The sequence below is a fragment of the Solanum dulcamara genome, chromosome 7 (genome assembly GCF_947179165.1).
Source record: "Solanum dulcamara chromosome 7, daSolDulc1.2, whole genome shotgun sequence".
NCBI classification, from domain to species: domain Eukaryota; kingdom Viridiplantae; phylum Streptophyta; class Magnoliopsida; order Solanales; family Solanaceae; genus Solanum; species Solanum dulcamara.
In genome coordinates this window covers 20402998-20475086 of record NC_077243.1, presented here as the reverse complement: position 1 = coordinate 20475086, position 72089 = coordinate 20402998, and the positions used below count along the sequence as shown (strand labels likewise).

The window sequence follows — 72089 nt, the reverse complement described above, 5'->3', positions numbered from 1 at the left end:
CAGAAATTAATTTTCTAAAAATTCAACATGAATAGATTCTACAACAACATTAAATTCTAGATCAAGTAATCTTATATGCTTTTGAGTGTTGTGCATATCCTACAAAAATACTTTTTATCCCTCAAGGATCTAATTTTGTCCTTTGATGATCAGGAACTCTATAAAAAGATATACACCCTCACACATTAAATTTGGTTTTCTAACATTTCAAAGTTCATAAGGTGAAACATGTATACTTTTTGAAGGTACTTTATTCAATTTATGAGAAGCAGTAAGTAGAGCTTCACCCACAAATTGTGTGGTAAATGAGAATTCAACAACATAGAATTAATCATATCTACTAAAGATCAATTGTTCCTTTCAGCCAACCCATTTTGTTGAGGTGTATAAGGAGCACTAGTTTGATGTATAATACCTTGATCTTCACATAACTTATTAAACTCACTAGAAAAGTATTCTCCTCCTCTATCACTTTGAAAATCTTTTATTTTCTTATTCTTTTAATTTTCCACAACTGACTTATATTCCTTAAACTTTTGAAAGGCTTCATCTTTTGTTCTAAGGAGATAAACATGTGTAAACCTAGAGAAATAATCTATAAAAGTAATGAAGTATCTCTTGCCTCCTCTAGTTAATTCTCCATTAATTCACATAAGTCAGAATGTAGTAAATGTAACATTTGTGTAAATCTTTCAACTTTACGAAAAGGTTTCTTCGTCATTTTTTCTTGTATACATATTTCACACTTTTCTCTATGTTCGGATTTATAGTTAATATTACCATTTTTGAACATATAATTTAAAAAACCAAAATTTAAATGTCCTAATCTAGTATGCCATAAATAAGAATCAGACACAACGATATAAGCAGATGTATCATTTATTGCATTAATACTTAACTTAAATATGTCATCACAATGATATTCTATTCATGCAAACAGACCACTCTTTGACACAATTACATGAACAGACCCAATTATAATCTTAAAACTTCTCTTAGAAAGTAAACTAGAAGAAACTAAGTTCTTCATTATTTCTAGAACATGGAACACATTTAGAAGAGTCAGTTTCTGTCCAGATGTGGAATTGATTTAATTATTCCTTTTCCTGAAACTTTTGTTGCTACATGGTTGCCCATTAACACCTTTTCAGAATCTTTCACTTTTGAATAAGTCTTGAGCATATTCTTGTGATGACAGACGTGAATTATTGTACCTGAATCCAACCACCAGTCTTAATTCTTTGTGGTTGTAGCAGCCATATTCAACTATTTAATATAAATCATAGCAACCAACCCTAGTGAAGAACTTTCCACAATGTTTGCCTTTTCTGATCTTTTAGATTTTTCAGCGTCCTTTGAATGAAAATTTATTCTTGCTTTCTGAAACCTGCAATCTCAAATCTTATGGCCTTTCTTTCCACAATGATAATAATTCATATTCTTTCTTTTTTTATTAAGAGACTTCTTGAAAACTTTCAGATTTTTATTTTCATTTTTCAACATTATTCTAACTAACATTATTAACTGTGGAACTAGAGGCTTGAACTAAAGCATCTCTAACACGAATCTCACTTTCAATTTGAAGGTGAGTTGGAAACTGTTCCACAATCAATTTGTCAGTAGAATATATAATTTTCTTTCTATAATTGTTCCATCAAAAAAGCAGTTTCGACAGAATTGCACCTATTTAAAGTGTGTTATGCCCGATTTTTATTGAGGTTAGATAAAACACAACTTATAGACACTAAAATGATTAATTATTATATAGAGTCACCACCTAATTTATTAAGGAAAATAAGGAAACTTATTTGATGAATGGCATGTATGACTCACGTTTCAATTTGCGAAAAATCAGTTTAGATGTTAGGTAAGGATTTACATTATTCCGAAGGAAAGGTATTAGGCATCCTTCAAAATCCACAAAATGTGTTACCCGGCTAAACTTAATTTATTAAAAAATGAGGGGATATATATATATATATATATATATATATATATATATATATATATATTAATTCATTAAGGAAAATAAGGAAACTTATTTGATGAATGACATGTATGACTCACGTTTCAATCTGCGAAAAATCAGTTTAGATGCTAGGTAAGGATTTACATTATTCCGAAGGAAAGGTGTTAGGTAAGGATTTACATTATTCCGAAGTAAGTAATGTATATTATCGTCAACTATGTGTATGAAAATATGAGAAAGACGATATAAATGTATATATAAAAAGTAATTTTTTTATGCAATATTAAAAGAGTTGCTCTTTATTAATATAAAAAAAGAACTCTTTTACCATATAAAAAAACTATAGAAGAGAAAAAAAGTATTCTCAAATAACATTTTTAACTTATAATATCAATACGAGGATAAATTATGAAAAATATTTTAAAGGAAAAAGATTATTTAATATTGTCTAAAAATGTGAATTAACTGATTAAATAGTTAAATCAATTAAATTTCTTTATGTAAGTATTTACGGCTTAAGTTTTGCCTAACGTCAATAATATACACAATAATAAATTAAAAATAATATTCGTACTTCATTAAATTCGAATAGCTTAGCAACTCTGAGTTGGGTACCTATAAAGACACTTAGTAAAAGTATTAATACGGTGGCATCAAAAATCGACGGAGAAATTTTTTCATTGACGAGTAGTAATTTAAAGTTAACCACTTAAGGCACCAAAATAATGATAAAGTTCACTTATGACCAGAGCAATAACAAAAATTAATGGAAAGCTATAATAATTATTTAAAAATTAACCCAAAAACAAACTTATTCACAACCAATCAAATGTTAATCAGCCATAAAATCACCTCCAATTTAAAATCTATAAAGGTAAACAACCGGCAGAAAATGACACAAGCAAAAGAAAAGACAATCAAATAATTAAACCTCACGTAACATCACTCTCCATTTCATGAAATCAAAGATATAACACCAATATCTATTAGTTAATAATCTAAAATTATGTGTATATCACTTCGAAGTAACTAACTAAAAGAATTATGAGCTAAATCATCCAACCCATAGGACCTACAAACAAATAAACTAATAAAAAATAGCCAAAACAGTAGCCAAATATGAACAACAATGGAACAACAAATATAAAGCAAACATGATTGAAATATAATGGAGACAAATGAACTCTTAATAGAAAATACCACAATCATCCTACACCAAAGTTGAATCCAACCCAACAAGCAAATAATAGATTTAGAAGTTAGCATACAAAATGACAATAATGGTTTAAAAATTAGAACGACCATAAGTAATACTCCCACTTCAAAATGAAATTAATGGGTCAAATCTAGATTTTACCATCGTTGAAGATGGAGTTTGTTGTTTTGCTGGAGGACGAAGCCTCTGCTCGTCAATGTTTGCTAGTGTTGTTGATCTTGGTTCGCGCTGGCGAGCTATTGGTTGTTGGAGCTCGTCGTAGCTGTTGAGTTGCTTCGTCAATAGTGACGAAGGAAGAGGAAGAAGAGTAGTTGGGCAGTGAGGTATTGATTGGGTGGCGGCGATCTGAAAACGGAGCAAGGAGATGAGGGGGAAGGGGTGGTTCTCTCAAAGGTGAGAGTATGCAGCAGTCTCCTTTTCTTTGGAGAAGATGGAGAAAATATAGGGGTGGTGATTTCTTCTCCAAAAGGAGAAGAAGAAAACCATTTTAGTAGCTGGTTTAGATTGATTTATTTTTAAGTAGCGTTGAAAACAAGTTTAAAAAAAAGAAGGTGCAGACCAACTTTTTTTTTGACTTATAAACTGCTTAAAATAAGTTCATCCAAATAAATTCAACTATTTATTGAGCTTTATTTTAAGCACAAAATGACTTTAAGTTGGTCAGCTAAACACAATAAAAAAAAGCAAAAACAGCTTATAAGTCAATCCAAACGGCTTCTAGATCTTCTCTTGGGTTTGCCCTAATTGACTCTCTATGTACTACTCATTCCAAAAGATTTATAAAGAACAAAAAAATAAAAAAATTACTCACTTTACAAAATTATGGGCCTAAAATATGAGCTAGTTAAATATCCGGATAATCTAATATTTATTTGTGCTTCAACATTATTTTTAGACTATATTAAAAATATTAAAATAAATAGGAAACAAATGTAATCAATGACACATATAAAAACATAATTTAATGAAAAATAACAATTTAACAAAATAAGACAATATTCAAAAATTCAACAAACTATGATAAAAATATTAATAATTAAAATTAACTAAGGTTCAAAATAAATCAATGAGAAAATCCTAATATTTTGAAATTAAGAATAATTATCAATAAATTATTCTAAAATTAAAAAAAATGTTTTTTTGGAGCTATTTAAAGAATTAAAAACTTAAAAGTATTAATTTTTAAAAAATCAGGCCAAGATTGGGTGTCAACAAAGTGTATCAAAAATTTTCCATTCAAGATTACTTAGTTTTGAAACTAAGATTTGTAATTAATGAATCTGATCCATGATATGTTTTGTATCAATCATCTTAAATTCGAAATATTGCATGGATAAGAATTTATCGATACCTCATTTCTCGTTTTCATATGCGATCTGCAATGATGCCTATATTTCCCTTGACTTTAGATTTGAGTATAGATCATATAGACAATCAATCATTTTGTTCAGAATATGACCTCGATAGAGCAATTCATCTTCTTCATGTTTCTTCCTCTCTGTTTTGGCTTCAACAGTCTCATCTAGATTATATTCAGAGACATCAGGTAGCAATTGATCAATAACATAAAATATTTTCAATCAGTGAGCAAGAAAATCATCTTGCCCTTCCGGCGAGTGAAGTTCGATCCATCAAAACGATCTAGTTTGATCAATTCTTTCGGATTCTCAACAACACACAATAACTTCTCCATAACACAATAACTTTTAACAAAATAATTTTTTGCAAATTGTTAGAAAAAATACAGAGAAATCCTAAATCTCTGAGGTGTAAAAGATCATTATCTTTCAAGAGTTGTTACCTTATATTACGCTACAATAGAGAATTCATCGTGTTTATAGAGTCTGTTAAGGAGACCTTTCAAAAAAAAATCCATTTTCTGACTTTTAGTTGCGACTATTATTGCCGCTAATACAACCTCTTTGGATAAGTTTAGCGGCGACTTTTGTGTCTTTTAGTTGCAAAAAGTTGCCACTATTGCTATATTTTTAGCTTAACTATTAGTGGCGATGGAAATATCCTTTAGTAGCGACTTGTATTGCCGCTAATACAACTCTTAGGATCACATTTAGCGGCGACTTTTGTGTCTTTTAGTTGCGACTAACATTGCCACTATTGCTATATTTTTATCATAACTATTAGTGGCGACGAAAATATCATTTAGTTGGCGACTTTTATCTGAGGTGTAAAAGATCATTATCTTTCAAGAGTTGTTACCTTATATTACGCTACAATAGAGAATTCATCGTGTTTATAGAGTCTGTTAAGGAGACCTTTCAAAAAAAAATCCATTTTCAAAACAGATGCAACCTTTCTCTTTAATTTGACTCAGTCCAAGTCATATATATATATATATATATATATATATATATATATATATATATATATATATATATATATTTATAGTTTGGGTGGGTTTGGCCTTAAATAGGCACAAACTTGGCCCTTATCCACCGATGTGGGATTTCCACATTTTACAAACTATATAACAAGATCAACGACCTCAAACACAAGAGTATGTAGACGAAAAACTTAACTAGCTCTTTATATTATGTAGATGTTACTTCCAAGTTTTGAACCTCATCGTTATAGAGTACGCCTGTTGCAATTTATAAGCAACCTTATTTCCATGAAATATTTGATACCCTTTTTTTATTTGCTTGTCATATTTTAACTTGACTTGATTATTAAGAAAAAAATAGTTGAAAATGTGAGTTGTTTAATATTTGTCGGAGAACATTTGATTTATATTTGACATTTTCTATTATAAGATGTTAGAATAAAAAGTAAAGTTGTATTACATGTTGTAAGACACATGAACTCTTGTTTACTAAATTTTACAGTAAACAGAATTGACAAAATGTTGGTATAACTTAAATTTTTTTGACACATTTTAGTATGGCAATAGAAGAAAAGCAAGACAAACATTCTGAAAGGAACTATATAACTTTCCTAGAATATTGGGGAAAAAAGAGAGTAGGTGGATGAGCTAAAAACAAAATATTCGAAGTTAAAGTTAGTATTTAAACTTATCAAATTATGGTTGGACGAAAAATTCACTAAAAATAAATAAATTACACGATCTTGTGCAAGAAAATCATCATTTCACTTGAAATATTTCTCAAAAAAGAATTCTTTAGTATTTCATTAGCACATAAAAAACCCAATGAAATTCAATTTTTGAGCATTTATAGATATATGAGTTAAAAAGTTGTAGATTTGGTGAAATGGGGCAGAAAATGATCTTACGAAAGTACTCCTAAACGAAAAATGTCTTCTTGATTTTCATTATCAGTCGATTTGACAAGTCAAGTTACGATTTTTGTTTTATTTTTTTTAAAGTCTTAAGCCACTGATGGATTCTTAAAGTTATTCGCATATTTCTCTTAAACACCCCAATTAAAATTAATACCTATTGAACACCTTAATTTATTCAAAATATGTACCTATTAAACACAAAATGTTGATTTGGCAAAAAACATATTTTTCACTTTCTCTGGCGTGTGAAAAAAATCTGAAACTGTGGTTTTTTCTTTAAAAAATATACATTTTTTTCTTCCAGGGACACTTGGCACTGCAAATAACTTAAATATTTTTAAAAATAATAATTTCTTAATCCAAAAAAGAAAAGTAATCCCCCCAAACCCCCAACAATCGTCTTCTTCACCTTTTGTCTCCATTTTAGTTTTTAAAGCTTCCGCTCTGCAGCACCTTTTTATAAAAAAATTATTTCTTTTCAATATTTATTAAAAAAATCTGAATTAACTAATTGAAAAAAAAGATTTATACGCATTGGAGTGAAAAAAGTTAGCCGAGGTCCGTCCATTTCCATTTCCGGTCATCTCTGAACAAACATTACTATTCAAATTAAAATGTAAACCCATTAAGTTTATCAAAAATGATATCTGAAAATTCGATAATCAATTTCTCTTTACCATTGATTTAAAAATGATTAATCGCTGGCAAACTCTCTTTCTTTTTCACTCTTGTACTAACCTCTCTATATATATCTCTTTGACATACATGTATGGAACATATATTTTTTTTAAAAGTTTGAATCTGCAAGTAATTTGAGAAGAAGTTAGATCTTGTGGTTGGTGAAGGAAATGTCTGGAAAAAAGATGAAGAAGAAAGGGGGTTGGGCAGGTGTCACGCCCCAAATTCACAAATCGCGATGGTACCTATGTTCCCAATTGATAGGTAAGCCAATCCAACATAATTATCAATTCAATAAAATAAATAAAGTAACAAGACAAACCACAAGTGAAATATCCAACACACTAAGTCTGTCATAAGTATGGAATGCGAAAAGTTAAAAATACCACCCAAAGATTTGGTGTCGTAAGTACAAGAGCTTCTAAAATATGACTCAAATATGAAAATAAAATGACCAGTTTCGACATAATAAATATCCTATCTAAATACTAAAATTATAAAATAAATGAAAGATAGAGTGAGGTGTGGGCCACGGAACAGTCAAGTAGTTCACCACAACTTCAAGATAACCCAAGTTCGAAATCAAAAAGCTCCGCAAGATGCGCTCATATTCTGAATCGAATTTACACCACAAAAGAGTGCAACAAGTTTAGTATGAGTACGAAACCACGTGTACCTAGTATGTCTCATTGACCAACAACGAAGAAGTAGTGACAGGAGTATATATAAAATTCATTCTCAAATTTTATAATTCTGCATTATACTTATCAATCAAGTTTCACCAAAATATGGGTAATCAACGTCACAAAATATTTAACACATAATCAAGTAAAAATAAAAAATATAATGAGATGCAATGCACCACCATGAGATGATATGCCTCAAATACCAAATAACCTCACAACCGTATATACACAATACTTCTCGAAATATACTTCGAGAGTTTGTGATCCATAGGGACTCGCGAGGTCCATATAAAGACACGGACTATCTCCACGGGTCTGTGCGGACGATCTTAACGCACTATCATAAAATCAAACCATCCTCAGCACGGACGATCTCTCCATGCCCAACTTATAACCATAAAATGCCCTCTCACGAACGATTTTTCTCCTGTCAAACCTTTACTCATACTCAATCTCATGTCAATGCATCTGCACAATATAATTTCAACAATATAGAAAAAATGATGTTTCTCAATAAATTAAATATCAGTATGACATATAATCACCTCAACTATCGCAATTATACGGGTTCAAATGAGAAGCACAATCATACAAAAGAAATCAATCAATAATACATCAACTAATACCCATATGCTTTGGCATTTTTAAATTACAATCTTTCATTCTATAGTAATAAACTTTCCCTTTATAACACTGGTACTCATATCAATGCCCGTCACACCATTGATACGAGACCTCCATCTTTCGCCCTTATCCGTTATCTATTTCAATTTTTAATCTTTAATTAGAAAAAAACATCCTTCAATGAAGTCTAAAAATCTTAATATACCTCGAATGCTGAACACGTGTCATAAATCCTTAAGATTTTGCCTTTCCTTTTCGCAAGGTCTCAGAACGTTCCAAATCTATTAAAAATGCACTATTCATAAGTAAACAAATCTGTAGATACCATATTACTATATGTCTAGCCTAGACCCAAAGACATAACCTAAATCTATAATTAATTAGCTAAATTTCAAGCCTAGGATTAACTCTAAATTCCTTCAATACCATAAAACTAATCACCCATACAAAAGACAAAAAAAAACAAAATGCACAGAGGAAAGAACCAACGTGAACAACAGATTCCAATTTGAACTTTCCTTTTTTCCACTAATACACAGATACCAGTGGTTCCAACCCTTGAGTCATTAGTACTTATCCCTCTTACTATCATTGTAGGCCCACTAGCTGCTAACCATTTATTTCTTAAGCATATGGTTGGCATCATTAATTGATAAGAAGAACAATGAAAAAGCCATGAAATAGTTCGTATTACCTATAGCCTCCGTTTTTGGACCTGCGGCTCCCCTCTTCTTCTTTTGTTTTCCCCTAAAAAAACAGATTATGAAATACTACTATTTTGTCCAATCTAATTTTTATAGACTTTAAGTGAGTAGTGGATTTGACTCACTTCTAATTTAAAATTAACTATGATGTCCATAATTTTCACCATGAAAAAAATGGAAAGGAAGAAATAGACCGTCTTTCTCACTTGCCTTGCCCAATTATTTAATCATCACTATCTCAATTATAACCCTCAAATCAATTTTCAATTCCACCACTATGTTTTGTCTCCTAATCTAAGTGGATGACATATGAAACATCCAATAAAAATACTCAATTCAAGTACCTCACACTTAGAAAAAATTACTTAATTGAGTGTTTTTTAAAAATTAATTACTGATTTTAATAATATTTATTTATTTATTACAATTAGCAATACATAACAATATTATGATAAATATACACTTGTATTAAAAGTGAATTATGCATACAATATAAATGTATTATAAGTTTTTTAAAATATATATTATGTTCGTGTAGTAAAAAACTGACCTAATGTATTATAAGTCTATTAAAGTATGTGATAAATATATTATCCATCAATAAAACTTGTATGATATATGTTTTATAAATAGTTCTCTGCAATATGTATTAAAACTGTATTATAAATGTATTATAAGTGTTCAGTGAATTTTTTTTTATTGCTATAAATGATAAATATTTTCTTAATATTGTATATTTATGTAAGTTTCCCTCACACTTATATTATAACTAAATGCTAATAATTTCTAAAAATAAAGAAAAAAAATATTCACTAAAATTTCCATTTAAAATTTTTACTGAAAGAGTCTATATAGTTATTTTCATTTTCTCTTTTTTGTTAAAAAAATAGATAGAAAATATATTTGAAATTATTTTAAACATAAATTCATTTTTCTATAATTTTTGGGGTCCACTGCCATATGTCATCTTTTAACTAGGCATTTTGTCAGGTCACCGTGAGTATATCACATACACTATATATTTTTTGCTGATTATCAAAAATGTCTAATATGAATAATTTTTGAATAATTAAAAGTGTTTAATACATACTAGTCCTAGTTGAGGTGTCTAAATGAAATATGCAGACACCTTTAAGAGACCGTCGATGATTTAAGCATAAAAAGAAATCTACAAATTTCCATGTGAAATGAATACATATTTACTTTTTTCTCTTGTATATTGATAATCATTAAAAAAAAATATGCAGAATGTCGACCCATAAACTTTACATACAAATCTATTTAACTCAGCTTATATAAATTAGAAAAAATAATTGTTTAATCATATTATATACCAAAAAATAGACACAACTTTTCTCCTCTTCTTCTTATTCTTCTTGGTCATCCCTCCCCCTTCTTCTTCCTCTTTGTTGCTTCCCTTTTTAAAAAAATTTGACGTACCGCAAACGTGAATTTTTTTGAAAGAATTATATACCAGAAAAATCAAAAGGATTTCATATTTAAAATTTGAGACTGTTTAGAAGAGATTTTGAGTTGGACAATATTGAAAAGTCAGTGTACACTTCATGTATAGTTAAGCTATATTCAGTTTTTTGAGTGTATCATAATGTATAGTCATTGTGTAACTCATATATAAATAAGCTATATTTAGTTTTTTGAATATATCATAATGTATAGTTATTGTATACTTTTTATGATTTTTGACTATTTTTTATATAGATAAAAACATGATTATATTTGTTGTAAACTGATTATTTTATTGTTTATATTTGAAACTATCCCAAAAAAATCTATTGAATTGATTAAAAAAATAGCAATTATACCATACTCTTAGGGGTCATTTGATATGCTCGACAAACATAGATAATTTTGTGAGAAAAATTTAATGCAACATTATCCCAAATTTGGTTATTAATCTTGTGAGAAGTTACGCAAGGATTAATAATTAGTATCGGAGTAAGTTGTTCCTATTAGGTAGTGAAATAATAATATCGAAATTGGTTATCTCGAGATAAAATAATAAAAAAGATAAAATTCCTCTCAACTCAGATCCCTCAAAACTTTTTTTCCTACCAAATAAGGTGGGGGTATTCAAAGAGCTTCGTCTTAATTATATTTTTACAGTGGATGTTATTTTTAATATAACATACCAAACAGTCGAAATAATACTAGAATAACTAATTCAATACAACTAATCATAGTATAACTTCCAACATAACTAATCTCAATATAACTTATCTTCAAAGCAAATAATATATTAACCATTTTACCCACTTTCTTTTAAATTTTATCAAGTGATCATATTAGAGATAAATCGCCATGAATAATTAAGTTATCAGATCCTTATTAGACGCTTTATATCTTACTCGTAGATTTGTTGAAGTAGTTCAACATTTGTTGTACAGTGAATGGACTGTGGCATTGTTTGGAATATTTATTTGAGTACTCAATTTTTCTTATAGATTTAATCTTAATCATGAAGAATTCATAGCTATTCTAAAAATGAAAAATTTGACACAAATGTTTTTTTTAAATAATAATAATAATTAGAAGCATTAAATTTTGATCTGTCAATCCAAATAAACAAACATCCTCTATCCCCTCTTTCAATTCATCAATTTTTTCTTTGAGCAAAATGATTGTAGACTACTGTTTTATTGATAAATTTATATTAAATTTTGAATTATGTTTTAAATTCATGATATATTGTTCAAGTTAAAATATTAATTAATAATATTTGATTAATGTTTAAGTTAAAATTATATGACTTAAATAAAGTTCAAATTATATTTGCGCCAGTTTGTTAAGTTGATAAGACGAGCCTAACTCATGTTCTTCAATCCCAAAGGTTCTCTAAAATTATTTGGAGACCAAAATACCCCCAAATTCTATCTCATGCCTTTAAAGGGACCTTCATAAGACCAAAAAAAAGAAGAAGAGAAATACATAATGGGATCTCCATAAGACTAGAAAAAGAAGAGGAGAAATACATAATGTGATCTTCATAAGATTAGAAAAAGGAGAAGAGAAATACATGAAGGATCTTCTTAAGACCAGAAAAAGGAGAAGAGAAATACATAGAGAAGCAATGGTCTAGAAGTCTTCGTATTCAAATTGTGAGCCGCAAGTTCTCATATTTTTACGATTGTGATCAAAGTTTGGCTCTGCATTCATGATGAAATTCCAACAAGTTATCCATTGATCCAAGAACGAAGCAAAGCTCTTGAGTTGACTATCGTGAGGAGAAAAAATCAGAGGATTACTTTTATTTATAAGATTTTACAAAGAATGTAACAACAACAACAACAACAACTACCCAGTGAAATCCCACATCGTGGGGTCTGGGGAGGGTAAAGTGTATGCAGACCTGACTCCTACCAATGTAGGACGGCTGTTTCCGAAAGACCCTCGGCTCAATAGAAGCATAGAAAAAGGTCAGACAAGAATATTAGAGTAAATAAGTAGATAACGAAAACGGTCCAAACAATAGTATAATCAAAGCACAAAAAAACAGTAGATATTATTAGATAATAACATAAATACCATAAATAGCATAAATCAGAGTACAAGTAATCATAGTGCGTTAATACGCCTACGAATAAGAGGGAATAAAGCCACTATGTACTAGCCTCCTACCCTAATGTGTGTCCTCCACACCCTCCTATCTAAGGTCATGTCCTCGGTAAGTCGTAAATGCGTCATGTTCTGTCTGATTACCTCTCCCCAATATTTCTTCGGCCTACCCCTACCTCTTCTAAAACCATCCATGGCCAACCTCTCACATCTCCGCACTAGTGCATCTGGGACTCTCCTCTTCACATGTCCAAACCATCTCAGTCACGTTTTCCGCATCTTGTCTTCCACCGAGGCCACTCCTACCTTTTCTCGAATAGCCTCATTTATAATCCTGTCGCTCCTGGTATGCCCACACATCCATCTCAACATTCTCATCTCGACAACCTTTATCTTTTGCACGTGGGAGACCTTAACTGGCCAACACTCCGCCCCATATAACATAGTTGGTCTAACGACCAATTTGTAGAACTTGCCCTTAAGTTGTGGTGGCACCTTCTTGTCACATAACACACCGGAGGCGAGCCTCCATTTCATCCATCCTGCCCCAATACGATGTGTGACATCCTCATCGATCTCTCCGCTGCCTTGCATGATAGAACCAAGGTACTTAAAACTACTTTTCTTTTGGATGGCTTGGTCCCCGAGCCTAACTTTCGCGCCAACCTCTTGAGGTGTCTCACTGAACTTGCACTCTAGGTACTCTGTCTTGGTCCTACTCAGCTTAAACCTTTTAGATTCGAAGGTGCGTCTCTAATCTTCCAGCTTAGCGTTAACTCCGCTACGAGTCTCATCGATGAGGACTATGTCATCCGCAAAAAGCATACACCATGGCACCTCACCTTGAATTTGTCGCTTCAATCCATCCATCACCAAGGCAAATAGGAACGAGCTAAGAGCTGATCCTTGATGCAACCCCATCACAACTGGGAAGTGTTCTGAGTTCCCTCCTACTGTCCTTACCCTGATTTTGGCACCCTCGTACATGTCCTTGATCACCCTTATGTACGCTACAGGTACACCTTTAGCCTCCAAACATCTCCATAGTATCTCTCGTGGGACTTTATCGTAAGCCTTTTCCAAGTCGATAAATACCATATGCAAGTCTCTTTTCCTCTCCCTATATTGCTCCATTAGTCTCCTCATAAGGTGGATGGCTTCTGTAGTTGAGCGTCCCGGCATAAATCCAAACTGATTCTCTGAAATAGACACGCCTCTCCTCACCCTCATCTCTACCACTCTTTCCCACACTTTCATAGTATGGCTTAGAAGCTTAATACCTCTATAGTTGTTGCAGCTCTGGCTATCCCCCTTATTTTTGTATAGCGGGATCATGATGCTCGATCTCCATTCTACTGGCATCATTGCCGTCGTAAAGATGACATTAAATAACCTAGTTAGCCATTCCAAACCTACCGAGCCCGCACTCTTCCAAAATTCTCCAGGAATCTCGTCAGGTCCGGTCGCTCTTCCCCAGCGCATCCTACGAACGACATCTTTAACCTCATCGACCGTAATACTCCTACAACCCCTAAAATCGTGACTCCTTCCTGTATGTTCCAAATCTCCCAACACAATTTCTCTGTCCCCTTTGTCATTCAAAAGTTTATAGGAGTATGACTGCCATCTTTGTTTGATAAGGGTCTCCTCTACCAATACTTTTCCGTGTTCGTCTTTAATGCACTTCACTTGATCCACATCGCGTGCCCTTCTCTCCCGGGCCCTGCCTAGCCTGAATAATTTTCTGTCCCTACCTTTCTCTTCCAGTTCAGTATAAAGGCGTTCAAAAGCTGCCATTTTTGCCGTTGCAACCGCCGACTTCACCTCCTTCCTAGCATAAATTATTGAAATCAAATATTATTACTTGTCGCTATCTTTCTTGTCTTGGTTATTATTATTATTTTTCAGTAATGAAATTTAATCGTTTACTCTCAATTTAGGTGACTTACTTTCATATTTAATCTCCTTTAAAAAGAATGAAACACTTCTAAATTTATAAAACAATTAATTCATGCCTTTTATTTTACTTTTAATAAAAAAAATTCTCCAATCACATAAATATTATGCCACGTTTAAAATGATACTAATTTCAATTTTTTTATACCCATATAAATTTATGATATGTCTAAGAATATAAATTCCAAAAATTTCCTTTCTTTCCTAAATTTTGTATCCATTCAAATAATATAATCACGTAAAAGGGTATCTGCATTATTTATGTACGTACATTACACAACTCACAAAGGTAGGGCGAATGAGTATCTTAAAATATCATTTATTAAATCCAACCTTTCTTTAAAATTCAAAAGCAAAGGAACCCAACCAAACAACAAAGTATCAAAAGAAAAGTCTTTTGTGGTGGCATGGATAAAACTATTTTTTCTTTCTTCAAAAATCTCAATTATAAATTTTTCATATGAATTTGCTTTTTAAGTAAACACTTTTTTAAAATGAATCCTATGATATGATAATCTAAATTAATTGAATTTCAATATAGATATAAACACAGATCAAGAAGCCAAAAAAAAAAAAAAGAGAGAAAAGGAAAAAGCAGGAAAGGAAATAAAAATACAGCACAACGCAAAAGACTCCGCGTACACAAATCAAATTTTATTTTGTGTAGGCGGGGGGTTGGGTTTAAGCTAGAACTTTGAAGGCGACCAGACTGCCCCACTCCACAGGTGGTCTCTTTCTCTACCTGTGGGTTGTGGACAAAGAAATTCGATAGCAACTCCGACTCACTTCCCTTCTCTGGTTCGTGATTTTGGCTTACCCATTTTCTTCATATATATGTATCATTTACCTATGATTTGAAATAAAGTTTGTCTTTTTTATGCGTTTCTAGAGAAAAAAATGGATCTGGGTCTTTTTCTGTTTTCGAGGTCAGTTTGAATATGTTTCTAGGAGCCATCTTTCTTTTTGTGTGTTTTCTGTTTCTGGATGTTTGCTAGTTTGTTTTTTGGGAGTTGATAAGGGTGCTGAATTGTTTCTCTTGGTTAAATATGCTGTTGATTTTATTGGGTAGGTCGTTTTAATTGTGAAAATGTGTAGAGTATAATGTCATTTTTTGAAATATTAAATCTTTTTTCTTTTTGTTTGTTGTTTGTTGTTTTCATTTTATTAACAGACTGATAGTTGTAGGATCTGTCCAAAGATAGGCTTAGCTGGATTTTGTTTTTGCACTGTTTGTTTTTCTGAAAGTTATTATCCTATAAAGAGTAAGAACTACCATTTGCAGTATGTGAACTTGAAATTGAGTTTGTGCACTTTTTTGACTTGTCAGATCCAGCTAATTTTCAAGTTTGCAGCTTAGAGTTTGATCTTCTAGTGTGATGAAGTTGGTTATAATTGGGCAGAAAATGACCAGATTAGTTGAACGCCTTATGTAGACACAGACTTCACCATCTGGTTGTGGAAGCTTCTTTTACTATTTGACCAAATTGATATGGTCCAAAATCAATCACTTTGACTTGAAAAATTTGCTTTCCTACTTGTTGGAAAGGATAACTTCGACAAGGTAGTCAGTAGTTTTGAGTTGGGAGAAACAAAAGTTGAGATCTTCATTGGTATCCTCTGGTTATATTGGGTTCAATTCTCGTATGGCTGTTGCCAAGAGCAACAGTAACACTGCATCATCATTTTATACATCATGTTGCTATAAAGTTGCAAACTTGAGTGAGACCATCTTGGAGGCAAATCATACTGCTAATCTGCATGATCGTTACATTCTTGGAGAACAGCTGGGCTGGGGGCAGTTTGGGATAATCAGGACATGCTCTGACAAGTTCACTGGAGAGGTGTTGGCCTGCAAATCAATTGCTAAAAATAGATTGGTGACTCAGGAGGATGTGCGAAGTGTCAAGCTTGAAATTGAAATAATGACCAGGCTTGCTGGTCACCCAAATGTTGTAGATCTCAAGGCGGTTTATGAGGAAGAAGATTATGTACATTTAGTTATGGAGCTTTGTGCTGGGGGAGAACTTTTTCACCAGCTGGAGAGGCATGGTAGATTTTCTGAGGCTGAGGCCAGGGTTCTCTTCCATGAGCTAATGGAAGTGGTGATGTACTGTCATCATAAAGGCATTGTACACAGAGATCTTAAGCCAGAGAACATTCTCTTGGCTACAAAGGGTTCTTCTTCCCCGATAAAATTAGCTGATTTTGGTCTTGCAACATACATCAAGCCAGGTAGTTTCTCCTTTCCTCTGAAAAACCTAATATGCAACATTTTATACCTATATTGATAATTTTATGCATCATCAACTTTCTTGTTCCAGGTCAAAGTTTGCATGGTACTGTTGGCAGCCCATTTTATATAGCTCCTGAGGTCCTGGCAGGAGGTTATAATCAAGCAGCTGATATCTGGAGCGCTGGTGTTATTCTCTACATTCTTCTTAGTGGAATACCACCATTTTGGGGGAAGACAAAGTCAAAGATCTTTGATGCTGTCAGGGCAGCTGATTTGCGGTTTCCTTCTGATCGCTGGGATACAATATCATCTTCAGCAAAAGAGTTGATTAAAGGAATGCTGTGTACGGATCCTTCTCAGAGGTTTACAACTCAGCAAATTCTAGGTATAATATGCAAGATATAATATCAAACTCATTATACTTGTTACCTTGATAGAACTGCTGAATAATCTTGATTAAGAAAATAGAACTGATGAATGACGTTTGATGCATCAAGAATGTATATTTGTTTGTGTTTGACATCAGTATTGAGTTGAAAGGATAGAAAGATCAAGCACATCAGCTTGTGAATATAGAATGAACCTACTAAGAGTAGAAGTGGATAGTAAACTGTGAAAACCAGAATATCTAGAATTCATCAGGGATGTTACTGCATCAGATCCGTAAATTTCTGAAGGACTTATTATCTTATATTCTTCTTAAAATTATTCTTATTCCAGTGGATATGAAATTGGGCGTAAAAATAGATAGTGCAGCTGTACCATATTTGTGACCTCTACAACATGATATATCATATTTGGTACCACGCTTTGTTTGTGCTATCAGCCTGCCTCTCAAGATGATAAATCTGCGTAATTCCTCAGTCAATGGATTTAATTTTTCTTACGTAAGCTGGAATCTAACTTCGGAAGATCCAATTCATAAATTGATTTTCTCTGATTGAGATAGATTTTACAGTTCTTAAGGGTTTTTCCTTTTATCTAAGTAGTGAAGCAGTTGAGGATGTATCAGTTGGGAAGCTTACTTCATGTCTTACCTCAAAACTTTATGATTTTGACACTTAAACAGATCATGCTTGGGTACGGGATATCTCACCGCATTTCAATGAGCCATGCCTAAAAGTGCATTCAGATGAAGGCTCGTGCTGCTCTACTCTGATGGTTCGGAATCAGGATATCAGTTTTGGCACAGGTTCTGCCGTTTTAATTGATGCCCAATCGCCGAAATACACGTGCAAGTCTTCATTTTCTACTTTACTAACCGAACAATCAACAACTTCCCATGGATCCGCTGTATTCTCTTTCAGTAGTACTGGTGGATCAAATGGCCATGACTTTGCTTCTCCTGTTCTAACACTGCCTAGTTTTACATTCTTCGGCTCGAGTTTAGTTGTTGATCAAGGGAGTTATGAAGTTGATTTATCTGTTAGAGCATCTGATGTGGATTTACTTCACAAAGGTAATTTCACAGTTTTCTGTTTTAATTTCATCTTAAAATGTAAACTGCTATATCCAAAATTATATGTGCGTCTGGAGTCCTAGGTTTTAAATCTATTTGACTTATGTCACAGATGTCAGTGTGGGAAAGGTGTTTATGTTGTCAGACTCTCCTAATAGCTTTGAGCAAGTGGTAAGAGATAAGACAACAGAAGTTAGAAAGAGTGGATCAAATGGATCGAGAACCCTAGGCATCCAGAGCAGGAGGAACCATACAATTGGTCTTGGTGAATTTGAGCAGATTGATATTGTGGTGACTGAATCAGTTATCCGATGGGCATCGTGCACGTGTCTTCCTACTGCCACATCACTCAGGTCTTCTCTGGTCTGCTGAAAGTTTATATGACTTTATGGCTTAACTTGCCAGTAGCATGTGCTGAGAAAAAGAGTCATTAACCTTTATGTTCACTTACTGAGGTCATGTAACATGTTAGATTCGTGAGCTTCTGGACTAAACCATCAAGCTTATTCGCAACTCACAAGTTTGATTTTGGTAATGTCGTACCATAATGATGTTTTCTTGAGTTACAAAGCTTTTGCCCATCATTAATGTGAAGGAGAGTGAGTTCATTGCTTATGAGGCTTTTTCACGTGTAGAATGTTTGTAAGTCGTGATATTCAATGAGTTTGCATGGCCATCTAGCATCTGTGTAGCATTTCATTTGCCTTTGTCCAAATGTGGGTGTTTGACATACATTTTGACTAGATGCATGAGCTTGTTTTCTGAAATGCTGAAGCTTATATAAAGAACAATAGCCTGCTATTACTGCAAAGTCGTTAATTAGAGTTTGAGCTTCAAGCATGGCTGCATAGGATAAATGCTATCTTTAGGGTGTCGTTTGGTATGATGTATTAGAGAATCTGATACATGTATTAGACATGGTATTATTTAACCCTTTGGTGGGTATGTTTTTCAGTTATACACCCTATTCAATACTATAGGGTGTATAACTAATACATAGCAAACCATAGTATTAGTAATACAAGGGTTATTATACATGGATAAACATGGTTAAAGACTGTCCTTGATACACCAAACCAAACAGTGGATAAGAAACAATTCCAGCATTACTAATACATTCTATTCAACACTATTCTTATAAACTATCAATCGACCCCTAAGAGCTTTAAGTTATATATACTAATCGGGTAAAAATTACACTGTTAGTGCAATGTAGTCGATTAGTGCGGGTTATTACTCTGTTTTCTAAGTTACTATGATCATTCTTGATACGGAGAGCTACATGTTACTGTAGGTCAACTTAACCTAGTTGTGTGGGAGCTCTTTTACATTGTCAGTTCATATAATGTAAACTCTATTTTTAAAGTTTTGATGTGGCTTGTTTTGTACTCTCATTTACTTCAAGAAATACAATTAATCCTTTCTTGTGATTGCCAAAGAGCTGACTTTAGAGTTGTTTATGGTGTGAATTTTTTACTTTTCAAGTAATATAGTAGTATAAGTTATCCATTATGCAACCATGTGAGGAGGTGGCAGACAAAATGATGGAAGGTTTTCCGCGTTGACATGTCCCAAACTATTAATTAAACTATAGGTTATATGGGGTTTCTCTTTTTAGATTGGGACTTTGGGGGAGTGGTCTTGTTTCCACCCCCACATGGCCATGGAGTATCAAATATTGGTGCAAATACAATCAATTAGGCCTGGACACATTGACTATATTATAATAATGAGAAGTGTTGTGGATATGAATGGTGGAGGGACCATCCAACTAAGGATTTTTTTTTTCTTTCATAATCGACAAAATCCACCATCATAATTTGTCTTGTTTGTCCTTTCCACGACTCTATGATCCTTTTTTGCTTCTGTCCTTGTAGGTACTCTTTCTTTTAAAGTAAAAATCGTACAGTAGCCACTTAGAATGCATCCAAGAGTCTTCTACACTCTGTGATGATCACCTCATATTGATAAAAAGTTCGGAGTAAGAATTGTTGATCATAAAAATAAAAAAAGGCGTGACGATTGTGAAAGCCATTGCTATAAAGAATAGTTCTATCCAGGAAGAGATTGAGCATTAAGAAATAATAAACAGTTTTATAAATGCATAAATGTATAACTCTGGAATTTCAATTGCGTTAGTATTTATTATCATAAGTCAAAACATGAAGAACCTTCATCCCCTTTGTTCCTTAGACATCTTGTGAAGTAATTGAAAAAGTCATAACTTAATAGTGCACCAAAGATTTGTTAGTTGAAAAATAACCACAATTGAAGTTCTACGACTAAAACTTTAGGGCAGTGTCAATTTAACTTTTATTAAAGAATGAGAAGACTAGGGATTATTGTAGTGGTTCCTCATTTCTCCTATTGAACTAACTGTTGTAAATCATTGTCGAAGACCAACTGACTTTATTAATTGAAGGCAAGTTAGGGACAGACAAACACACATGAAAATATTCTCAATGAACTTTCACATCATTGTAGATTCAGGATGTTCCAATAGGATATGTGAACAATATAATTCGTTTGATGAATAAGCTTTCAATTTACTATATAGCACGTGTTACAACCACAATAATTTATTTTTTTATAGTACTAGTACAAGAGCATCTACGAATGTAAACAAGTCTAGAAAAGCTAAAATAACTGTCAAGTAAGAAATAAGACGGATAAAATTAAAGTCTTTAAAGTTCAGTACTGTTGAAGAGAAAACAGTTCATCCTGAAACCTAACAGTAACAACCTCGATTTCAAGCAGCAAGTCAATTATTTTTAGTACTTGGCTCAGTCTCTGCATGCAAAAAGGTGAAACAAGTATAGATTGAGTACATAAAATATGTATATTCAATATGCTTCGATTACTAACCCTTTCTAGAAGCAATAATGAGATATATTATAAAAATTTCTTTTTCCACAAGTATAATTATGTCATAAAATAAATCACCACAACATAATACTTAAAATGTGTATTTTTCCAAAACAATTACACCACTAATAATATTACAATGTGACTCAAATGTATCAAGTCAAATCAGTATAAGAACCATCTCAACAACTCAACACCAAATTAATATGAATTGTAATGCAATGTGTAGGCCAAAAATATTACATTTGAGGAAGAACCTATAGCTATTTTGGATAGACAAGATAAAAAGCTGAAATTTAAGAAAATTGTATTTGTGAAGGTGCAGTGATGACATCGTGCGATTACGGAAGCTACTTGGGAAGTAAAATCCAAATGACAAAGAATGGGAAAATTCAAAAATAGCCATTTTCTCATAATCCAGATTTGGAAGTCATTTAAAAATTAGTTAATTTTAGGAATCATGACATTTGAACTTAGAAAAGTGAAACTCTATCATAATTTTATGGATAAAATCTACAATACTATCACAGAGTTTCACTTTTTGAAGTTTGAATCTATAAAAGTGCATATATATTTAAAAAATTATGACAATATCTTGGATCATTCATTATTTAAATTTGAAATTCATGACATTGATATGGTTTTTACATCAAAAGTAGTTACTTTTAAATGAATTTACGAACATCAATTATTTTCTAAAATCGAGGCCGAAAAGTATTTAGCCCCTACAATTTTTACCATTTGAATGAGATGACAAAGATCCAACTTTAAATCTTATAAGCAATTTGTTAAATCTCTAGACTTTCTATTACTATAGAACTTTTAATTACTGCACCTAAATCTAATCAGATACAGTTTTAAGGACTTTGTAAGTTCATTAATCATAGTTTGACCGAAGAATATAAGTTTTCAAAAATATTCAATTTTCTAAATTATACATGGACCACCTTTTTGGTATATTGACATCTCAAACTAAATATAATAACATAAAATCTCACTAGTGGGTTTGGAAAGGGTAGAGTGTACGCGGACTTTACCATTACCTCATGAAAGTAGAGAGACTGTTTTCGAAAGATACTCGGCCCAAGTACAGCTAGGGGCAGTGGCGGATGCAGGATTTTAATTTAGGGGGTTCAACATATAAAGAAAGGAAATAAGCAAAGAAAAATTAAAGCAGACGTTTGCTAAATTTTAACTCGCCTTATTTGTCCTTTTAACATTTCTTTCCATTTTTCTCTACACCGTCGAGCCTTTTTTAAAAAATATCATTTTTTTAACTTTCACTTTGCACTGTCCTACTTTATTTTAAACTTTCTATTTTTTCTTTTAAATTAATGCCCCACAAAAGATAAGTTTCTTAAAAAAGTGTGTATTGAATTATTAATATCATAATATATTTTTTTGAAATTGATAAAGAAAATAAAAAATATTATGATATTAATAATTCAATATTTACACTTTTTTAAAAATAATATATTTTTAGTACTCAATAATAATAGTAATAATAACAAAAGATGTTGAACAACATCAATATATTAATATGTAGAATGATAAAAATATAGTTGAAAAGAACTCACTATGTAACTCGATAAATAATATATAAAATTTAACAAAACGAGATATGCATAGTGTGTTATTTCTTTTCTTTTGGTGGAAAAGTGTGTTAATATTGAAAATCAGATAGAAATTATAGAAATCTAGTTAGGGCTTATATGTGAGCATGAAAAAGAGAGAATAGGAATATTTTTCATTCCAATTACATAAAAAAAATATAAAATATTTTAAATACAATATTTAAACTTAAGAAATATAAAAAAACAATTAAGTAAATAACAAATATACACAAATGGGCTAACTACTTTTTGTCTACCCAGCCACAATTGCTCATTTGAGAGTGAGAAAGGCTCAAGCCCAACAACATATCCAAAGCCCAAAATGCACATTAAATAGAAAAGGGAGTGAGAAACTTTTAAAAACTTTTAAAAAAAGACTTGAGCGAGAATCGAACCCACGACCTTAGTTATAAATTGAACCCCCTTGACCACTGAGCCATTCTTTTCAATTGTATTAAGGGGGTTCATTAAAGGGTATATATCCATAATATTTAAATTTAACATTCTATATACAACGTAATTTTTCGACTGACCCCCTCACTCCCATGTAGATCCGCCCCTGACTAGGGGTGTCAAAATGAGCCCAAATATAGGTAACCCGCCCAGCCCGCCCAAACTTTTATGGGTTGGACTCAAGATAATTTGTATTGAATTCAATCTCAACTCATCAAGCCTTAACCCATTTTAAGAAGGGAAATTTACATAAATGTACTACATTAAGAAAATATTTACCATTTATAGCAATAATATTTTTTTTCACTGAACACTTATAATACAATTTTAATACATATTAGCGAGAATAATTTATAAAACTCATATAATACAAGTTTTATTCATGGATAATTTATTTATCACATACTTTAATACACTTATAATACATTGTGTCAATTTTTTACCAAACAAGTATAATATATTTTAAAACATTTATAATACATTTATATTGAATGCATAATTCACTTTTAATACATAGTAGATATATCATAGTATTGCTATATATTGCTATAAATGATAATAAATAAAAAGTATCGCTAAAATAAGTAATTATTTATCAAAAAGTGTTTTTCCTAGTAAAAAAATCTTCAATTGAGCCCAACTTAATCTCTAATTTCAACCCATTCTAAGGCTTTTTATTTGCATTGGTTTAATGTATGTTCTCATATTAAAGGTATGAATTATTATCTATTTTATATCTTTTAGGATTAATCTATCAATTTGTGAATTTTTCTTTTTCTTTTTTTGAGTTGAAATTCAAATTGTGGTTATAAAAGGTAAATAATAAAATGTTAAAATTATTGAGATTAAACGGGTCAAATTGGGCGGGTCATGACCCAATTCGAATTTTAGCCCAATTGAGCCCAACCCATTTGAGCCCAAAGTAAATTTGAGCGGGTCATGACCCAACACGATTTTTATTTCAATTTATTTTAATATTCTCAATTTCAACTCAACTCGCTCATTTGACACCCTTAAGAACAACAAATCAAAATATAAGGAGGAAGAAAATAGTGGAAAAACATAGCAACTACAAGAAAGGACCAAGAACAATGAAATACTTCGATTACCAAAACACAATAAACAATAAATGATGATAGATATCACAATCAGACATCATCACATACTGAAAAAGAAACAAATATACAATTTTTAATATTAATATCCCTAAAATGCATGGTTGCAATTATGCACAAGGACCCGACCACTTTGCCCACCTTGTGATGATAAGGTACTAATTCGTGGACACTAATTGGCCTTGTCTACTCCAACTTGAGGTTCACATAAAAGGCAAAATATCTTCAAACTTTTAACTTTCTGACTTAAAGAAAATTCTCTCTCCATTTTCTCTTCAAAGCACAACATTAACAAAATGGGGTCTCAAATTTACTCACCAAGTTCTCAATTCTCCTGCCAGTATTCCAAAATCAAATCAAGACAAGTATCTTCATATTCCTCACTTCAGTTAAAACCAAGAATCAGCATCAGAAGTTCTCAGCAACAGCCACAGTCTACTGGTGTTGTTACTGAAACGTCAATTCCAAGAACTAGTACATACAATGTGGACTTCAAGACTTTTGAAGCTTGCAAACTTGGCATTTCCAGATACCCAGATTTTGTGTATAATGCACAAGGGGGTACAGGTACTGGAACTGGCAAAGGAATTGAGTCGAGCAATGAAATTTCGATTGATTTTGACTTGGAAAAGTTGTATATTCCTCCATTAACATCTGCAACTGCTAAGTTCTTGGGATTGCCATTGCCCCCTTTTCTGAAAATTGATGTTGAACCCGAGCTCCTTAGAGGATATGTAAACCAAGAAACTGGCAAGGTACATTGCTGACCTCTTTACTAAATTGTCCTTAATAGAGAGATGAATTCATCAAGAAGATGAGAAAAGAGAGATTAAATATCAAGCTTATACCTTTTACAGGTTAATCTGGAGTTCAAGGCCAAGTTCTGGTTTTCAGTTGGAACCATCTACCGAGCGCCACCACTCCTTGTGGATACGTTTTTAACGTCAGAGGACTCGAAGGGAAGAATTAGAGGAGGAAGAGGGGAGAGGCTAAATGAAGAAGGAAGGTGCAAACTTGTTGGGGTGGCAACAGTTGAACCTATTGACGACTTGTTTATGAATACATTCCTTAGCCTTCCAACAGAATGTCTTGCAAAGATGAATGCTACAATCTCATTTTCCAGTACCTAGAGACTTTGCTAAGCAATAGTTATATGAGATCACATTGTATAGCTCTCAAACATTAATTATATATAAAAAGAAAGGCTATAAATTGTATACTTGAAGTTAAAGAACATTCAATAATGAATTTTGTAATACAGAAAGTGTAGAATTCATGGGAACCTGGACGTGAGTGCCATTGATACAGGAATTACATTATACTGCAATTGTATCAATTTTTACATCAGCTGTTTATAGTATGTAAACTTTGTATACTTGGCCATGTTCCAAAATAAAAAGGGAGGACTTGTCCCACTGTTTTTTTTCTTGCTATATCCATTTATCCATCCATCCACCAGACTTTCAACATTCGATCTGTAATAATGGCTCCTTCAGTGCACAATATCATGCATCAAGGAAATAAGGGTCAGAACATTCACGTAGTTGCACACAGTTCACCATTAAAACAAGAAAACAAATTTAAATTACCATAACTCACATGTTCTGCCCCTGAAATTGTTCTGATAAACTAGCAAAACAAAGTGCTGTACGTTATTCAAATGCGAGCCTCTGAGTATCAACCAGAGAAGCATATTGACCCTTCCTTCCCAACAACTCTAAATGTGTTCCCAACTCTGCAATCTTCCCATCAGAACACAAAGCAATTTGATCTGCATTCTGAACGGTGCTCAATCTGTGAGCAATTACCAAAGTTGTTCGTCCCTTCATCAGATGGTCCAGGGCTTCTTGGACTAGACGCTCACTTATCGTGTCTAAAGAACTAGTGGCCTGCAAATACACAGAAAACAAGGCCATATTCATCAAATATATATAGTATCATAATCAAAGGTGGATCCAGAATTTAAACTTTACGCATTCAAGTTTGGACTTTTACCACAACCCATTTGATCTACTGGGTTCAAATTTTTTATTTTTTTGGTTGGGTGGGTGGGGAATGACTGTGAAATACTACCATAACAAGCAAGAACATTACACCAAAAGAGCACCTAGAAATCATATCCACTTTCCAGGAAGGGTAGTATGATTAAGTAGGCTTCCAACAAAACCAAAAAACTAAGTACATAACCTTTGGATAAAAAATCTACATCTATGAGCTTTTCTAGACCCCTGAAAGAACTCTATCCTTTCTATGACTTCTGTCTTTATCTGTGATACTACAAAACTGGTATTTACATTTTCACCTCTAAATAACTTCCAGTTCCTTGCTCGTCGAGTGTGGTATATCATAGCACCCCACACTGCTGCCACCACTTATTAAACTGTCTCCATCTTTTCTTTTTGATCCATTCCAGGCATAGTTGTATTAGCCTCTATATGTTTTAACGGTGACAAACTAATCCCGTAAACCTACTATGCAGGAGGAAGAAAAAAGCAGCAAGAAAGATTGTTACTCAACTATACAAGCAAAGAGAAGCAGTCACGGAAGGTTGATAATCAAGGAAGATTTACTCAACTGCACAGGGAAAGAGAAGCAATCAAGGAAGATCGTTACTTGGTACAACACAAGGAAAGAAGACCCAGGAAGATCAAGGCAGATCCCAGAACAGACGAAGAATAATGCTCGGAGTGGTACGAGGCTGAACAAGGAAAGGAAATCAACACATACGGACATATCCTAACATCAGCTACCTCCACTCTTTCAAATGCAAGTGTTTCGTATACAACAACGGTAAGAATAATATGGGAAAATTTGATCCTCGTAGTGATGAAGGTAGTTTTCTAAGATACTCTCCCTCCAGTATATTTCAGAGTTTTCAATAAAAGGAGTTAAGTGTTGAAGAATATGTACATGAGGTATTTGATGATTCTAACCTTAGTGACTGTTTGGCTTGACTTCTGGCTTTTGACTTACAAGCCAATTCTAACTTATGACTTTTGGCTTATTTTTATCATTTTAACTTAAAACCAAGTGCTTATAAACACTTTTAAAATTTACCCAAACAATCCAAAAGTGCTTAAAAGCTATTTTAGCTTAAAAACACTTAAAATAAGTCAATTCAAACAGACTCTTAGTGTTCAAAATTCTAGAAATGAATGTGCTGATGCGAAACATATTGTTGAAAAATCCTCTGAAGAAACAACAATAACCCGATCCAAAAATTGTTGAGGAAATAACTGAGCGGTCGACTATCTCAGACGAAAAGTCAACTGATCCATCTGAACCACCTAGACTCTTAATCCCGCGAGAGTGGAGGCATAATGCAAGCTATCCAAACAACTTGATTCTTGGAGACCCAAATGAAAAAATGCAAACCAAAGCTTCCGTGAAAAAACAAGCATTCGCGGCACTCATATCACAACTAGAACCAAAACAAATTGATTAAGCACTAGGTGATGAGTCCTAGATGAAGGCAATGCAAGAAGAAATCGGGTATGGACATTAATGAAACGACCAAAAAAAAAATTTAAAAAAGAAACAACCAAAAAAAAAGTCTCTGTAATAGGAACCAAATGGGTCTTCCGAAACAAGATGGATGAAGAAGGCAAAGTCATTAGAAATAAAGCAAGGTTAGTCTTTCAAGGCAATTCACAAACGTTTGCACCCGTGGCAAGGTTAGAACCTATTTGAATCCTGTTAGCATACGCATACTTTAAATGCTTTAAACTTTTTCAAATGGATGTAAAAAAATGTTTTCTTAAATAGACTTATAAAGGAAGAAGTCTTTGTTAAGCAACCTCCTCGCTTTGAAAATCCCTCTGGTCCAGATTACATTTTCAAACTAACTAAAGCCCTCTATGGTCTCAAACAAACCCGTAAGGCTTGGTATGAGAGATTCAACACCTTTTACTTGAAAATAATTCCCAACGTGGGAAAATTGATACAACTCTTTTCATACAAAAATCAAAATCTAGCATCCGTATTTTTTACGTTTATGTGGATGACATTATTTTTGGAAGTTCTAACGCTAGTCTCTATGAGATTTTGCTGGCCTTTCATATGAGTTTAATGGGAGAACTTACTTTCTTCTTGGGACTAACAATCAAGCAGTCGACTGAGGGTCTCTTCATTAGTCAAACCAAGTACACAAAGAAGCTTATCAAAAAATTCGAGATAGAAAAAGGTAAAGCTTTTGAGACTCCTATGAGCCCCTCAACTTGCCTCAAAACAAATGTGCCAGGTAAAAACGTCGATGAGAAAATATATCTAGGGATGATCGGATCACTATTGTATTTGATAGCCAGCCAACCAGACATCATGTTTAGTGTCTGCATATGTGTGAGATTTCAGTCAACTCTGAAGGAATCTCATCTCACTGCTGTGAAGAGAATCATTCAATATCTCATTGGGACCCAAGATTGCGGATTATGATATCCTCATTCAACAAATTTTGATTTAATTGGATATTCAGATGCTAATTTTGCAGGTGATAAAAATGAATATAAAAGCACAAGTAGTACCTGTCAAAATTCTTGGCGAAGCTCTAATCTCTTGGAAAAGCAAAAACAAACTTCAGTGGCTGTATCACCCACTGAATTAGAGTACTTAGCCGTAGGGAGTTGTGGTACTAAATTGTTATGGATAATGCATCAATTACTTGACTATGAATTATCTTATGAATCGATACCTATTTTATGATGATGCAAGTGCTATCAATCTGTCCAAAATATATTGTACATTATTCTAGAGCAAAGCATATAGATATTAAGGCATCATTTTATTAGAGATCATGTTGAAAATGGAAATTTTGTGTTAAAATTTATTGATTCTGAAAATCAATTGACTTGCATTTCCACAAAACCTCTTTTGGAAGATCGATTTTGTTTTCTCCGTGAATTGCCCTTTTAAAATCACAATTCGTTGCGCTCTCTTTAATACTTAAAATTACTGCATTTAAAACCATATTTTGCAAAAAGATTTTCGCTATCATTACTTGATTTCTTTTATGCACTTCCCTTTTCCCCACTCTTTTTCCTTTGCCAAAGCGTCACTTCCGCTCAGATCTTTCACGTCTTAAACCCTCCATCTTCCTCCGCTCTCTCTTCCTTTACTTCCCTCTCTCATTAAATTTCTCCACAACTCACTCCTCTCTTCTCTCTTCTATGAGGAAAAGATCTTCCATGGCTTCGTCCACTAGAAGTTCAAGTAAAAGACTCCCTAACCCCTCTGAAGCCGAATTCATGTCCCCCATTTCAGACTCCTTTGATTCTGAATCCAAAACCCTTCCTGCCAAACCCTCTCCTAAAAGGAACCCTGCTCCTTCAAAAGGAAAAGGTCAGTCTAACAAAAAATTACGATCGGGAGAAGCCAATGATTTCACTCCGGCAGACATGCGTCTTTTCTGTAGTGCAGAACAGAAGGGCAAGTTCTTGGCCTTCATGAATCGCCCAATCGTGAAGGGAAGGGTGATAAATTTGGAACAAATGGAGAATTCTCATTGCGCTGTAAGTACTTATTTTGAAGCCCAGGGGTTATCTCCGTTCTTTCAGCTTTGTGGTTTAAAAGTTTATGAGGAATCCGTTCGTATGTTTTATGCCAACCTTAGGGTTTCTAAGGACAGTGGGGAACTAGAAACCCTCGTCTTGGGAAATCAAATTATTCTGAAAGATGTTTTATTCAAACAAATCATTGAAACCAATTTCTCTGGTGTCATTCCTTTCATGACTGGGTGTTGGCATGATGACTTTGAAGTAACTCTAGATGAAGCCAAAATCTTTGTGGCTGAATCCGAGTCGTACCTATCTGATTTTGGTCCTTCCACCATCTGTTTTGAGAATCGTATCTTGGCTCACATTATAGCAACTACTCTGCTCCCAAGGAAGGGATCCCTGAGCAATATCACCAACAGGGATGTTTTTGTCCTCTACTGCCTACTGAAGAAGTATAAGATAAACTGGGTCGAATGGATTCGTATATATGATTGAAAGTGCCGCTGAATCTGGTACTCATGCAAGTCTCCCCTATGGATTCATCATCTCCTGCATTCTGATTGGCTTGGACATTGATCTCTTTGACTACAAGCCTCTTGAAGTCTCTGCAACCTATAACATCCGAACTTTTGCTACCATGGGATACGTTCTGATTGATGGAAAATGGTCGAAGAAAGGCTCTGTCAAAGGTGAAGGTCAAACAGCCTCGGGCCAGCAAGATTACTGCAGACACTGCCGCAGATTTACTGAAAGAAGAAGGTGATATTAAGGAAAGACTATCAGCTTTAGAGGTTGGAATGCAGCACATGAAGGAGAAATTGGACAAGGTCCTTCAGCTGTTAAGGGATACAAGTACTGATGTAGAAAAGCTACGGATTTCTATGGATAGCATTCAGCAAGAAGGGATTAAGACCGTCAACAAACTGATCAACCGAGTTGACGCCCTTAACCATGGAGCCGGCTCCTCTCAGACTGATCTTGCTGTGACCATTCAGACTTCTTACTCCAACCTTGCCCCGGAAGGTTGAAAGATCCTATACGAATCTCTGAAAGGGTTATCAACACCCTTAAGTACTTCTTGGCCAAGCATACCTTTTATTTTGGTGTCCTCTCTTCAAACTATCCGTTATTGGGACCGTTTGTCCCTCTTAAAACAATCTGTTTTTGCTTTGTAACAGGAAATGTTTGATTCCCCCTGCAACTATGGGCTCTGCATGCTACCTAGCTATGTCTGCTTTTCATGTTTACTTATTGTTCCTATCTCCGCACGTATTGTTCTTTCTTTGCTCTTTTTTCTTTTTGATAATGTCAAAGGGAGAGAATGGAACAAGAGAATTCTGAGTCAGCTAGTGAACCATGACATACAGTAAAGGGGAGAATATCCAATCAGGCATCGTTGCACCTACTGTAGTTGGCCAGTTACTCCAGTCCATGTGAGGAGTGTCTCTTACCTCTTTTATCCAGCTGTAGTCAACAAACAAATGTTGATGTGTCTCGTTAAGCAATCCATCACATAGACAGCATGTGGCATCCCCCACTGGGATAGTCATCCTTGCTATTCTATCCTCTGTAAATAACCATATGTTTAGGTTGCATAACTCTACTCCATATCAAATCTGCTACCTGTAGTTTAGTCAGATTGCCTTTCAGAGCAATATAACTGCTACCAACTGAGTCAGTACCATTAGATGTCTGTAAATCTGTATCATTCAAATACCATGCAGTCATGTCAAGTTTGATTGTATTTAACTTCTTCCAGTACCAGCTACGGTCCAATGGAGGGCTATGTGTCCATATATTAGGTTGAGCCTTCATAAAGAGTATATGTACCCATTTAACCCATAGCACATCCTTCTTTGAGGCCAATTGCCACAATAATTTGCCCATAGAAGCCGCATTCCGGCATTTACTACTTTTGATGTTGAGTCCCCATATTTCTTTGGCACACAGATCTTGTCCCATGGTACCAGTGTCACTTTCCTCGTTTCAGTTGAGCTCCTCCATAGATAATTTCTACATTTCTGATCCATTTGGTGGATTTTCTAATACATATACATGGTCAAGCCATTGGGTTCAAACAAACCGTAACTAATGCACTAGGTCCACCCCTGATCACAATAATATCTAGGAATTTGTCATCCATACTTATACTGTTTATACTGTTCTGAGTTGAGCTAGATGGGTGTAATTCTATGATGTAAATAATGACCACTGTCCTCCTAGAGCAGATTGGGAAATATGCTTGCAATGCTACAATAATAAAAAGTTTAAATCTGCCTATGTAATTCAGGCTTAAACCAGAATTTACAAAGAAAAAGAAGATACTAAGGCCACCCACAGAACTGTACCGCAGAGCATATATTGTGAAAGTCAATGGACACAGAGGGATCAAAGGGGGTCAAAGATTACCTCATCAAGAATCAAAATAGGGGCATTCTTCAGTAGAGCCCTTGCAATAGCAATTCGCTGAAAATGGAAAGATGGTATAATCAGTATAACTCTGCAGACTCGTGAAGAGGGGAAAAAATAATGAAAAGCTATGATAAGTGCATTCATAAACAGCACAACAATTTACTACCTGCCTCTGTCCACCACTCAATAAACCACCACGTTCACCAACCAATGTGTCATAACCCTGTCAGTTTCTCGAGGGATAATTAGCACATATAAGAGTAAATACTCCCTCCGTCCCAATTAATATGAGTTAGTTTGACTTGGCACGGAGTTTAAGAAAGAGACTTTTAAAACTTGTGGTTAAAATAAGTCAATAGATATTTGCGTGGCTATAAATCATTTCATTAAAGGTAAAATGGACATTATAAAGTTAAATTATTACTAAATATAGAAATCTGTCATTCTTTTTGGGACCGACTAAAGAGGAAAGTAAGTCACATAAATTGGGACAGAGGGAGTATTAACTAGAGGAATGAAAGAAGCAGCCTTTCAGAAATGACAAACCTGTGGCATTGAAATTATGAACTCGTGTGCGTTGGCAGCCTTGGCTGCCTTTATCACGTCATCCTTGGATACATATTCATCAGGGAGAGCATAAGCAATATTTTCTCCAACCGATACAGAGAAAAGAACCGGTTCCTACAAGCAAGATTTTATGCATGTCAGAAAAAAATAGGAAGTGATTACAAGGCTCAGGACAATCACTGACACCATCCAGAATTTCAAGTCAAATCTTCAGTGAGGAGAATGAGCCTGAGAATAGTGTCTCACTGCTTAAACAGTGAGTGTTGGAGATAAAAGAGCAATACATACTTGATTAACTATAGAGACAACCCGCGCCCACTCGCTCTTATCAAATGTTCGCAAATCTTCTCCTGCAACAGTTATGCGACCTCGAGTTGGCTGCAAGGTCAGGTTATTGGCTGATATATTTACCTTCAGACCTTCCTAGAAGGACCATAAAAACTTATATAATAGTCAAATAGATAATCAAAAGTAGACCTCATAGAAACGCGCCAATAGCTGTACTACTGTACTTTTCCCTGCACCACTTGGTCCCACCAGAGCTGTAACAGTTCCACATTTTAGGGTTAAATTAAGACCACGAAGGATTTCCACATCAGGCCTCACTGGATATGAGAAATCTACATCTGCATGCAAAAGATGAAAAGCATTTTATTAATTAACAAATGGTGCATTTTCCATTACTTCTTCCCACCGTCTTTTTCAGAAAATGGAAGGCTGCCAGATTTCTGAAACCATAGATGAACAGACAAGAATCTGATTTGTTTCTCCTAAACAAAAGAAGTCTTCCAAAGCAAGACATTTTACTGAAAAGAGACCAGAAAATCTCCTAGATAAAAAGTTACAGAAAGATCTACGTTATAAAGGAACTGTGAGAAGACAAGAGTTTGAGAGATAACTCAGCTTGATTATTCCCACAAGCTATTGGGGTTAAAATAGCTAAGTATACATGTCCTAAAAAGGAAAGGAAAATCAATACATAATCAATACCTAATTAAAATAGGAGTAAATCAAGCTACCTACTATATTTACACATATGCTATAGAATATTCCTAAGATTCTAACACTCTCCCTCAAGCTGGTGCATACAAATTCTATGTACCAAGCTTGTTGCATATATAACTTGTTTGGGACTGGCTAGGGACTTGGTGAATGTGTTTGCTGTTAGAATAGGAATAGGTGTATACAATCCTACTTAAAATAGGAATAGGAGTACACAATCCTACTTAGAATAGGAATAGAAATAGGAATAGTTTATAGTATCCTACTTGAAAAATGATTGTTTTATAGTGTTTATAAATAGGGTTTTTGTGTAATATTGTTCTTATACAATTCAATAATATTTTTATCCTATATTTCTAACATGGTATCAGACCATTGGTGAGAAAATTCAAGGATAGAAGCAAGTCACCGTGCGTCAATTTCCGATGGCTGTTGGGACTGATTTGTGTCAATTTTTTTGAGGGCTGTCCCGGTCGATTTTTTGAGCAAATTTTGTTTTAGTTGTGGTCGTCTAGCCACTTTGACTAGATCCATGCAATTTTTGACCAGATTCGAAAGCCAGAATTAGGGTTCCGGCGAATTCCAGGCTATTCCGGTGAGATCCAAATTTTCCGGCAACCAAATCTCTGTAATCCCGTGTTTCCTTTTATTTTCAAGACAAATTTCACACCATGTCTTTTGGGTGTGATGTTTTTGGTTCCAAAAATATGGGGATTGGAAATTCAACCCCTACAATCACTTCATAACCATTAATGGGAAGTTCAAACTATATAGCTTAGACTTCTTCGGTTGAGTTGTGGTGCAAGGATCAAGGTGTTCAAGATCACTTAACAAATAATGCTTGTATAGTAGATGAAAAAGGGAAGGCCAGCGAGGAAGACGCAAAAGTCAAAGCACAATGGGTGAAGGTTGATGCTCAATTATATAGTCTCCTATGGCGATCTATCGATTCCAAGTTGATGCCCTTGTTTCGCTCATCCCAAACATGTTATTCAGTTTGGGAAAAGGCTCGTGCTTTATACACTAATGACATATCTCGATTCTATGATGTGATATCTCGAATGACCAACTTAAAGAAAAAAAATCCGATATGTCTACTTACTTGGGACAGGTACAATCAATCATGGAAGAATTTGAAAAGTTGTTGCCAGTTACTACGAATGTGGAAAAACAACAAGATCAGAGACACACTTTGTTTCTAGTTCTTACACTTGCTGGACTTCCTATTGACCATGATTCAGTGCGTGATCAGATTTTAGCTAATCTTGTTGTTCATATAACTGATGAATTATTCTTTCGTCTACTTCGTCTTGCCGCGCCTCACAGTCACAAAGTAGCCTTATCACCCACCATTGACTCTTCTGTTCTTGCATCTCAAACCATAGAAAAACGAACATATCATCTATGGAGAATCGACGAGGAGGAGGGCGTTTTGGGAAACCTCGATCCAAGTATAGTAATTGTCATAAACTTGGGCACACTCGTGACATATGTTATATTTTGCATGGTCCACCACCCAGTTATGATCCTATTGCTCTAAAGGAATATAATGAGTTCCTTCGAAATCGTGTAAGCAAGCAAACATCTCCATAAGTAGCATCTATGGCTCAGCCTAATCAATCATCCAATAATGGTCATATTGCTCATACAAAATATGATGAATTCCTCCGGTGTCAAGCAAGTAAGCAAATGTCACCATAAGTAGCTTCAGTTGCACAACCTGATGTTTCTGTTGCGAGTAATTCTTTTGCTTGTGTTTCACAATCTAGTACTCTTGGATCATGGGTCATGGACTCAGGCGCTTCTGATCATATCTCTGGTAATAAATCATTTTTTTCTGATATTGTTTATTAACAATATTTTCCAGTTATTACTTTAGCTAATGGGATCCAAACAAAACCAAAAAGAGTTGGAAAAGCCAAACCCTTACCTTCTGTCACTATAGACTCTGTTCTTTATGTCCCTTGCTCTCCTTTTAATCTGGCATCCGTTAGTTGTTTGACGCGTGCCTAACATTGTGGCATATTCTTTTTTGATAATTTTTTTCTCATGCAGGACTGTAGTACGAGATAGATGATTGGCACAAGACATGAATCACAAGGCATTTACTATCTTACCTCTTCAAATTCCTTCACAGTATGCTCCGTTACAGATCCTCCAGACCTAATTCACAAACATTTGGGACATCCGAGTCTATCGAAGCTGCAAAAGATGGTGCCTAGTTTGTCTAGTTTGTCTAGTTTAGACTGTGAGTCGTGTCAACTTGGGAAACACACTCATGCTACATTTTCACGTAGTACTGAGGGTTATTCAAAGTCTATTTTTTCATTAGTTCATTCTGATATTTGGGTCCTAGTAGAGTTAGTTCACCCTTAGGTTTTCGTTATTTTTTTAGTTTCATTGATGCTGATTATTCAAGATGCACGTGGGTTTTCTTAATGAAAGATCGTTCTGAGTTATTTTCTATATTCAAAAGTTTCTTTGCTGAAATACAAAATCAATTTGGTGTTTCTATTCGTACTTTTCGTAGTGATAATGCCTTAGAATACTTCTCCTCCAATTTTAGGAGTTTATGACTCACCATGGAATTATTCACCAAACATCTTGTCCGTACACCCCTCAACAAAATGGTGTAGCAGAAAGGAAGAATAGGCATCCCATTGAGACCGCTCGCACTCTTCTCATTGAATCTTATGTTCTGTTGCATTTTTGGGGTGATGCAGTCCTTGCGTCTTGTTATTTGATTAATAGAATGCCATCATCCTCAATTCAGAATCAAGTTCTACATTCCATACTATTTCCTCAGTTACGTCTTTTACTCTATCCCCCTTCGTGTCTTTGGGAGCACATGCTTTGTTCATAACTTAGCCCCAAGGAAAGATAAATTAGCCCCTCATGCCCTCAAACGTATCTTTCTTGGTTATTCTCGAGTTCAAAAAGGGTATAGTTGTTATTCCCCTAAACTTCATTGATACCTTATGTACGCCGATGTCACATTCTTTGAATCTCAACCTTACTATACATCTTTCCGATCATCTTGATGTATCTGAGGTCATACACATACCTCAGGTCTTACCTGTACCGACTTTTGAGGAATCTACGATCTCTCCTACATCTCCAGTATTAGTGCCACCACTCCTGACTTATCATCTTCGTTCACGTCCAATTGTAGTCCCAGATGATTCATATCATGTGCCGTACCCTGTGCATACTGCATACTTGCCTCCTCCTAGCCAACCAATTGCACTTCAAAAAGGTATACGATCCACTAGAAATGCTAACCCACATTATACTTTCTTGAGTTATCATCGTTTATCCTTACCACATTATGCCTTTGTATCATCTTTGTCCTCTATTTCTATTCCTAAGACTATAGGTGAAGCACTTTCTCATTCTGGATGGAGGCAAGCTATGATTGATGAGATGTCTGATTTACATACGAGTGGTACTTGGGAGCTTGTTTCCCTTCCTGCAGGTAAATTAATTATTGGTTGCCGTAGGGTTTATGCTGTCAAAATTGGCCCAGATGGTCAACTGAAGGCTCGCCTTGTTGTCAAAGGGTATACTCAGATATTTGGGCTAGATTATAGTGACACTTTCACTCTTGTGGCTAAAATAGCATCTATCTGTTTTTTTATCTATGGCTACCATTCGTCATTGGTTTCTTCATCAGTTGGACATTAAGAATGTTTTTTTGCATGGTGATCTTGAGGAAGAAGTCTATATGTAGCAACTGCCTAGTTTTGTTGCTCAGGGGAGTCTAGTACCCTTGTATGTCGATTGCGTAGGTCACTCTATGGTCTGAAATAGTCTCCTCGAGCCTGATTTGGGAAGTTCAGCACAGTAATTCAGCAGTTTGGCAAGACTCGTAGTGGAGCTGATCACTCTGTCTTCTATCGGCATTCTGCACCAAATCTGTGTATTTATTTAGTTGTTTAATTTGATGCTATCGTTATCACTGGCAATGATCAAGATGATATCACTAATTTGAAGCAACATCTCTTTTAGCATTTCCAGACTAAAGACATCGGCAGACTGAAGTATTTTTTAGGTACTGAGGTTGCTCGGTCTAAATCAGGTATTGTTACTTCTCAACGCAAGTATGCCTTAGACATTCTTGAGTAGACAAGAATGATGGGATGTAGACCCATTGACACTCCTATGGATCCGAATGTTAAACTCCTTTCGGGACAGGGGAGCCACTCAGTAATCCTGAAAGGTATAGATGACTGGTTGGAAAGTTGAATTATCTCAAAGTGACTAGACCTTACATCTCTTTTCTTGTGAGTGTTGTAAGTCAGCTTACGACTTCTCCTTGTGATAGTCATTGGGATGCAGTTATTCATACTCTGTGATATATAAAGTCAGCTCCCGGTAAAGGACTACTCTTCGAGGATCACGGCCATGAGCATATCACCAGATATACAGATGCTGATTGGGCAGTATCACCCTCTGATAGACGTTCTACATCCGGATATTGTGTTTTAGTAGGAGGTAATTTGGTGTTGTGGAAGAGTAAGAAATAGAGTGTAGTTGCTCGATCTAGTGCAGAAGAAGAATATCGAGCGTTGTAGCAACTTGTGAGCTAGTTTGGATCAAACAGTTGCTGAGATAACTAAAATTTGGAGAAACTAGTCAAATGGAACTTGTGTGCGATAATCAAGCAGCCCTTCATATCGCATCAAATCAGTGTTTCATGAGAGGACTAAGCATATTGAGATTGATTGTCACTTTATCAGAGAAAAGATACTCTCAGGAGATATTGTTACAAAATTTGTAAAGTCAAGTGATTAACTTGCAGATATCTTCACAAAGTCCATCACCGGTCCTCGTATTAATTATATTCGTAACAAGCTAGGTACATATGATTTATATGCACCAGCTTGAGGGAGAGTGTTAGAATAGGAATAGGTGTGCAGAATCCTACTTAGAATAGAAATAGAAATAGAAATAGTTTATAGTATCCTACTTGAAAAATGATTGTTTTATAGTGTCTATAAATAGGGTCTTTACGTAATATTATTCTTACACAATTCAATAATATTTTTCTCCTATATTTCTCACATCTGCAAACTGGTCACTTGACCGCACGAACCTTGTGATGATGTCTCCTAAGAGTACCTTTTCTCTGCTAAAATGACAATCAATCTCTATGTGTTTGGTCCTCGTGAAATACAGGATTCGATGCAATGTGAAGTGCAACTTGATTATCGCACATAAGTTCCATTCCTTTAGTATCTCCAAATTTCAACTCCTTCAGTAGTTGCTTGATCCATATGAGTTCACATGTTGCCACTGTCATAGCCTGATATTCTGCTTTTGCACTAGATCTAGCAATCGTATTTTGTTTTTTACTTTTCGAAGACACCAACTTCCCCCCAACTAGAACACAATATCCAGAAGTAGATCGTCTATCAAAGGATGACCCGCCCAATCTGCATCTGAATATCCAACAATTTTCTCATGTCTCGATCTTCGTAAAGTAGTCCTTTCCCTGGAGCAGATTTTATGTATCGAAAAATGCGAATAATTGTATTCCAATGACTATCACAAGGAGAATTCAAGAACTGACTCACGACACTAACCGAGAAGGTAATATCAGGTCGAGTCACTATGAGATAATTCAACTTTCCTACCAGCCTTCTATATTTTCCTGGAGAATCAATAGGCCTACAATCCATTGGAGAATCAATAGGCCTACAATCTGTCATCCCTGTCTTTTCAAGAATATCAAGTGCATACTTCTTTGTGAAATGGCAATTCCTGATTTGGATTGAACCCTAATGCCCAAAAAGTACCTCAATCGACCAAGATCTTTAGTTTGAAAGTGCTGGAAAAGGTGATGTTTCAATTTGGTAATTCCCTCATCATCATTTCTGGGATAACTATGTCATCAACATACACTACCAAATACATACACAAACCTGGAGTAAAGTAACAATATAACAGAGAATGATCAGCTTCACTTAGCACCATGCCAAACTCCTGAATAACCATGCTAAATTTCTCAAACCATGCTCGAGAAGACTGCTTCAGGCCATAGAGTGCTCGTCGTAGTCTGCACACCATGTTACTAGACTCCCCTTGAGCAACAAAATCATGTGATTGCTCCATATATACCTCATCTTCGAGAGCTCCATGAAGAAAGGCATTTTTAATATCCAATTGGTAGAGAGGCCAATTACGAACCGCAACCATGGATAAAAATAGACGGACTGAAGCAATCTTGGCCACAGGAGAGAAAGTATCACCACAGTCAAAACCAAAAATTTGTGTATAACCCTTGGCCACTAGTTGAGCTTTTAGGTGATCAATTGTCCAGTAGGGTTAACCTTCACTGTATATACCCAACGACAACCAACTGTAGATTTATCTGGAGGTAGAGGAACAAGCTCTCAAGTATCACTTGAGTGTAAGGCAAACATTTGTTCAATCATAGCTTGTTGCCATCCTGGATGAGAAAAAGTTTCACCTATAGTCTAAGGAATGAGGAATAAACACAGATGATAGTGATGATACAAATTCTGAATGGGCGGGTGACAAACGATGATAGCACAAACAAGTATAGATAGGATGCGAGTTACGAGTAGAGTGATTACCGTTTCAAATGGCAACGAAAGGACTCTGTGTAGACAAGTCCTCAGCAGGCAAGGATTCCGATGACGACAGTATATCACGACGATGATAGGTTAACAGTAGTGGAGGTGCATAAGATGGAGATAGAGTCATAGGAAATGATGTGAAAGGATATACTATGGCGAGACCCCCAAAAGATGGAATTGGTAGAACCTCAAAAATGGATAATTGTTCAGCAGGAGAGGATGTAAAGTAGGTCTAACCTTCAAAAAAAGTAACATCAACGAACATAAGGTATCGTTGGAGGTCAAGCGAGAAGCATCGATATCCCTTCTATATCCTTGAATAACCGAGAAAGACACATTTTAAGAGCCAAGAGAGCAAATTTGTATTTTCCTGGAGTGAGTATATGGACAAAGCATGTGCTCCCAAAGACGGTGGTGGAAGGGAGAATAAGGTTGATTGGGGAAACAAAACAGAGTGCGGTACCTGATTTTGAACAGCAAAGGAACATTTGCTTGTATGAGAAGAGTGTGTGTAGTCTCAACAATATGCCTATTGTTTCTCTCTGCAATCCCATTTCGTTGTGCAGTGTAAGGGCAAGATGTCTGATGAAAAATTCCATGGGTAGACATAAATTATTTAAATTGGGATGATAATATTCACATGCATTATCACTACGGAAAGTGCGAATAGAAACATCAAACTGATTTTTTATTTGAGCACAAAAAGTTTGAAATATGGAAAATAATTCAGAACGATCTTTCATTAAGAACATCCAAGTGCACTTTGAGTAATCATCAATGAAAGTAACAAAATACTTAAAACCCAATGTAGGGCTGACTCTACTAGGATCTCAAATATCAAAATGAACTAAATGAAAAAGAAACTCTGCACGATTATTAGGACTACGTGGAAAAGTAGCTTGGGTGTGCTTTCCCAATTGACATGACTCACAATCTAACTTAGATAATTTGGACAAGCTAGGTACCATCTTTTGAAGTTAGGATAAACTAGGATGTCCCAATCATATGTGGATTAAATTTGGAGAGTCTGAAACTGAACAGACTGTAGTAGATCTGTAAGAATTGAGATGATAAAGTCCACTTGACTCATGTCCTTCGCCAATCATCCTTCCTATACTGAGGTCCTATATAACAATGTCGTCACTAAAAAATGAGACGAAACAACTTAAAGCCTTAGCCAACCGACTTATTGATAAGAGGCTAAAGGGACAACCAGGGACAAAAAGAACATTATTTAGAGTCAAGGAAGGTAAGGGATTGGCTTGACCAACTCCAGCTGCCATGGTCTGAGAACCATTAGCTAATGTAACAGTGGAAAGGGACTGAGAGTAAGTAATATTAGACTATAAAGATTTGTTACCAGAAATGTGGTCAAAAGCGCCTGAGTCCATGGCCCAAGGGCCAAGTGTGGTGGACTGTGAGATACAAGCAACGGGATTAATAGGATTACCAACTTAGGCAACGGAAGCTATTGATGAATATATCTACTCACTAGACTGATATTGAAGAAAGTCATTATATTCTACTTCAGACAAAGAAAACAATTGATTGATTGGATTACCAGTGGATTCAGTTTGAGCAACATGAGTATTCTTTGGTTTACCATGTAGAGAGTAGCACACATCACGAGTATGACCCAATTTGTTACAATAGCCACATCTTGGTCGTTATTTCCCATACCGGCCTCCATGTCGATTTCCAGTCTGAAATGCAATCTGAGATGCTAGGACAGAAGAATCTACAGGTGGTATCGAATGACTAGACGACATAGGTGGTGCAGCTAGTTGTAACAATCAAGCGAACAAGTCATCCACAACAGTAACAGTAGAGCTAGCCAAAATTTGATCTCATATTGAGTCAAGATCAAATGGAAGTCTAGTGAGTGTAACAACTAGAAACATATTCTTACGCTGCTCCAATTGCTTTTCAACACTTGGAGCTGCAGGCATTAACTCATTAAATTCTTCCATAACTGCCTGAACTTGTCCAAGATAAGTTGACATATCCGAGTCTTGCTTTTTAAGGTTAGTCAACCGAGAAATCACATTATAAAAGCGGGATATGTCATTTGTGTATAGCCACAAGCCTTTTCCCAAACTAAGAAGCAAGTTTGGAATGGCCGGAACAATGGCATCAACTTTGAATCAATACATTTCCTTAACAAACAACACAATTGAGCATCAATCTTCTCTGGTTCGCCCTTATCTTTTTCAGTAATATCCTTAGCCTGTGTAACCAAGTGATCCTGAACACCTTGTCCCTAGCACCATAACTGAACAAAGGATGGCCAAGATAAATAGTTTGCACTACCTGACAAAGGTTATGTGGTGATGCAATGGTTTGGGTGCTGGAACTCACATATTTAGTACTAAACATATCGGATCTGAGAGACATGCAAAAACAGATCTATTAGTGTCCAAAAATAAAGTAAATTCTAAGAAAAACCTGAAGAATAGATCTGAAAAACTGGAAAACTGCTTGTTGTCTCGTCAAAAAAAGTTACCGAAAAAAATTATGCCGAAAGTGGCTGGAAAACACCACGCCGCGAGGATTCCAATCGTAATGGTGGTACTAGTATATGCACAATACCCCCAGAGAGTGTTGAAATCGCGAAACAGTGAAAGGTTTTGCTGGAAAAAAAATTCTCAGCAATTTTGTTCTCTTATTATTCTTGTTTTCTCACTAAACAAAGCTCTGATTCCATGTAAAGTTAGGTCTTAGGCCTCACTCACACCCTCAAAAGCTAGCTCAAAGAAAGGAAAATTGCCCAAGTCTTATAACGAGTCCACCCATCTCATTAACCACCAATGTGGGACTTTTGTCATTCTTCAACACCCCACCTCACGCCCATTGCTTAGCATCTGGTGCGTGGACAATTTTAATTCTAGGGGCCCATCATTGGGTGAGATGAGTCCTGCTCTAATACCATGTGAGAAGACAAGTTTTTGAGAGAAAACTCAGCTTGATTATTCCCACAAGCTATTGGTGTTTAAATAGCTAAGTATACATGTCCTAAAAAGTAAAGGAAATCAATACAAATTAATACCTAATTAAAAATAGGAGAATCTAGGAGTAAATCAAGTTACCTACTATAGAATATTCCTAGGATTCTAACAGGAACTAAATCCATTAATCAAACATGTTATATATACCCTGTTTATCGACTTATCAAAATAAATACTATATCCACTTTTTCTAGTATTGTACAAGCAGCACAAAAAAAAAACAGCTATGGCAAAAGTATATACCTTCAAGACAGATATCACCGGTCTCCGCCAGGTTTCGCACACTGCTACCAAATTTTAGTGTAGACATGTATCTTGTTTTGGTAGATTGCATTTTATCATTAGAATCATTCACCAAGTACAATTCTAAAGTCTCATCATGGACCTGCTTTTGCTTCATGTCTTTCTCTAAAGAACATGCAAGTGCTTCATCAATTTCAGCATCGGATAAAACAGAGTTAATTCTCTCAGTTGCTGCAAGAGCTGCACGAAGGTCTCCAAAGGTATTAACAAGGCCTTGAACCTATAATGCAGAATATGTTAAGTAGATGATGGAAGATAAAAATGGGTGAAAAAGTGAGCAACAAAACAAGTTAACTCACTGCGAAAGTCAATGTAAATGTATATCCGATAAATGAAGCCACAATTCCCACTGATAATTCACCCTGCGTATGATATAATTTGAATGGTCAGTTAATAGGCAAATAAAATCAATCCTTAGAGGAAGAGAGTCCACATATAAATTTACTAGTGGGTGGACAAAAAGTGCCGCCAGATGTAATAACTTGAAACAAATTACAGCTTAAGATGGATAAACTCTTGAAGATATAAATATCCATCTTTTTTTTTTGTAGGAAAGATATAAATATCCGTCACTTTGCTTAAAGTACTTACTGCCTTTACTTTGCTTCCACCAAGACAATATAAAGCCATCAAGGAGATATAAATTGCCACTCTCGTCACTGACTCATTGAAGGATTTGAAGGTTCCAATCTTTATGCTACTACTTTCATACTCAAGTACCTGTCACAAATACACTCTAGCATCTCTAGAACAGCAAGTATGACAATTCTAGACCTTAATATATCTAAGAAATCAAATAGCCTCTATGTTACCTGGCGAGCAAATACTGACATCTGACGCTTCTCCCCGCTAAATGACCTCACCTGCAAAAGAGGTCAGTGCAGTCGTATTCATTATCACCAAAGAAGCGTAAGGACATCACAGGAAAATCCGAAATTTAGTGAAGTTACAGAAGTTGAGGTAAAATCTGAATGGGTTATAGATCATGAACTTACAGTGCGAATGGCAGAAAATGATTCAGTCACAGAATCAGCTATTGATGCTTGGACCAGTCCATGAGCTTTGAAGACATTTACAGTTGACCTCTTGTACAGAGCTAATAAGTTCATAAACATTAGAAAGCCGCACATACAACTCAAACAGAATACCAGTCATTACTAAGACCCATAAATTATCATACTTTCTGCATTTTCATTTCTACTTATTACTTGCCTTTGCTATCATATCAATAAACCATATTTGATATGGTACTTTTTTTTCTTTTGCATATACCAAGATCTATGGTCTTGAGCAATATAATTGAGAGAAATATAAGAGAAAAATATTATTGAATTGTGTCTCTACATTATTACATTGAGACCCTATTTATAGACACTATATTAGACTCCTTTTCCAACTAGGACACTACAATACAATCATTTTCTAAGTAGGATTCTATATACTATTTCTATCCCTATTCCTATTCTAAGTAGGATTGTATATATTATTCTTGTTCTTGTTCCTGTTCCTATTCTAACTCTCCCCCTCAAGCTGGTGCATAAAAGTCATATGTACCTAGCTTGTTACAAATTACAAATGTAATTAATACGAGGACCGATGAGGGGCTTGGTGAGATATATTTGCAAGTTGATCGCTCGACTTCACAAATTGACAGTCAATCTCAATGTGCTTAGTCTTCTCATGAAATATTGGATTTGATGCATAATGTCGATAAAACACCGAGTGATAAATTAATGAATTATAGTGTTGAACTTCCCAAACCAAGCTTGAGAATACTATTTTAGACCATAGAGTGACTTACGTAATCAACATACAAGGCTACTAAACTCCCCCTAAGCAACAAAATATGTGGTTGCTCAATATAGACTTCTTTATGGTGCAACGGTCGCCCGAAAAGTGCTCAAAATCTGATATAAAATATATGGATAGTTTTGGAATCAATAGATGAGTCGAGATATTAAACAAGAAAGTTACTGAAAAATTGGCCGAAACATACGCATATGTCGGAGTATTAGATTTGATAGCTGAAAGTGGTCACAATCTGAGAAATAAAATTATGTGGTAAGGTCGGAATGATGGCACAAGCCTACTGAGAAAGAGAATCATATGGGTAGGGTCGAAATGATGGCACGACCCTACACAAATAAGAAAGTTGTCACCGAAAAGAACGATGTTATACAAATCAGATATGAAAAAGTAGTCACAAAAAAGATGGCACGGCACTACACAAATCGGATATGAGAAAATAGTCACTGAAAAGATGGCACGGTGCTACACAAATAAGATATGAGAAAGTAGACACCGGAAGGATGGCACGGTGCTACAAAAATTAGATATGAGAAAGTAGTCACCGAAAAGATGCACGGTGCTACGCAAATCGAATATGAAAAAAGTAATCACTGAAAAAATGGCACAGTGCTACACAAAACTGATGGATATAGGTTGACACAAAATAGTCTCAAAGTCACCGAAAATTGACGCACGGTGACATGTCTGACTGAGTTTTTTCCACTGAATGTTGGGTTCATGCATATATCATTGATCATACTTTTGTTAACATAACCATTGGCCAGACAGGTAACATATATGGGTTATAGCCGCCCACCGATAGCGGAAGCTCTTTGATTCTCAACCAGGATCATAGAAGCTCTGATACCATGTGAGAAATATAGGAGAAAAATATTATTGAATTGTGTCTCTACATTATTACATTGAGACCCTATTTATAGACACTATATTAGACTCCTTTCCCAACTAGAACACTATAATACAATCCTTTTTTAAGTAGGATTCTATATACTATTTCTTTTCCTATTCCTATTCTAAGTAGGATTGTATATATTATTCTTGTTCATATTGTACAACAACAACATACCCGGTGTGATCCCACAAGTGGGGTGTGGGATGTGACTATAGTAGATTTTATAAATTATAATAATTAAATTATATAAGTCAAGCTGAAAAATATATTAGTGTTTTATTATGATTACAACTATTAAGTGCATACCGATAAACTAAGAATTCAACAAAGGTATTACAGTACCTATATCTACAACTTCTTAGAGTGCACAGAAAAACCAGTAATATCAAAAATAAAATATTTACCGACTAAAATAGACACTGCGAGCATGAGTAAGCCCAGAATCGGTGCAAGTTGGGGAGATAGAACAAACAATAAGGATAATGTTCCCACCACCTGCATGCAAAAGAGAATCCAGCTATGTGAAAGATCATGATGCAAGGTACTCACAAAGAAAAAGCAGAAAGTGGAGGGGAGAAGGAGAATAAAACTAATGGACAATGCATTTGAGTGTTATTAAGGGAAAGCCGGTAGATGAAATTTGGAGTCAAGAAATATGCAATGGAAGCCTCACCGTGTACACATTCCAAGATAAATCAGAAAAGAGTAGTGTCTAAATAAGGGATCTTCAGAACCAAAAATTTCAGAAACGTAACATTGGGAAATTTTTACCCAAGAAAAAGAACACTGGAATTGTTCTAATGATCCAACTTTGGACTCACTTCGCAATCAAAGAGAAAAAGAACTGATTCAAAATAAATATAAAGCTCACTTTTGTTTAGTGAGAGTAGCTTGCCTCTGATAGTGCCCTAAAACCACGATCCCGTGAAGTATTCTCACTGACAATATTTTTGAGAGAACCCAGATCAGATGTTAATAGAGCTGTTAATTCACCAACCTGCAAATAGAAAACTAAATGAATAATAGGTAGGCATAGGAAGAGCAGTAAACAAAGACACCAAATATATGAGTCATAAGTAGACAGCCAAACTTGGAAGGCCTACAAAAGAGTAAGACCAAGTATACACTGCGTAGTCCACCCTCCCCATCAGCATCCACACAGGTCATAATATCATCTGCTCACGGTTATATGATCTCTCTTATAACTGAAAAACCTAATCAAAAGTTGCAAAACCACAGTGCTCAAAGGCTGCCTCAGAAGTTATAACTCGTACTTACATTAGGTACGTTCCACGAGACATTTTTCAGAAGCTTTAAGCAAACAAAATTCCAATACAAAACCTTCTAGATGTAGTATACTAATAATATAAAAACTTCTGGTTCTTCAGAAAAAAGATTGTACAGAATCATGAAGTCTTCCTTTGCTTTTTCCTTGTTTTCCAGTCTCTGAAGAAGGTTATTCAGCAACTGGAAGTATTTATCTATATTTGAAATGAAAAATACAGAAAGAAGTACATGTGGAACACTCAAACAGATTTTAAATCAAAAACCATTACAACCACAGGTGTAAGAATTTTTTCCAGATCAAAAAGGCACTTTGCTTCCTTAATAGTAGAAGAGTCTTCCTTGAAATAAAACAGGGAAATTGTACAGCAGCATGTGTGAGTAAGGTAGTTCTCTCAAAAGCTGCAAGTATTTAGACCAAGATGGCCAAAACGAAGGGACCTAAAAAGCAAGAAATTTTAACCAGCACATCCTTAGACCTTAGTACAAATAAAAGTAAAATCTATTTGGAATTCATATGACCTTGTATGATGGAAGCGATAGCACAATAAATGAAGTATCATACCTTGTAACGGTCAAAAAAGTCAATCTGCAAAGAGAAAGAAAGGGAAAGCGTTAACAAGGATGTGCTGAATGAGCTTGCAACAGTAAATCTTGGAAAACATTTCCAAAGCAGTTGAAGCCAAAAGGAAATACATATGTTCCTGTACGTCTATCTATTTCATAAATCAGTTGATTGATCTTTCCCATGCTACAATAAATCTTGGCAAACATTTCCAAAGCAGTTGAAGTGAAAAAGCAACACATGTCTTTTTGGTAGGTAAAATAACTATTTGGTAAATCAGTTGATTGATCTTTCCCATTACAAAAAGGTTATAGGCAGTGATTATTAACAAGGCTAGAAGAATGTGACAGTTACCAAGGAAGCATGAGAAATAAAGCAATTAAAAGATGTGATGCCTTAAATCCATGAGACTAGTATGATACCAGTTCTAAATTCCCCTAGTCACAAGAGTTACGAAAACATCTTTAGGTTCGAATGTTGATAACTCATGACCTTAGCATTCCAAATTTAAGATGTCACTTATTAACTATCATCTTATAACAAATCAATATACATCAAGTTAAAATTTGGACAGCTACCGATTTTAGCGTTCACCTTTTGAATCAGTACTCTCTGAAAAATTTGAGCCCTTAAGCTGGACATAACCTTCTCCCAAATGGAATTCATGTTCACCACATAGATAACTGTAAAAATTGGCTCCAGTGTATATAGAAGTCCCACTTTACTGAGCAGTTCCAACAGAGGATCTGATCTTGTTCCAATAAGTACCTCAAAAAACCTTCCTGCAATGATAAGCTCAAGCAATTGTAAAGCCTACGCAGCATAAATTTTATATTTATTTAACATAAATTATACTCCCTCCGGTCAAAAATAAATGAAATTATAGCACTTTTTTATTTTTGATGACAAAGGAATACAGCAGCCGCTACCTTTTTGGGTGCGCACGGGTAAAACCTCCGCTCCCATGCAATAGCTCGCAAACCACACAAGAGAGGTAACCCGCACTAGGCAAGCCCGGTGCGATGAGCTCTACCCAAAAGGCAAACCCCTTACTTTCGCTGGCAAGGGGTTTCGAACTTGAGACCTCCAAAATGGAAGTCCCAAGCCCAAACCATTAGGCCACCCCGAAGGGTTATGAAATTATAGCACTTTTTCTATGTTTCAACATAAATGAATTTTTCAAAGTTCAAAGACATTAATTAGCTTTTCCAAAATTACCCTTCTCTTTAAGGGTTTTTCAACTCTAGTTTTACGAAAAGTTTGGGAAGAAACAAAAGGGTAATATTGACAAATTACTCTTTAATTAACTTTCTTTAGGAGTGTGTCACACCCCCAATAAACCATTTATTTTGGAATAGAGTATATTTACTCTTGTTTATGTGGTCTCATATGCAATTGTATCGCTATCATAATTTTAACTAGTATTTCAAGATATTTAGCCTAGTGCCACCACTCTATCCAAGTGTCTTTTCACTTGTGCTGAAACTTCACCTACAATCTTGCCTAATATGGGTGATAGCATCCTGAACTAATATAATTGACTTGTCACTTTTATTTTCTCTGCTTCAAGGGGCCAAAAGGGTCTGACAGATTTACATCTGCTTGATTTCCTGCATAATGTAAGTAACACACCCAGCATTTCAATCAAAATAAGCAGACAGAAAGGAAATTGGCAACTCAGATCCGAAATTAGGTCTGATAGGTAAAACAATTTTAACATGCGACATCTAAAATTGCACCTTTCCTGCAACAAAATAATGTACTCCCGGGTAATTGGTTCAAATATTGGCTGGAATAGTTATATGATTTACATATGAACTGCCCTGTAGTATTGACCACCCCGTTGCCAAACAAAATAATGAATACACAAGCTCTCTCGTACTCAACCTGTCATTCTAAAAATTTAAGGGAACTAAACATACTTAAAACTTCTCCATATGTTTGTATTATCTCTAGCATCAGCATGTTTAAGAGAGAAACATCCATCATCTTAAAATGTTGTGGCTAGAGGTGCTTAACGTAATCCTAAGCTACTCCACACGTGGACAACTATTCTTGGATGAACAATATTCAATAGAAATTGTTTTTTTGCATATTGATATAAAAGTATCCCACATCCTCACTCCTGAGATGTTTGATAAAAATTGTCTACGCAGATCTGTAATTCTCTAATGCAAATTGCTTTAGAAATAAGGGAAGATGTTAACTATCACTATTATTCATTAACTGTATCTTTTACCACTTACAAGCAATGCGGACCAGAAATTTTAACAAGGGGATTAAAACACGCAACATTTACCACTTGTCGAGGGGATTCAATAATGTATAAATATACAAAAAGAAGTTTTACTTTATCTAAGGAACATAAGTTTTTAACCAAGGGTATTCAATTGAATGCCAATGCTAACAAGCACAAAAAGTAAACATTTCCACTATCTTGCCATTGGTGGAAATATATCTTTTTTTAGACTGAATATTGAAATTTGACATGAAAAAATGTGATTTGTGCCGCCATCTAACTGCCTTAAAACCTGAAATATCTATTATGAATCACAATTCATTTTAGAAAAATGAGAATTTTCGCACTTTATTTCCTCTTATCTACTGAAAATCAATGCTCTTTCTTTTAAGAAGTACAAAAAAAAACTAAATAGAAGGAGTACTCCTTTTTCAACTTATATGACATTCTTTCCAATTTGAAACGTTACACAATATCTGATATTGTTCTAGTTTTATTTAAGTTTCACTCATTAAAAGCAATTCAAGTTTTTAACTTCGAGGTAGAGTTTTACAACAATATCATTGACATTACATAAGTACCTTACAATAAAAGTAAATACTCCCTCCCCCTTCCACTTTTACTTGTCATGATTTGTTTTATGAAAAGTCAAACTTCGTGAACTTTGACCAACATGCATCATATTAACATGAGAGGATTGCGACTATAGTATACTTTCCGTATAATTTCTAACATCTAAATTTAAAATTTAAAATTTAAAATATAAAATTAATCTAATTTAATTTAGATCCGAAGATTAGTCAAATTGACTCTTATAAAGTGAAATATGACAAGTAAGGTGAACCAATGGAGTAGTGGAGTATATTATATCTTTCTCAAAACAAACAAAAAAAATGCATACCGGAAAGTAAAGGCAGGGTGAGAGAACAAGTGGTGCAGACGACAAGAGAGAAAACAGAAGCAAGGAGCCTTAACTTGTGGCGAGAAATAAGTTTCCACAGAAAGCCCCAACGGATAATTTCAATTGGCTGTACCGCTACTAAACTATTATCCGTTTCTTCAACTTTAGGATCGTTTTCTGAAACAAAAGCATCAAAAGCAGGGCCCGTAATGTAAGCGGAAGATATGACGAACCGCTTCATTTTCCGGCGGCAACTAACAAATTGTGAGCGAAATGGTTGTGTTGATGAAATAGAGAACTGAGGAGGTCCATTGAAACGGTGGGGTAACACTCGGTGGTTGCGCCGGCGTTGGGTAGTGAAGGGGGTGAGGGGGAGACAGAAGGTGTTGGGTACAGTAGCCATGTAGTATTAGTTTTAGTAACAAGCTCCTTTGAAAAATAGTTTCTTTAGGTTTTTTTATTTATTCATAGATAAATGGCCAGGAGAAGAGGGAAGAAACAGAAGAAACATACCTTTCCTTTATCCAGAGTACCCAAATTCCAACTTTGTCGTCTTGTTTTTTTTGTTTTTTTTTAATCGGAGGTGCTTTGGTACCCATAAGAGTTGTACAACTATTAACACCTTGTTTGGATGGTTATTAATTGGTGTATTATATTGTTAATTTAAATACAATATTTATTTTGATTATTACTTAAATTTTATTTTATCGTATCGTGTAAATTTATTGTTAGATAACGAAAAAAAAATATTTTATGTAACGACCGAATTGGTATAATCGCGTCGTTACCTTAATATTTTATACTCATTGTGTCTTTACTTATTATTCAATAATTCTATTTTATCATTTATCCTACATTTTCATAGTAGGTCTACTCCGCACCCTATTTTATTGTAGGTTTATCATGTGCGACATTATGTAACAATGGAGAACGATACAATCATTCAAATAATGTATTCATTAAAACAATATAATACAACACAATACAATACAATACGATACATTACGAAATAATACATAACAACCATCCAAACAAAGCCGGTGGACCATGTGAAATGAAATCATATGAGATGAGGTTGAAGTTTTGTTTTGACATGCAAGTTGAAATTTTAAATTATATTTTTTGTTTATAAATATAAAATTTCATAAGTTGTGAAAACTATTAAAATTGTCCCAACTCTTTATATAATCTTACCAAATAAGCAAACATGCATAACAAAAATATAATATATTATCACAAAGTTATGGCAAAAATATATATATATAATATTTATTGATCAAATTTTAGTTCAATAAAAAGGTAAAATTGAGCATGAATTGTAGTATACTACTCTTTAAATAATTAGAATTGAACATGAATTGTAGTAAAATTGAACATGAGTTGGTAAGAGTAATAACGTTAACAATACATATAAAATAAATGGTTGGTAAATATAAAATAGTGATTTAGTTTATAAATATAAACTTAAGTGTTAGTTTTTGTATTTGAAAAATGTGAAATCATGATAGAGTATAAAATTTTCAAATTAATCTTTTTGGAGAATTTGAAATTACATCTCATAAATTGAAATTATGAAATGAAATTACATAATCAAACATTGATTTTATCAGATGATTTGAAATCATAACATAAAATTGCATACATTGATTTTATCAGATGATTTGAAATCACAACATAAAATTGCATGTCAAAACGTCTGCAAATAATGCAATGAGGTATTGTTATGTCTAATATGATTTTATGTTTCTTTTTAAAGCAGTCTTTGCCTCATCTTTACAATTGCATAAAAGTATATTCATCTTAATAGTCAAAGGAATTGCAGAGATCCCCCCCCTCGAAGTGAGGGACATGGTAAAATGTGTTGTTAGTGAATGTATAGTTTCTATATCGTCTATAATCTCTAGTTGTAATGGTAGAAAGAGGGGAGATTTGCGTCCGGATTCAACAGTATTTGCTCCTCCTCGGCTTGTTGGCTCGTCATGGGATTTGTCATATTGCCTGGAATATTGGTTATGAAGATCACATAATATTTTGGAGGGTCCAGATATGAAGATAGGCGTAAGCTCACAATAGTCTCCCCTTTGCGGGGCAATCCCTATACGATTAATTTTTTTCCTTGATCGAATGGAAAGGACAAATCTAGTGGTCTTCAAGGTCATATATTATAACTCCATCTTGAGGTGTGTTTTCGAGACAGGTCTAGCGCGGAGGTTGACAACAGAAAGATTGGGGATTTGACCATTCTGAAATTGTTAGTTTGAGAAACTTATGGGTAGTGTTAAATTTGCTTGGGTTGGCTGCGAGACTATTTGTGGTAATAAGTGGAGGAGTTGGTGTGGTGGATAGGGTGGTGAAGGGTGGGGTGGAGACGTTTGTTGGGGATTGAGTGGATTTTCAAATATGTTAGTTCTTAGAGATATTTGGTTCATAATGATCATGGTGTGATATAAAGGTGTGGGTTATTTCCTGAAGGTCTGTCTGAACACAAGGTGGGGGGATGGACATGTTGGTGGGAGTGTTCGGATCCGCTGGATTTGGGGGATAAGTAAGGTAGTAAGTCTGATGGAGTTGGGGATAAGATAATTGGTAGTACCCCATCATCGGAGTGTGAAAAAGGTATTGGTAGATGGCTTAGTTCACTAGTAGTGCCGGTGATTGGTGGAGATTGGTTATGTCGTCGTCCTTCAGTTTGTAGTAGTTTGATTGACGTTGGCGGTGACAGAGACGTTGGTGATTTCAATTGTGGTGTTGATGAGTATGGCAAACATTGTAACTTTCAAAAATGAAAATCGAAGATGATAAAGAAGTAAGAGTAGATACAAACACAAAACGGATATCAAGCTTAATAGGGAGAGAGATTGCCGAAGGCAGTTCAAATAGTTATTTCATCAGCATCACCTTGGAACTTGGAGTAGTCGGTGGTGTAGTTGTATGGCAAGGTGAAGGATGATCACCGAATGAAGTAATGACGGGATTTAGGGGTGTATGGGGTAGCTCAAATGACATACTAGTAGGGTAAGTAAGGGTGTGGAGTGAGATAACGACATGTGGGAATATAGATAAATGTGGCACATGTTTTGTTGTTGGTGAAGTAGGTGGATGTGTAGCTAGATTTTCTACCATGGTAGAGAGAAGTAGATCCAAATTATGATTTCTTTTAGTCTGAAGGAAATTTTATTTCTAATAGTGTGGTGGGAACATGCCCAAAACATTCTATTTGTATAGTAGCGATTTTTTGTGGAGACGTATTTATTTATTTTTTCCTCCCCAGTGAGGTCGAAGCTATTAAATTATTATTTGTATGCAGCTAAAAAAAATTATGGACACGTGTATAATTTACTAAGGGCTATGTATTGGTTATAAAGCTAAAATATCAAAAAAAAAAAAAAAAAAAATATAGAAAGTATTTAAGTGAGATGGGGCAAGGATAGTATTGATAGGTATTGGCAAATAAGAAGTGGTATTTAATAAGTAGGGTTGATTCGGAGGTATAACCATGGTGGCAATTAGAGAAGTTTGGTTTGGATGACTAGTATTTTCATCAATCAGCATCAGGGTGGCTATTGATCGTTGGAGGGTGGTGAAGGATCTTAGCGGGAGGATGTGCAGGGTGGTATGGGTGATCAAATCAGTAGATCCAAAATTCTCGATGAGGGAGATGAGTAGGGTGGTTTTTTTTAGTGTAAGATATAGTAAACCATTCGTCTTCGGGCGGAGAGGGTTCTATAAATAAAGTTGGAGTGGAGAAGCTTTGGTTGGGATCTGAGCGTATTGCGGTCGAAGGATATTCATAGAGAAGATGATTGATGCAACAACAATCAGAGCATATAAAAGTACGGATATCGATTTGATGGTGGTTGTTGATGAGCACCTCTTTGGACAAGGGATGACCCACTGGTGCAAGAAGGCAAAGTCTTGCATCGAGACCTCTACTGATAGTCATCGTACGTGTGTCAATTTTAATCGTTTCTTCGATCAAGTTGCCAACTTGCTGCAGAATGCTAGAATCATAATATTTCATTAGGAAATCTAGTAGGACAATCCAAATAGTAGAGATATGGTTTTATTCGTCAATTGCGAAATTTTTTGGCTCCCAACAATTGACATTTTTGTATTGTGAGCCTATAAACCAAGGTCCCTGATACAAAACTTTTTGGTTGTTTTGGAAGCGAATAAGGAAGTGAAAGTTGAAAAGTACTATCACTTGAAATAATTTCACAGTCGTGGTGTTAATTGAAATCGCATGTATGATTATGAGGTTCTAAGCAATAAACTTGATTTCACAGGTTTATTTTAGATTCTTTTTCAAGGGCTTCTCTGACGGTATGATACTTGTGAAAAAAGTCAAAAAAGTGGAGATAAAGCCAATTAACATTATTGACGATCAAGGGATCACAACTCCCTTAAAGTAAGTTCCACTGCCCCATTTTGGATTTATACAGTAATATATGCTGGCATCTTACTTTCCAAAACATATTACTTTCCTTGGAAAGCTTAAAACAATTCTATTGTGAACACTAGACATTGGCTTTTTTGTGGGGACTTTAATGAGGTTTTGAACCCTTCCGAAAAGTGTAGAGGTAATTCTGTTAATACTACATGCCCTAAATGCTTTTTTAGATTGTCTAAATCATATAGGTATGCATGAGTTAGGCTTCATGGGCCCACGATTTATATGGACTAACAAAAGAATTATTGACACACTTTAATTATAGAACGACTAAATAAATATTTGGCGACTTCTGATTAGTTAAATCATTTTTAAGATTGCTCAATTTTACAACTTTCTAGGACTCACTTTGACCATTGCCCACTCTTAATCTCTCTAAGGTTATCTCACATTCTTCTAGAATATTTTATTTTGAAACTATGTGGCTCTGCCACCCTCAGTTTCTATCAGTAGTTTCAGATGTATGGGCCGACTCTAACGACTATTTGCCTATTTTGGACCACTTAACCATTACCTCAACTCACTAGAATCAATATATTTTTGGAAATCTCTTCACTTGTAAGAAAACTCTTCAAACTGGGATTAATGGACTCCAAAGTATGTCACCTCATAGAAAAATTAATTTTCACCTCAATCCAGAACACTCTTATCGAGAATTACCAAGATTCGTACCCTCACACTCAAGGGTATTAGCGCATATTTTAACTTTAGCCTAAGAACCAAAGCACCTGGATCTTTTGGTTAATAGGTTCTCACGAATAGATTATATCAATTTTTCAATATTTTCTATATACGTATACAAAGTTTTTGTTAGGGTCAATGGGTGTCGAGCACCAGATTCTCTACACGTGGGTCCGTCCCTGTTGATTGCGCACTTTCCAATTTAGAAATTTTCAAAGCTATTCAATTTTTTAAACCTTTCAAGGCACCATGGTGGATGATTTTCATCCTATTTTCTCTTAATAATATTGGAGGACACCAGACAACCTTTGGCTTCGTCCCTTCAAAAATTAATCACTCTAATCCCTAAAGCGAGTCACCTTGAACGCATCACCCAATATAGACCAATCGGCCTTTGCAATATTAGTTACAAAATTATTATCAAAATCATAGTCAATCGTATTTGTCCTTTTCTAGATTTCTTAATGAGTCCTTGCCAGACTAGCTTCATTCCTAGAAAGGACCATTGATAATGTCATTATTGTCCAAGAGACAATCCACTCTTTAAAAACTACGAAAGGCTCCATAGGAAGTATGATTCTTAAGCTTGACGTCAAAAAGGCCTTTGATCGCATTGAATGGTCCTTTCTTCACTATTTCCTTGCTATTTTCAATTTTCGACCTTATTAATGTAAAATCAACATCCTTCTTTTCCTCTTTGTGTGGGATCAAACAAAGGTTATCCTTTGTCTCCTTATCTTTTCATCATTTGTATAGAAACACTTACTCATCTGATTAATTCAGCAACTCAAAATCAACCATAGACTCTCGTAAAGATTTTTTGATTTGGACCCCTCATCTCCAACCTACTGCGTATTTGTTGATAATCTCATACTTTTTGCCGAAGCCACTATTGCCAATACACAAAATATCCATTCAATCCTCCAATAATTTACTATCCTAGTCGGTCCAAAGGTTAATTTTGCCGAATCCCACATTATTTTCTCCCCAAACATTGCACACCGTACAAGGCTTTTTAATATTATTTTTTATTGACTATTTGAAAAGCCTTGAATTTTTTGTCATTTTTATTATTTTATCACAATATAATTAATTTTGAGATTACTATTTCACCATCTACTTACTAACAATGATATAACTTATCACAAATTAATAATTAAACTAGAGATAATGAAGTATTTTTTTATCCCAAAATTATTAATGTTTGTTCAGCGTACCAATGACCCGTTGTTCTTGTAATCTATTAAATAGATTTTTTATGGTTGTCAGTATATGAGAGCAAAAAGAAATATGTATTCATTTCACACGAGGAAGTTTGTAGATTTCTTTTTACAATATTTTTTGGCTTTAATTTATACGATATAATTTAATTTGATATGAAGTTTAAAATATAGAAATTTTAACTTATCTATAAAAAATAAATAAATGGAAGAATATGTCTTTATAAATTTTTTGTTAAATAAGTGAAATTCAATATATATAAAATATTGATGATATTAAATATTTATCAAATAAAAAAATATATTATTTTTTTAGATTAAGTAAAAAATATGTGATATAAATTACGACATAAAAATAGAATTTTCTATGGTTACCAATAAAAAAGGAAGGTGGCAACTTATTAATTTGTCAGCTTGAATAAGTTGCAAAGTCAAAAAATTTACTAAAAAATTTGAAATCTAAAAAAATAAATACACAAATCATTCCAAAAAAAAAATTCTACATTTACTGTATATATAAAAATTAATTCTCATGCATATAATTTTCTATCAAGTGATTTGGGACGAAGCGCTTTGACTCCACTGGCTCCGCCCTTACTCGACTGATAATGAAATCAAGACTACTATTCAAGTTTTAAACTTTGAGTTCAGAGTTTTTAACGATATCATTGACACTATATAAGTAGCGTGGCACAAAATTAAACAAAAGAGTGTATTCATTGATAAAATAGGAGCTGTGACTTAGTAGTTAGTTAGAAAGTTGTTAGTTTGTTATAACTAAGAGTTTAGTTGTAACTAATTAGTAGTTAGAGAATTGATAAAATATCTAGGACATGTATATATGAAGGACATTTTAGGAAGTCTCTACTGATACACTTTCAATATTCTTCAATACAAAAATGCCCTAATTTCTCTCTTCATTCTTCTTCCTCCGTAAGTCTCCTTCACTTTAGTTCATTACTGTCTTCATCATGGTATCAGAGCGGAAGGCCATAGATATGGTCTAGATCGAGCTACGTGAAAGTCGAAGCTGTCGAAACCAGTGAAGAGAAACAATGGCGGAGGATCTGGACAACGAGCTGCCGGAGAAGCTAAGTCACAATCATCAACTGTATCTGAGTGCATCAGACACGTCCGGAGTGGTGTTGGTGTCTATTCAGTTAACGGGACCTGAAAACTACTCGGTTTGGAGTCGCTCGATGCGAATCGCCATACTAGGACGCAACAAGCTCGGATTCATCAATGGAACATGTAAGAAGGCTAATTTTGGTGTGAATTTGACAGATCTGTGGGAGCGATGCAACGCCATAGTTCTGTCATGGATAATGAATTGTGTGTCAAAAGAGTTGTTAAGTGGAATTGTGTATTCTTCTGATGCGAGTTCTGTGTGGAATGATCTGAAAGAGCGTTTTGATAAGGTGGATGGATCGAGGATTTTTTAGTTGCACAGAGAAATTGCAACCACAACTCAAGGTACGAGCAGCATTTCTGAATATTTTACGAAGCTGCAATTACTGTGGGCTGAGTTTGATAGCTTAGCCCCCTTTCCTGGATGCAATTGCGAGAAATCGCGCGATTTCGAGGAGTTTATGAAGAGACAAAAATTGTTGCAATTTTTAATGGGACTGAATGAGTCATATGAACAATCTCGAGGCCAGATTTTGATGTTGGTTCCACTGCCATCCATTAACCAAGCCTACTCTATGATGATTGAACGAGAGAGTCAAAAGGTTATGGTCAATGCGACTGGATCATCCATGAATGGAGAAATAACAGCTCTCATGACAAGTCAAGGAGGAAATTTCAGTAGATTCAAGAAGAATATGGATGTGCAATGTGATTATTGCAAGTTGAAAGGTCATCTAAAAATAGATTGCTACAAATTGCATGGTTATCCTCCAGATTACAAGTTTAAAAGGAAACCAAATGGTGTCAATCCTATTCACGCACGTGATGGAGATCCTAGAAACAATGGCTACCAGGTAAGAAGAGAAGAGCCTAAAGGAAGAGTGTATAATGTGAAGGAGGAAGTTTCTAAGTTTCCTGAAGGTATTAAAGGCACGAAACCAGATATTGAAGCTTACAGAGGAGTGGCTCTACCTCAGGGCAATTGCAATCAGTTAATGAGATTATTAGAGGATCCTTATCGTTACAATCGATTGATACAATTTTTGGACAAGGAACAGCAAGGAGAAACATCTTCAGCAAGCATGGGCAAGCTATCAAATGCAGAATCTCATAACATGGAAGGTAACATTATTGCATCCAATGTGACTGTACATGAGGAATCAGATACTATTTCAGCATGTTCTGTAAAAGATAAAAGGGAGGAATGGATAGTAGACAGCGGAGCTACGAATCATATGACATCTAATAAAGAGCTCTTACAAGAAGAGCATACTGTTATTACTGATAAACAGGTGCATCTACCTAATGGTGAGGTAGTAAATGTGACTCACACTGGAAATTGCGAAATCATTGATGGCCACACTATAAGCAATGTGCTGTATATACCTGACTTTAGATATAATCTTTTATCAATCGCCAAGATTACCAGGGAGTTATGTTGTTAAGTCAATTTCTTTCCTAAATTTTGTATATTCCAGGAACTCTCAAGTGGGAAGGTGTTGGAGATTGGTAGGGAGAAAGAAGGACTCTATTTGCTGAAGCACAAAATAAAAGGAGCACAAGACAAGCAGCAGCTGATGAGAGGATTGATTGCTACAAAAAATGCAGTAGATATTATGTTGTGGCACAGAAGAATGGGTCATGCTTCTGTTGGTGCAATGCAGAAACTTCTGGATATTGATTATGGTCATTGCAAACAAGCTTTAGACAAATGTGAATTGTGTCCTCTTGCTAAACACACTAGAATGGCTTTTCCTGTTAGTGAAACTAAATCCTCTGCTGTTTTTGATTTGTTGCATTTGGATGTATGGGGTCCTTTTCATGTTCAAACTGTTGATGGTTATAGATTGTTTTTTACTATTGTTGATGATCATTCACGTATGACTTGGATATATTTGCTCAAACTTAAAAGTGATGTTGTAGTAGTCCTTCGAAACTTTATACAGCTGATCCAGACTCAATTCAATAAGACCATTAAGGTGTTCAGGTCAGACAATGGATCTGAGTTTGTCAATTCAGAATGTGTGCAGTTATTTCTGGCCAATGGTATAGTACATCAAAAAAGTTGTGTCCACACCCCTCAACAGAATGGAGTTGTTGAGCGAAAGCATAGATACATTTTGGAGTTGGCAAGAGCAATCAGATTTCAAGGGGCTTTTCCTTTGAAGTTTTGGGGGCATTGTGTATTAGGGGCTGTTTACATGATGAACAGATTACCCTCAGTTGCCTTAAAAGGAAAAACACCCTTTGAAATATTTCATGGTCACAGATGCTCCCTTGATCATCTCAAAACTATGGGCTGCTTATGCTATGCCAAGAAGCTGCCTTCAGGTAATAAATTTGATTCAAGAGTTGTGCCTGCAGTACACATGGGATACTCTTCTGTGACTAAGGGCTATGTGTTGTACAGCCTGGTGACTCATTCCTTTTTCATATCCAGAGATGTACTTTTCAAAGAGGACATTTTTCCTTTCCGGACCACTGCACACACTGGTCCAATCTTTCTCAATACTTCTACAGATCCCTTCATATATGAGCCCTTTGCTACTTTCTCTGATGAGGTAATTCCTAATCCTGTCTCACTAAATAATTCTCCTACCAATGGTGTTCCTGTTAGTGCAGTTCCTACTGCTCCTGCTCCTTAACCTCCCATTGAAGTACCAAATGTTCGAACTTCTTCCAGACAAAGAAAACAACCCTCTTGGATGACAGATTATGTTTCCAACAGTGTTGCAACATCAACTCCATATCCCCTTTCTCATGTTCTAAGTCATGCCAACCTCTCCCCTTCTTATCAGCAGTACCTGACTGCTTTTTCTTGCACTACAGAACCCAAATCATATCATGAAGCCTGTTCAGATCCACATTGGATCCAAGCTATGAAAGAAGAGATTCAGGCTCTTCAGGATAATCATACTTGGCAATTAGTTCCATTACCTCCAGGTAAACATCCTATTGGTTGCAGATGGGTTTACAAAGTCAAATTCAGAGCTGATGGTCACATTGAAAGATACAAGGCAAGATTAGTTGCAAAAGGCTATAATCAAAGAGAGGGCCTTGACTACTTAGATACCTTTTCTCCTGTTGTGAAAATTGTTACAGTGAGGAGTGTACTCTCTATTGCTGCTGCTTCTGCCTGGCACATTCATCAAATGGATGTGTATAATGCTTTCTTACAAGGTGATTTGCATGATGAGGTGTACATGTCCCTACCTGAGGGATTTTCTAGCTAGGGGGAGTCACACGGCTTAGTATGTAGGCTAGTTAAATCCCTATATGGTCTTAAACAAGCTAGCAGACAATGGAATGTAAAACTCACTGATGCACTACTTACCTTTGGTTTTCTACAAAGTGGCCTAGATCATTCATTGTTTATTAAGAGAAAACATGGAAAGATTGTGATGATTCTGGTATATGTTGATGATATGCTGATAGCTGAAAATGACCTGGAACTAATTGAGCAAACCAAGAAAGCACTGCATGCTAAGTTCAAGATCAAAGACCTTGGAATTCTGAAGTATTTCCTGGGAATTGAATTCTGCAGATCAGTGAAGGGAATATTGATGAACCAAAGGAAGTATGCCTTGGAAATGATTGAGGAAGTGGGTCTAACTGGAGCCAAACCATCATGGACACCACTGGATGCCAATGTTAAATTGACAACAACAGAAATGGATGAGGCAACAGGGGTAACAGATGATCCAATATTGGAGGACATAAGATCATATCAAAGATTAATTGGAAGATTACTATATCTGACACTAACTAGGCCAGATATTTGCTTTGCTATTCAAACCTTAAGTCAATTTTTGAGAAGCCAAAAAGGTCTCACATGGATGCAGCATTGAAGATAGTAAGATACATAAAAAGGAATCCAGCCATGGGAATATTGATGAATAGCAGAAATGAGAACAAGCTGACAGGGTACTGTGATGCTGACTGGGCATCATGCCCAAATACTAGAAGATCAGTCACAGGTTTCTTGATCAAACATGGTGAATCCTTGATTTCTTAGAAGTCAAAGAAGCAAACAACAGTTTCAAGAAGCTCAGCAGAGTCGGAGTACAGAAGCATGGCTTCCACTGTCTCGAAAATAATATGGATTGTTGGATTATATAAAGAATTAGGTGAAGAATTGGAGATGCCAGTGGAACTTTTTTGTGATAGTAAAGCTGCACTACAGATAGCAGCAAATCCAGTATATCATGAGAGAACAAAACACATAGAAATAGACTGTCATTTCATTAGAGAGAAGATTCAAAAGGGACTGATCAAGCCTCTGTTCTTGGGTACACATGAGCAACAGGCAGATATAATGACAAAAGGGCTACACAGATCACAACATGAATATCTTGTTTCCAAGCTGGGGGTACTAGATATTTTTGTACCTACCAGCTTGAGGGGGAGTGATAAAATAGGAGTTGTGACTTAGTAGTTAGTTAGAAAGTTGTTAGTTTGTTATAACTAAGAGGTTAGTTGTAACTAATTAGTAGTTAGAGAATTGATAAAATATCTAGGACATGTATATATGAAGGACATTTTAGGAAGTCTCTATTGATACACACTTTCAATATTCTTCAATACAAAAATGCCCTAATTTCTCTCTTCATTCTTCTTCCTCCGTAAGTCTCCTTCACTTTAGTTCATTACTGTCTTCATCATTCATATCTTTCTAAAAATTTCTCAAAAAAGAAAAAAACATACCGGAAAGTAAAGGCGCGGTGAGAGTACAAGCTGCACAGCCGACAAGAGAGAAAACAGAAGCAAGGAGCTTCAATTTGTGGCGAGAAACTAGTTTCCACAGAAATCCCCAACTGATTACTTCAATTGGCTCAACTGCCACTACACTATCATCCGATTCTTCGGTAGCCAATTCTTCAGATATAGCATCATTTTCTGAAACAAAAGCATCAAAAGCAGGGCTTGTAATATAAGCGGAAGATATGACGGACCGCTTCAGTTTCCGAAAACTAACAAATTGTGGACGAAATGGTTGTGTAGATGAGATAAAGAACTGAGGAGGTCTATTGAAACGGTGCAGTAACAGCCGGTGGTTGCGCCGACGTTGTGTAGTGAAGGGGGTGAGGGGGAGACAGAAGGTGTTGGGGACAGTAGCCATGTATTATTTTTAACAAGTTCCTTTGAAAATTGAGTTCCCTTTGATTTTTGATTTATTCATAGTTTGCATGAATGGCAAGGAGAAGTGGGAAGACACATGCCTTCCCTATATTCGGAGTACCCAATAGTGCTACTGTGGAATCAGAAATTTCATGAAAGATATTCAAAAATTACACAAATATTTTTTGGACTAATGAGTGTACTAAAACTTTAAGATCAAACTACATAATATTAATAATTAATATTTTTTTATGAATAAATGTATTCAAAATTTTAAAATCAAACTACATAATATTTAGCTTTAATGTTCATGTTTAATTTAATATGAACTGAATGGACATAGAAAAATAATAAGAGAAAGAGAAGAGAAATTTTAGTTTGGAATGAAATGATCACTTTTACGCTTCGCAAAGAGACATGAAAAATGAGAGCAAAATCAAACGAGTTTTTAAATTATTATTTTTATATATAGAGCCTTTTTAGCTTTTTAGTAGCTTTATATAAACTTTAGAATTTGCTTATCAATTTTAAATTAAATAATCACTTTTAAATTTTAACGAAAAGAAAAAAGAAAAATCAAAGTCAAATTGAATAAAATTATAGGTATCTGATTAATGAAGTATTATTTTAATAATTAGTATTAATTTTGAATTAATTGAAAAATTACTGCTCTTTTTAAAATGTGAAGAAGAAAAATAAGCCTGGAATTCCCAGGCGTGGCTGAAACACTAGGCTACAATACCTTGTTATTTCAATTTTCAAGGATGTCCAAAATATCTTATTTAATCATTTAGCGTATCATTTTATTTGTGTATACGATATAATTTTCTGACGAAGGGTGTCCGTTCGAATATCTTGAATATATTGTAGTTCCGACCCTGGTACCCAAATTCTAATTTGTGTCTTTATTTGTTAGTCGGTTAAAATTGTATAGTTTTTAGTAAATTAGATTAATTATGACAGAATTTATGTATTTTTTACACACGTATTAGTTAGATAGAGTTTAGTTATTTAGATATTAGTTATTTTCTATTTAGTGGGTGTATTAATTTAATGTTTACCGATCATAAATTGTGCGACATCAAATACTGAATATTTTGGCAATCCACTCACTAACGAGGATGGATTCTACAATTAGTACTTCTTATTCAAAACAATTGAAAAAATAATTAGTTATAAAAAAGCGTTTCCCGAAATTGTATCGTTAAAAATAATGTGGATTATTCCAATTCTCTCAATATAGAAGCATGGCTCCTCCCTCTTATTATTTTTATTTAATTTTGTTTTCTTCTCTTCTTTTTTTATCTCGAGATGATTTCATTTATGATTAAACAATAGAGTTCAAGTCAACTACGCATGGCCTATTGGCCTTCAAGAATCAAGGTAACTCAAATGCTGAAGAAAAATGAAAGTATATAGGTACAGTGTATATGAAAAGTATAAAATATATATCTTTCATATGAAAAGTGAATATAAATATATATGAAAAAAATTATTGATAAAAATATATATAATTGAATATTGTGTATATATATTGTATAAAATATATAATGACAATTAAAATAAAGAGAGAGAAAAAAAAATTAAATACATTTTAATTGTTAAATTACAATTAAAGTTTTATAACCAATTTCATGTTAAAAAATCAAAAAAAAAAAAAAAACTTCAGAACGAACTTAAAATTATTGATGATTTCAGAAATAAGAATCAAATTGGTTAAAGCAAAAGCGCCCAAATTGTCTTAATTAGGCCGAGCTCGGACGACCATCTCGCATTTTTTTATTGCGAGCATCGACGACTCATCATATTCCATCAAAACTTGCCTGAAGGATCATGCTTTTACAAAGCCTACCGATCTCCGTTATTTATTCTACTCACGAAACTCGTAAACTTCATTCTCCAATATGTGCAATTTACATCCGGTCCTTAATTTCAAGCCAAAAGTTTGTTGTTGTTTTTTTCTGTTTTGTTTTCTTGATTCTTAACTGCCTCCACTTTTTTGGAACTAAACCTCTTGCGCTTTAGTCCAAAGGAGAAGATGCGGGTTCGATTCATCAAGATCCAAGATAAAGTCATTTTTTTACTATTTATTTTTATTATTGAATTTCATAGATAGTATTAAATATATTCTTAAATTAAGAAAATTTAGGAGTTGCTATAGTTGGCCGTGATAGTGTAGTGATTCTATCCCTCCCCTACGTTTTTTTTTGCCTTCCATCCCCCAAAAAACGAAAGGCGGGAATTAATTACTAGTTACCAGAATAAGATATTGCGAAGACATGATTTGAACCCGTGACCTCAATGTTATGAGTCTTGAGAGCTACCAAACTGCTCTACCCCGCGCCAAAGATAAGAACTGAAAACTAATAGATAAATAAGGATTAAATGTGCCCCTCCACCCTATCTGTACAAATAGAATAGCCCATTTATACAGAATGGTAAAGGAACTTCTATGATCATCTACGGTGATTGCGAAATCACAATAGTGTAAAATTTACTATTTGAGATAATTATTTTTTCTTTGTGAAATTAATCACATTTAGATTATAAAGAAAGTGGTTGTTCAAGGGTGATGAGGAATGATGCTATTGGGTACTTGGTGTTGAAACAATAATTTTTATATCTCAAAAATAAATTAAAACATATTCTTTATCTTTTATTGGCCATGATTAATAGACATTAATCATCTTTACATCTATTTGTTGACGAACCTTTACTATGTTAATATATTTCATGAAAGAAAAGGGTCAAAAATATTTTGAAACTATACAAAATTGAATTAAAATGCCTTTAGTTAATAGTTTAGTTTAAAAATATTCTTGTCGTCAATAATTTGATACTCTGGCTCTACACTTAATAGGTAAAAAATGCCCCTTCACACACAGTGTGTGTATATATATGACACAATATTTTTCTAATGATTTTTTATTAACAAATGCTTATCCTACTTCAATTCAAAAAGGATTTCAACAACAATAACATATGCAGAAAAATTTCACATAGTGGGGTCTCAGGAGGATAGATTGTACACAGATCTTACTTCTACCTCTTGGAGGAAAAATATTGTTTTTGAAAGACCCTCAGCTTAAGTGAAACAATTTTTTTTTGTTAATGATAAATTTTTGGCCGAATAGGCCGTTTTATTGATTAACAAAAACAGTAAGCAACCTAGGCCAAGCCCACAAATAATCCCCATAAGCTTATTTTAAACATGATTAGGGCAAAATCAAAGACTCTCAGCTTAAGTGAAGTAAATCAAAGTAGTAATAGAAAGAAAAAAACATAAAATATGATATATTATAGGAAAGTGTTAGAACAACAATGATAAATACAAGAAATTCAAAATTAAACTTGCTTCGCTTAGAGGCACGTTAATACATTTTTTGAAGATAGTTAAAGTCTCTTCCACAAGTAAGTGGAAGAATAAATATCAAACTCTATCTTCATGATACAATTAACCCACAAAACAAGTAGTAATCAATAATGTTGCTCTTCTATTCTTGAATCGATGATTTGACCTTTTGATCAATATCTGTCAAATATTTTTAAGGGAAAGTGTTTTGAAGTGATTGTCTTTTCAATGAAAAAGTAACACTATGTATAGAATAAAAGATTTTGAAAAAGAAGAGTTATCATTAAATAATAGTTTTAATAAGTTCATGAATTTTGCAAATAAAATGTATCTGTCAAGAATCTAAAATGTAAAAACTAAAGAAGGAATGAATTTTCAATTCACATTCATTTCTTTTAAAAATGAAGAAACTTTTATGGGATAAACTGTAAAGTGAAACATTAATTTTAACAAGCCCCCGCTTATTTTAAAAAATAATAGTATAAGAGTCGGTCAAATAAGAATTTCAAGCAGCATCACTATAACCTTCAAGAATTGATGAAAAAGTAGAATAATATAGGTCATGTTAGGCAATAACAAGCGGATGTTCCACTTTATAAAGTGGAACCCACAAATACAAATTGAATTTGACTTTTCCTCCCACTTTTCTTTCCACTCCCCTATGTCCCCCATACGTTGTCCTCTTACTCTGGCTATAAATTGTCAGTTTCTGACAATGAAAAATATATACAGATACGTTTCATCTTCTGCTCCTCTTTCTTTCTCTTACTCTCTTTTCCTTCTTAATTTGTTAAATTAGTTTATTTTATAACATGTTATCAGCACGAAACTCTAATTTTTTCTAAACAAATTAACTTCTATATCAGAATATGAAAATTTCTCAGTCATCAGTTAGATTCAAAAATAATTATGATGATATATGCCTTATTGATAGTACCACAACACACACTATTTTAAGAGATAAGAAATATTTCTCTTATTTGATTATGAAAAAAGCTAATGTTAATATAATATCTGATAGTACAAGATTAATTGAAGGATCCGGAAAAGCTAAAATTGTACTTATCGGAGGAACAAATTTAACAATTAATAAAACATTATATTGTAGTAAGTCTCAAAAAAACTTATTAAGTTTCAAAGGCATTCGTCAAAATGGTTATCATATTGAGACTACAAATGATGAAAAGAATGAATATCTTTACATTACTACAATGGCATCGAGCAAAACGTTTATACTTGAAAAGCCTGCTCTTTCATCCGGCTTATACTTCACAAGTATTAGTATGGTTGAAACACATGACATAGTAAATCAAAGGTTTACTAACTCAAATAATTTTATTATTTGGCATGATCGGTTAGGCCATTTCAGTTTTAATATGATATACAAAATAATTGAGAGTTTACATGAACACTCTTTGAAGAACCAAACGATTCTTCAATTTAAAGAATTCTCTTGTGCTGCATGTTCTCAAGGCAAATTGATTAGTAGACCATCAGTAATCAAAGTGGAAAATAAATCCCCAGCATTTATGGAACGTATACAGGGTGATATTGTGGGCCCATTCACCCATAATGTGAACCATTTAAATATTATATAGTTTTAATAGATGAATCTATAAGATGGTCACATGTGTGCTTATTATCAACTCGTAATATAATATTTGCGAGATTACTTACTCAAATAATCAAGTTAAGAGCACAATTTCCAGATTATGCAATAAAGATAATTCGTCTTGATAATGCTGGCGAGTTTACATCTCAAGCATTTAATGATTATTGTTTGTCTACTGGGATAACAGTTGAATATCCGGTTGCTCATGTTCATACTCAAAATGGTCTAGCGGAATCATTGATTAAACATCTCCAATTAATTACTAGACCAATGTTTATGAGAAAAAAAGTTCCCATGGGGTCATGCTTTTTGCATGCAGCAAGTCTTGTACGGATCAGATCCACAAGTTATCATAAAGTCTCCCAATTACAATTGACTTTTGGTCAGGATCCAAACATTTTCTATCTTACAATATTTGGATGTGCAGTATATGTTCCAATTGCTCCACCACAACACACAAAAATGGGACCCTAAAGAAGATTAGAGATATATGTTGGGTATGAATCTCCTTCTATCATAAAATATTTGGAACCTATGACTGGAGATTTATTTACTACAAGATTTGTTGATTGTCATTTTGATGAATCAGTATACCCAACATTAGAGGGAGAAAATAAGCAGCTGAAAAAGGTAATAGATTGAAATGCATTATCATTATCTCATTTAGATCCTCGTATAAATAAATGTAAATTGCAAGTTCAAAAGATAATTCATTTGCAAAATATTGCAAATCAACTGTCAGATGTATTCATTGACCTATCAAGAGTTACTAAATCTCATATTTCAGCTGCTAATGCTTCAATTCGAGTTGATGTCCCAATAAAATAATTAATTAATGCAAATGAGTCTAAATCACATATAAAACATGGTAGATCGATCGGTTCCAAAGATAAAAATCTTCAAAAAAGAAAAGAGCAAACAATCAAGATGGTCATGATATGAAAGAACTTGCTTAAGAAGAACGAAGAAACATAACAATTGATAAGACCTTGAAAGAGGTTAATGCGTCTGAAAATGATAAAGAAATTTCAATAAATTATGTCTCATCAGGAAAAATATGAAATCGAAATAATGTAATTGTCGATAATAGTTTTGTTTATAATGTTGCTATTGAAATAATGCAACAAAATGGGGATCTTGAACCTAAAAATCTGTCGATGAATGTAGACAGAGGAATGATTGGCCAAAATGGAAAGATGCAATTCAAGTTGAATTAGCTTCGTTTGAAAAACGCGAAGTTTTCGGATCGATATTCCGAACACCCAAAGGTATAAAACTAATGCAATACAAATGGGTCTTTGTGCGAAAAAGAAATGAGAAAAATAAAGTCGTAAGATATAAAGCATGACTTGTGGCACAAATTTTTTTACAAAGATCCGACATTGATTTTATGAAAACATATTCTCCTGTGGTGGATGCAATCACTTTCAGGTATCTTATAAATCTGGTAGTTCATGAAAAACTTGACATGCATCTGATGGATGTCGTTACAGCCTATTTATATAGTTCTTTGGATAACGATATTTTTATGAAAATTCTTGAAAGATTTAAAATACCTGAAATATATAAAGATTCCCGGGAAATTTGTTCAATAAAACTTCAAAAATCTTTATATGGGCTGAAACAATCAGGGCGAATATGGTACAATCGTCTTAGAGAATATTTGCTAAAAGAACAACAACAACAACAACAACAACAACAACCCAGTGAAATCCCACATCGTGGGGTCTGGGGAGGGTAGAGTGAGAATATTTGCTAAAAGAATGATATAAAAATGATCTAATTTGCCCTTGTGTCTTTATGAAAAGGTCTGGATCTGAATTTATCATAATAGTCGTATATGTTGATGATTTGAATATCATCGGAACTCCTGAAGAACTTCAAAGACAGTAAAATGTCTAAAAAAGAAATTCAAGATTGAACATTTTCAAATGGGATATTTGTCCATCAATCAACATATACAAAAAATATTTTAAGGAGATTTTACATGGATAAAGCACACCCACTGAGTATCCCAATGGTTGTAAGATCTCTTGATATTAATAAAAATCCATTTCGACCTCATGAAAATGATGAAAAACTTTTTGATGCTAAAATACTATATCTTAGTGCAATTGGTGCATTAATGTATCTTGCCAATAATTTTAGACCAGATATAGCTTTTTCAGTAAACTTGTTAGCATAATTTAGTTCTTCTCCAATGCGAAGACACTTAAATGGAATTAAACATATATTCAGATACCTCTGAGGGACCACATATATGAGATTATTTTACTCAAATGAATCCACGTCAGAATTGATTGATTATGCATATGTAGGATATTTGTCTGATCCTCATAAAGGTCGATCGCAGATGGGCTACTTATTTTATATGTGGTGGTACAACTATATCATGGCGTTCAATAAAACAAACTATGATTGCCACTTCTTCAAATCATGCAGAAATAATAGCCATTCATGAAGCAAATCGAAAATGCGTTTGATTAAGATTAATAACTCAACACATTCAAGAAACCTGTGGCCTTTCTTTGATAAGAGTCACTCCAATATTATTGTATGAAGACAATGCTGCATGTATAGCTCAATTAAAGGGAAGATACATCAAATGAGACAGAACAAAACACATTTCACCAAAATTCTTCTTTACCCATGATCTTCAAAAGAAAGGTGAAATAGATGTTCAACAAGTTCGTTCAAGTGGTAATTTAGCCGACATGTTCACCAAGATATTGCCAATTTCAACCTTTGAGAAATTGAGATACAAGATTGGAATGCGTCATTTTCGAGATATTAAATAATGTCTTCATCAGGGGGAGTATAATACGCGCACTCTTTTTTTCCTTAGTCTAGGTTTTGTCCCAGTGAGTTTTCTTAACAAGGTTTTTAATGAGGCAGCACTCAAGGCATATTATCAGATGTGTGTATTCTTTTTTATTCATTAGGCTTTTTCCCATTGAGTTTTTCCTAATAAGGTTTTAACGAGGCACAACATTTATGGGGGTTCAGAATAACTACTATGTATATTATTTCTTGTAAAATTTTTAATGAGGCACATT

At 34.5% G+C, this 72089-nt stretch overlaps 3 protein-coding genes and 1 non-coding gene across 6 annotated transcripts; 2 read left to right on the top strand and 2 right to left on the bottom strand.

Moving 5' to 3' along the window:
* The first annotated feature begins 15301 nt into the window (after positions 1-15301).
* Positions 15302-19005, top strand: LOC129895044 (calcium-dependent protein kinase 26). Of its 2 annotated transcripts, none has more exons than XM_055970675.1 (5): positions 15302-15462; positions 15992-16896; positions 16986-17282; positions 17967-18356; positions 18469-19005. In XM_055970675.1, the coding sequence occupies exons 2-5, from the start codon at positions 16308-16310 to the stop codon at positions 18726-18728; spliced, it is 1536 nt and encodes a 511-aa protein (XP_055826650.1). In that variant the 5' UTR covers positions 15302-15462; positions 15992-16307; the 3' UTR covers positions 18729-19005. The 2 variants fall into 2 exon arrangements, with proteins under 2 accessions (XP_055826650.1, XP_055826651.1); XM_055970676.1 differs by lacking the exon at positions 15302-15462 and adding an exon at positions 15474-15590.
* A 5659-nt stretch (positions 19006-24664) lies between these two features.
* On the top strand, positions 24665-25777 carry LOC129895888 (uncharacterized). Its single transcript, XM_055971670.1, has 2 exons — positions 24665-25157; positions 25260-25777. The coding sequence occupies exons 1-2, from the start codon at positions 24699-24701 to the stop codon at positions 25530-25532; spliced, it is 732 nt and encodes a 243-aa protein (XP_055827645.1). The 5' UTR covers positions 24665-24698; the 3' UTR covers positions 25533-25777.
* Positions 25615-51977, bottom strand: LOC129895887 (ABC transporter B family member 28). Of its 2 annotated transcripts, none has more exons than XM_055971668.1 (17): positions 51473-51977; positions 48927-49114; positions 48333-48356; positions 47379-47480; positions 46888-46978; positions 44778-44878; positions 44595-44645; positions 44374-44502; positions 44082-44144; positions 43723-44002; positions 33348-33496; positions 33159-33248; positions 32850-32984; positions 32470-32526; positions 32301-32357; positions 26002-26291; positions 25615-25892 (listed from the first exon to the last, which is right to left on the bottom strand). In XM_055971668.1, the coding sequence occupies exons 1-16, from the start codon at positions 51873-51875 to the stop codon at positions 26055-26057; spliced, it is 2157 nt and encodes a 718-aa protein (XP_055827643.1). In that variant the 5' UTR covers positions 51876-51977; the 3' UTR covers positions 25615-25892; positions 26002-26054. The 2 variants fall into 2 exon arrangements, with proteins under 2 accessions (XP_055827643.1, XP_055827644.1); XM_055971669.1 differs by lacking the exon at positions 51473-51977 and adding an exon at positions 49262-50435.
* Positions 51978-65772: 13795 nt separating this feature from the next.
* On the bottom strand, positions 65773-65880 carry LOC129898082 (small nucleolar RNA Z279/snoR105/snoR108). The gene has a single exon (XR_008768999.1). It is a non-coding gene; the product is annotated as a small nucleolar RNA Z279/snoR105/snoR108 (small nucleolar RNA).
* Between the last annotated feature and the right edge of the window lie 6209 nt (positions 65881-72089).

What these genes read in the sequence shown, in the direction of transcription:
- LOC129895887 (XM_055971668.1), bottom strand. Translation starts at nt 51,875, where the DNA reads ATGGCTACTGTACCCAACACCTTCTGTCTCCCCCTCACCCCCTTCACT. An exon ending in AGAGAGTACTGATTCAAAAG is followed by an intron (nt 48,357 to 48,926) that starts GTGAACGCTAAA and finishes TTCTCTTTGCAG; the next exon opens with ATTGACTTTTTTGACCGTTA. An exon ending in CGCAGTGTCTATTTTAGTCG is followed by an intron (nt 44,879 to 46,887) that starts GTAAATATTTTA and finishes TGAACTTATTAG; the next exon opens with CTCTGTACAAGAGGTCAACT.
- LOC129895044 (XM_055970675.1), top strand. Translation starts at nt 16,308, where the DNA reads ATGGCTGTTGCCAAGAGCAACAGTAACACTGCATCATCATTTTATACA. An exon ending in TGCAACATACATCAAGCCAG is followed by an intron (nt 16,897 to 16,985) that starts GTAGTTTCTCCT and finishes TTCTTGTTCCAG; the next exon opens with GTCAAAGTTTGCATGGTACT. An exon ending in TGTGGATTTACTTCACAAAG is followed by an intron (nt 18,357 to 18,468) that starts GTAATTTCACAG and finishes CTTATGTCACAG; the next exon opens with ATGTCAGTGTGGGAAAGGTG.
- LOC129895888 (XM_055971670.1), top strand. Translation starts at nt 24,699, where the DNA reads ATGGGGTCTCAAATTTACTCACCAAGTTCTCAATTCTCCTGCCAGTAT. An exon ending in TAAACCAAGAAACTGGCAAG is followed by an intron (nt 25,158 to 25,259) that starts GTACATTGCTGA and finishes TACCTTTTACAG; the next exon opens with GTTAATCTGGAGTTCAAGGC.